Below are 72,089 nucleotides of genomic sequence, written 5' to 3'. Positions count from 1 at the left end.
CGCCCAACTAATTTTTTTTTTTTTTTTAATGAGAAATGAGGTTTCACCATGTTGCCCAGGCTGGTCTTGAACTCCTGGGCTCAAGTAATCTGCTCACCTCAGCCTTCCAAAGTGCTAGAACTAAAGGCGTGAGCTACTAATCCTGGCCATTTTTTTTTCATTCATTTATTAATTCAGCACACATGTACTAAGTATTGACTACATGTCAAAGATAGCTAAGCATTTGGAATGTTGGTGCAAACAAGACAAGCAGGAGGAAGATATTACCTGTCCATAGATCTATCATAGGATCCATCCACAGAAAATAACAGTCCACTTGTACTATACTCATGTTTCCATGGTATTAGGCAGATCTTCCAGAAAAAAACAAGCCATTACTGTTCCTACTCTTCCTGGGTCCAGCAAAATGGTTTCCCCGATAAAGAAATGCTGCTATCCTACAGCTTGAATCAAAGATGTCAAATCGGTCTGAGGTTAATTTCAGCCAGTTGGTAAGGCCTCCTGGGAACATTACTTTGAGAAGATATCCTGGCTGGGCAGGAAAGAGTGCTGTGATGAACAGTCATACACAAGAAAGAAGGTAGTACCAAGATAAAGGTCTTTCATTTGCATCCCTTGGATAGTTCAGCCTTCCTTTTCCTTTGGGATATGGGAGGCTATTTCTCAGCATTTCTTGGATTACAAAATCAGTCCCTTCACCTCTGCCTGACGCTATCAATATTCCCTTTCTCTTTTCCCTTTGTACTTACCAATGACTTCAAGAGCCACTGGGAATGGCCTGGCAAAGTTCAGAGTCAGTGAACAGTGGTTTCCTGACGTCAAATACATTAGCATGGAAGATAATCTCTGTGGTGTTTGGGCTGAGGTCCAAGTGCCCAGCCCTAATGCTTTCTTCCACTGGCTTTGAGACACCTGACTTGCTCCTAAGCATGAAGCAGCAGGATTTGTATTTCTGAATGAGAGAGCATATGCTTTCTCCTTTGCTATTTGGCTTGTGTTACATAGATGTGAATAAATGGTCCTTTACCTTCCACCTCCATGTAAACCACCCTCTCAGAACAAACATAAAGAAGAGTCACACTGCAAGCTTTATGCAAGATAACACAAGAGAAGACGAAGTGGGCAATGTAGTCAAGAATCCACTGTTGGGCTTGTTCTCCATTCGCTTTACAATTAAAAGGGTGCATACGACATTTCTAGATAACTCTTTATTTGCTTACATGCCTCTCCTACAAGAAAATCATAAATCCCTATTTAGGATCCATTACACTCATAGCTGTAGGGAAGTTTTATCAGCTCAATCTGGATCATATGGTCAGCTAGAGTCATAACTTAGAATGTATGATGCAGAAAACCTGTTCCATGATTAAAGAAATAACAAGCACCCTAGATCTCTAAGTCTGAAGGTCAAAAATTTTGTTTCCTAACCAATTTCCTTCAAGAAGATCCAATATGCAACATTCCTAGGAGATTCTTCATTAGCTCTACTGAGAGTAAATGGAGATTGTATTTATCTTGATTTGCCAAAGACATCTAGAAATCATTTTTTCCAAAAATGTTATTTTATTTCCCTTTCCTCATATTTTGTCTCTTCATTGAAATCCAAAAACGTTCACAATACTCACTCGTCATTTGGTTGTTTTTAGGTGCTCTTTGGATCTCCATTTATTGGCTTTCCTGTCTAAATATTTCTGGTTTTTAATTACTTTTTTTTTAAGTATCAAATATACTGTTTTTAAGATCTTATTTTACTTTTCTTTCTGGTCATGAAAAAGTACATATATGTTCTGGAGTTATCTAATTCTAAACCCCACCACGAAATCGTTCTTTACACTTTTCGTAAAGTTGTAAACAAGGAATTAAATCAATCTTAACCTCCAAGATAATTAACTGTAAAACTATTAGGTCTTCACTTGGTTGATTCTTATTTTATGCCATCTGATTAAAAGATGAACAACTCTCAGTTACTCCCTAGTAATAATGGATAGGAAGAGCAGTCTATATTACATTAAATTATAAATTGCTTTTTTAAAAAATATTATTTTTAGAGACAGAGTCTTACTTTGTCACTCAGGCTGGAGTGCAGTGTCATGACTGTAGTGCACGATGGCCTTGAATTCCTGGGCTCAAGCAATCCTCCTGCTTCAGCCTCCTGAGTGCAGGCACACGCCACCATGCCTGGCTGTAGATTGCTATTTTTATAATAACATCAGTTTCCTCCATCACCAAATGTGTACACAAAGGTAACACTGTAGAGTAAAACTGATCGATGAATGCTCACTCTCTTGTTTTTCTTCCCATCTTCTTTCAGAAGAAAAACAAAGAGTAAAGGAGAAAAAAAGAGAGTAAAGCGGAAGGAATGTGGCTCTGCTGACATGTTAATTTTGGACTTTAGCTTCCAGAACTGTGAGAGAATACCTTTCTGCTGTTTTTGTTTTTAAAGAGAGAGAGACTAAAGGATGAACATCAAAAAAATGGGAAAACGCCATGAAGAGTAAATGCCCTGGAGAGTAAAAAATTGGCTTTGGTTGGGAATTTCAAGATTGTGGACAAAAAAATGTAAGCCTTGTGAGTACAGTTTTTTTTACAGCCAGTCATAAAAGGGAAAGTAAAGGTTCATTGTGAAACAGTTGGCACATATTTAACAAAGGTAAGACAAGCTGGCACCACTATAATTTATACTTATTAGTCTTAGGTGGTGAGCCTATGGTGGAGGGCACAGCTAATAAAGAACTTCAAAAGAAGAGAGAACAAATGATGAAGCTTAGTGTGAGCAGTTCACAATTTCAACTATGGTGAAACTAAATTCTACTTGCAAAGATTAGAAAATATCACTATTAGCACATATAAATAGCCCAACCATTCTATACATGAATGCAGATTTCACACAATGAGTTTTGCCATAAAAAAGACCCTGTTATCACTGCACTATTTAACTTTTAAAAGAAGTAAAATGGCAGCTCTGGAAAGCACTTAAGAGAGGTTATCTGTCAAATCTTCACTTGTAAAGATTTTCCTTGTGAAGAAAGAGAATAACTGGATCTCTTTGCCTTGTAATGACCTTCCATATTTCTAAAAATGAGAATTAAGTGACTCCTTCATCTCTACCTTTACAGGTAAAACAATTCCATCCCCATCAGCTTTTTCTTGAAGAACCCATTTCCATCTCCATGGTCATTTGGTTACTTTTCTCTGGATCTCCTCCCTGCTCCCACTTTTCTCTTAAAATAAGAAAAGTAGTTAAGTTTCACTATAACTCTTCCAAGCCTCACCCAGAAGCATTTCCACTTCTTTCCCTTGTGTACTTTTCTTTGGCATGGGCAGTTTCATAACAAAATAAAATTAGACAGTTTTAAATTCCTGAGAGAACAGATTTGAACACAAATCAAAGATGACAACTCATCCTCCAACATCATAAAATACCAAGTTCTCCATTAAGTGTACGGAGGGTCTGCAAACCACATGAGCTCATCCTAGCAAACATGCTATTTACCTGTGAACCAGCAGCTTTACCATGAGTCAGGCTCTCTGCTCCTCTTAGGTTTTGGCCAAAGAGCTTACAGTGTAATACACAATATAGAAGGGAAGGAGAGCAAAACATTGTGATTAGAACACTTAAATCTGTTTGGTTTTGGTGCATTACATTAATTGTGAGAATGCTGAATGAGTCCAACTCTTTCTGAGACCCCAGGTATCAAAGAGAATTCAGTTAAGGGAAATTGTTTGAAGAGTAGTAACCATACTATCCTTCACCAAAAGTTCTGTGAAATGTGAGTCTTGGCACACTTATTTCTGTCATTGTTAGGCACATTTCACATGTCATGGAAATCTGTGAAAAACTGTATATGTGACCATTTGAAATCTGTCTGGACTAGCATTTTGTTGTAGGATAGCAGATTGTGACATGGCTCAAACTGAAGGAATGTCTTAATGCTATTTACTAGTGCCACAATGGTTACATCAGTGAAATCCCTCAAAAGTGATGAAATAAATATATATCAACTGTAAAGTGCTTGGTAGTCAAACTAAAACAGAGACTTTATTTTGTGTAACCAGAGAGACTACACTTCAGACCTAAAAGAAGTGTCATAAATACAACATTCATAAACCTCTATCTCTGTTTTTGGCCCATGTTGTTCAGCACCTTGTTGCTCAAAGTGTGGTCTCCAAATCAGCAGCATAGGCATCAACCTGGGGGCTTGATAGAAATGCAGAATCTCTAGTCCCATCTCAGACAAGGTTTTAAACTAGCTAAAAACACTAATTTAACAAAAAAAATAGGGCAGCTGCAACTCTGTTGGACAGCCATCAGCAAAGCCTTCTTTCTGTCTTTAGATTCATAGGGTGGCCTATTCCACCGTTTCTCCCAAGCACTAAGGCAAGGGAAGAAAAAATAGTTAAAGGAGTGCCTTCAGTGTCTTACCTTGTCTGATGAAGGATCTCTCTAGAAGCAGCTTTTTTTTTTTTTTTTTTTTTACTTCATACGCTTTCCTGCTACTTAGAATTTTTAAAAAGTTCGAAGGAGAACCACGTGCTCTAAGATTAACAACTATTCTTTATTATAATTAATTTACTGAAATAGATTATTTAATTCCATAGTCATCCTAAGGAGATTTTGAACACAACGGGGAGAGTGAGCAAACTATTGGTGGACTCACCAAAGATCACTCTGTCCTGCAACTCATAAAAAAATGAACCTTAAAAGATAGGGGAGGGCTGGGCGCAGTGGCTCACGCCTGTAATCGCAGCACTTTGGGAGGCTGAGGCGGGTGGATCACGAGGTCAGGACATCGAGACCATCCTGGCAAACACGGTGAAACCCCTTCTGTACTAAAAAATACAGAAAATTAGCTGGTCGTGGTAGCACGTGCCTGTAGTCCCAGCTACTAGGGAGGCTGAGGCAGGAGGTTGCAGTGAGCAGAGATTGTGCCACTGCACTCAGCCTGGGCAGCCTAGCAAGACTCTGTCTGAAATAAATAAAAATAATAAATACATTTAAAAAAGATAAGGGAGGGGGGAATATTCTATTACCAAAAGTTCTTGGAATCTTTTCTTATCTGTTCAAATTAACACAGGAATGGAATTGTGGGGATCTAACTTGAGGTGAATTGCTTTTCTTTTGCAAAGACGTCCAAACAAGCCTGTGGTTTAGTCTTCCACGATGTCAAGCACTTAGCAAAACTTCCCTGCGTGAGGATTTTAGGAGTGGAGGCATGGGTTCTGATGGAGGAAAGGTAGATTTCCAAAGTTTGGTTTCAAAGGATATGGGAAATTATTTCTCATAATTCTAGATCATTTTCATCGGGGACGAAACAGAAATTGGTGGTCATTCTTGCTGGTTCGGCAACGTATCCTTCTCTAGAAAGTACTTAGATATTTTCAGGCATTTTAAGGAATCATTTATAAATGGGTTGTTATGTTTTCCCTTTTCTGTTTTTTCGGCCTACCATATGTGTGGCCATATCTTCAGAGGATAGTCTGTAAGACAAGCACTGTAAATGATTCCTTACAGTAGTATTTCTTAAAATCTGGACCAGAAGTCATCTGTACCAGAATCACCTGGAATGCTTGTTAAAATAAAGAAATGTGGGTTTCACTCCAAATCTATAAACTAGAATATATAGGAGTTGCATTTTAGAATCTCCCTTTTTAGCAAGCTCCTGGGTGATTTTTGCATGTGTGAACTCCTGCTTCCAGTTTAAAATCAGTTGAATTTTGGACTATGAGAGTACGCCAGCCTGCATAGGCTACTACTACCTCCAACATTTAGCTAGGGGTATGAGTAAGCCTGAGGTGTCTTACTGTCCTAGAAAATTCAAACCCAGCCCAGGTTGTTTCTGCATGTAAGTGCATTAGGGGAAGGAACAAAGTGTACCAGTAGACACTTTGGTGAATTGAAATGCTCCCCTGGTGACTTAAATTGTAGCTTGGTGGATCTCTAATCCAGATCCTCCCTGCCCAGTTAAAAGATGTTTTTATACCAGCTAGCTCCAAACTGTGAGAATGGAACAATTACTGCAGGATAAGAAGTGGTATTCCAGCTAGATAATTGTAGAGACCCCTCAAGTTTCACCCTAGTAGACCACCTTGGAACATATAGCTTTCCCAGTAGGTATCTGATTAGTCCATGTTTGAACTTACCTTGCAGCTGATTGACTACATCTTGTGTTGTTTTAGAATTTGTAATGCCACCAAAATTATGCTCCCAATTCTTGGTTTGTACACTAATAAATGGTTAAGTTAAAATTTTCCATCCGGGTAAGTAGTAGTCAGCTGTGGTTGAGTGTGCCTATTCACCAACCTCTAAATTCACTGTGTTTTTGTCACATTATAGGTTTTGGGTTGTTTTTTTTTTTTTATCTTTCCCTGGTAGAAAGGGAACATTCATATGAACAGTACAATAAGAAGGTGGTCCAGAAAGAGAACCATCATAATAATCAGTATTTATAAGTACTGATGCACATTTTAATTTAAGTTTCAAAGACAAGTGAATTATCCAGTACACGCTTTAAGCAACATGTATAGCAAAAGACTTTTCCTTCAATTATCTGTTTCTTATCAACATAAATTCAGTCTTCCACTGAAATCAGCAATGACATAAGAGATTTTTGACAGGGTTTTCCCACCAACCCATATACCCCAGCCCAGATTCATAAGCCATCGTCTGGACACCTACATATTATGATTAATAGCCAACAGTCTCATGTTTCACTTAATGTGAGATTTCCTCTTTGAGGTCCTGTATTTTTAAAAAAATACACAAATAATTAAGTTTCGCTTCAAAGGAGCAATAAAAGAAATGTTATGCTTGGCCCAAGATCTAAATGATTTCCATCCTCGTGAAAAGCAGACAGCCATAGGTGTATGACCAGGGATTGATTCAGATTCCTCATATGTAGTCATCAATTCCTTTTCCCTAAAATGACCCTATAAATGACTTACAACTAACAAAACTCAGAATGAAGTAAACTTGGCCTTTGGATGACAGGAAGTGAGCATACCTGAACTTTGAGTGACATGTAACCACTCTCGCTTACATTTTTAACCCTTTGTTCTTCAAGCGTCATTGATATGTAAAGCAGATAATTATTTAGGATGACTCAAAAAATTATTAGCCCAATGAACTACCTATTTAGTGTTTGGTGTTTGTTGATCTGAAGTGTCCATACACTTGGCCAATTTATTTTGAATGTTTTAACAAAGCTTTGTGTGTTCAAATGACAAAAAGGCAAATCATGTATGACAGCAAGTCAGAGGTAGGGGAAAAAATGGCTGTTTTCAATGTGAGTTTCGTGAAGCATGCTTTCATGGTCAGGTAGAAGTGAAGAAGTTGCTGCTTGAGCGTTCATGAAGCCCTGTGGAGACAAGAGGGACCCTTATTCCAAAGTTCATATTGCTCCCAGCAGAGGTGTGCAGTTCTCATTGATCATCAGTTTATGAAATTACTAAGAGCCTGTTTGCCCTTAATTTCCAAGATTAGTAGGAAATATCATCAAAGATTATCACTATTTAATAGTTTGAAAATATGGTACTTTTGAAATAAGTTGAATGATTTGACTCAAGTTATGTAATAATTACATGCTGAAGCTAGATTAAAACTCAGAATATAAAGAAGCCTGGGAAGAGGATGTAGAGTGCGTTCTCTGGGCCCATACCTTATCTAACATAACAATCTAACAAGAATCCTATGAGGTAGGTTTTCTTATACCCATTTTACAGGTGAAGAAACAGAGACTTGGTTTAGGCAATTTGGCTATCTTTACAGCATTGGAAAATGTAAGAGCCAGGAATTAAACACAAGCCTCCCTATTAAAAGCTCACACATCTTAAGCTCTAAATCTTCCCAAAGTGTAATGAGCACAGCACATCACTAGCTGACATGTGGAAGAAAACTTCCTCAGTTGTGCAGTAGTTCTCAAACTTTATTAATTTTTTTTTTTTTTTTTTTAGGACAGAGTCTCACTCTGCCACCCAAGCTGAAGTGCAGTGGCACAATCTCAACTCACTGCAGCCTTGAACTCCCAGGTTCAAGCGATCTTTCCACCTCAGCCTTCTGAGTAGCTGGGACCACAGGCACACACCACCATACTTGGTTAATTTTGTATTTTTTACAGAGATGAGATTTCGTCATGTTGCTTAAGCTAGTCTAGAACTCCTGGGCTCAAGCAATCCACCCACCTCGGTCTCCCAAAATGCTGGGATTACAGGTATGAGCCACCAGGCTCAGAGTGAGAATCAACTGTGAAGCTCATTAAAGTGCTTTCCTCCCCAGGAGCTTCTGAGTCAGTGCTGCCCAGGTGATCTGGAGCAAGTTCTGATGGTCTCACGCTAGGGATGAAAATTTAATTAGCACTATGAGCCCATTCACAGGCATTTTCCTCTTTAAATAAACTTAAGATTTGGGTAATGGGTACACTAAAAGCCCAGACTTGACCCCTATGGAATATATGCAGGTAAGAAATCTGCACTTGCGTCCCCTGAATATATAAAATAAATTTTAAAGTTTTTAAATAAACTTGAGTGAAAAAGTGGGTGGGTTAAACCCACACACATGAACACTATTTTTTAAATTTTTTTAAATTTAACTTTACTTAAAGAGGCAAACAGTAAGGAAATAACAGTAGCAGTGATGGCAGATCTGCGAGTTTGGGGAGGTGGTCTATGATAACTGACATTTGGGAAACCCAGTAACTCACTGTTCTGAGAGTGAAAGGAAAGAAACATACCTCTGTCCAGATATAGGCATAAGCTGGTGGGCAAAGACCTGTCTGGAATCTCAGGGACTCTCTGCTGCTTCATAGCCTGATTCTGGCACTGGGGACATGATGGAGGTGAGGGCATAAGAAAGATCACTGGAGTCCAGACAGCCAGACCTTCTCCTCACTTAGCCAAAGGCACAAAGAAGCACCCCCTACACCACAGTGGTTCAGTTGCACAGAGGAACATCACAGCTTGTTCAGCTTCTCGTGGGTTTTGAGGGTTCCTGAACTTTGGGGTCACAGACCCCTTTGATAATTAATGAAAGCTTTGTACCCATTCCCTAGAAAAATGCGCTTATACACAGAAAACAAGTCGCATAACATTTCAGGGGATTCTCAGGTTCCTTGAAATTCAATCACAGACTCCAATTTAAAAATCTCTTCTTTATGTGAAAACAGAACATTTCAGCTCATGGCAAGTTCTATTAATTTCATTCGCTACCGATTAACATTGAATTTTGTTTGAATTCACCTTATCCCCCCGGAGTAAAATATCTTTTAAACAGGAATTCTTCATCTGGAGTTCATAGTTCCCAGTGGGGTGGAATTGGGGAGGCAGGGGTTGGAGGGGTCCATGGATCCCTCAACACCGCAAGAAATAATCAGGTGTTGGTACAGTTTTCTGGTAAGCACTTTGATCAGAATGTCAGAGAAGCTTACGACTAAAAACCAGTTTTTAAAATACATCTTTTTGAAAACCTTTTAAAAAATTTTTAGAAATCTACAATAAAATACAGATAACAGAAAACCCCCACTAAACCAAAGTCTTAATAATTCACTTAATAATTCACTAATAATTCACTAATAATAATTAGTGAATTATTATTGAGGCAGGAGAATAGGGTCTGGAGGGAGGGAACCTAAGGTCAATTCACACTGACTTCCTAGAACTCAATCAAAAGGAAAATCCCAACTTTCCATGCCCAAGTAACAAAAGGACCAGAGGCTACTCCCTTTGCAACACCCCCTGCTTTTTTCTGCATGGCAGATGAAAAATTAAAAATACCTTTGATTGTCCCCTTCTGCAACCAATCGGGCTGGTCACCAGCCAAGTCTTCATTTGCATAGGCACATAACTATGTAACTTCACTTCAGCCTCTGATAGGTCACCTTCTGCAACCAATCAGACATTTGCCTAGGGTGTAACTTTGTAACTTCACTTCAGCCTCTGATTGGTCCCCTCCCACAGCCAATCAGACTGATAATAGGCCACTACTTTATTTACATAGGATGTATACCACATAACTAATGGGAAACATCTAGAGGGCATTTAAATCTCAGAAAATTCTGTAACTGGCCCAGCCCACTCCCACCCTGTGGAGTGTGCTTTCATTTTCAATAAATCTCTGTTTTTGTTGTTTCATTCTTTCCTTGCTCTGCTCGTGCATTTTGCCCAATTCTGTGTTCCAAGTGCCAAGAACTTGGGCACCCTCCACCGGTAACATTATCAGGGTGACATCCTGTAACCACCAAAGTCAAGAAACAGAACTTTGCCAGCCACCAGCAGCTCTTCTCTGTGCCTCATTCCAATCACAGGCTCCTCCCTCTTTCCAGAAGTAACTACTATCCTAAGACTAAAAGTAATCATGTCCTAATAATATTTTGCTTGAATCGCAAATGCTATGTTACCAAATAGGCTTTATTATTTTAATATCTTATATTAAAATTTTGTGATTCAATAATAATAAAAGTAATCATGTCCTTCCAATTCTTTATGGTTTTATCACCCAAGTGTGCATCCTGAGACACTGGTTAATTCCTGCCCATTCTTTAACATTTGAGATACATTTTCCATTTCTTTTAATCTACATGTTATCTTCCAACCCTTGTTTTGATTACTATTTTTACTGTGTATATTTAAGGTGTAGAATATGATGTTTTGATATACTTATCTTTATATACATATACATCATGATCACAACAGTCAGGGAAGTTAACATACCAAGCACCTCATATAGTTACCTTTCCCTTTTTTTTTTTTTTTTGTGGTAAGAGAAGCTAAAATCTACGCTCTTGGCAAATTACTAGTATACAATATTCTTGACTGTAGTTCTCATGTTGTACATTATCTCTAGACTTATTCATCCTTCATCATTGCAACTTTATACCTTTTGACCAACACCTCCCCATTGCTCCCCTCTTCTCTCCTCCTTGCCCTGGTAACCACCTTTCTACTCCCTTTTTCTATGTATTCGATCCACTTTTGTCTGTTTCACATATAAGATCATGTAGTATTTATCTTTCTGTGTTTGGCTTGTTTCCCTTAGCATAATGTTCTCATAGGTTCATCCATATTGTTGTAAATGGCAGGATCTTCTTAATTTTTAAGGCTGAAAAATATTCCATTGTATATATAAATACAACTTCTTTATCCACGTGTGCATTGATGGGTGCTTTGTTCCATATCTTGGCTATTGTGAATAATGCTGTAATAAACATGGGAGTGCAGATATTTTTACAAGGTGGTGATTTCTTTCCTTCGGGTATATACGGAGAAGGATTGCTGGGTCATACGGTAGTTCTATTTTTAATTTCTTTAGGAACCTCCATAGTGTTTCCATAATGGTTGCACCAATTTGCATTCTTACCAACAGTATACAAGAGTTTCCTTTTCTCCATATCCTCCCCAACTCTTATTTCTTGTCTTTTTGGTATTAGCCATCCTAACAGGTATAAGATGATATCTCTGTGGTTTTGATTTGCATTTCCCCAATGATTAGTGATGTTAAACATCTTTTCATATGCACATTGGCCATTTGTTATGTCTTCTTTTTAGGAAATGTCTAGTCAAGTCCTTTGACTATTTTATAACTGGGTGATTTGGTTTTATTTCTATTGAGTTGCGTGAGTTTCTTACATCCTTTGGATATTAACCCCTTATCAGATATATGGTGCACAAATATTTTCTTCCAATCTGGAGGCCATTTTTATTTCCCCTGTAATTTATCTGTTGAAAAAAATCTCCAGCTATTTGATCTGTAGAGTTTCCCACAGGCTGGATTTTGCTGACCGCATACCCTTGGTGTGGTTCAGTATGTTCCTCCAACCTTGGTATTTCCTGCAAATTGGCAACTGGTTCCAGAAACCAGATCACATTCAGTTTGTTAAAACTCTAGATGGTATTGTGTTATTTCATCAAGAGGTACAAAATGTCTGGTTTTCCTCCTTTTTGATGTAAGCAAGCATTGATACTCATTGTCTGGATCTGTTAATTCATTAGGAGCTGTAAAACTGACATTCTAATTGTATCATTTTGTTTCTATTTGTTAGCTATAATAATTTTATAAGGAGATATTTGTTTAGTAGTACAGTTCACAGAGGAAAAGCAGATAAATGCTTGATTTTTCTCTTTTATCAACCCAATTTTCAAAGCAACGAATTGGTCCTTGTTATATACACACACATAGCAACTTGCTCCATCCTGGCTCTGTACTCTCAACCCACCCACTTTGCCTGAATCTTTTTTCCTCATCTCTCTGGTGTGGGTCCCTACCTTGGAAGAGAGCCTGGGACATCAGTTTAAAGAGCTCACGAGGGATATGCTCCTCCAGTCATTTAAGCCTCACCATGGGCCTCCTGCATCACCAGCAGCTGGGTAGGCAAACACTTGACAGTTTCAGCAGTTGTTATCAAATTGATCTAGTGTAATTTCTACTTTCTTCTATTTTGGGGTTCTTCTATTCTCAAACCCATCCAATTCAACCTCATTGCTTCCCTGTTTTCTCTTACACAGATGCCAGAAAGGCACAGTCTTGTGGTTAATATTTTAGGGTTTCTAGGTTCACTTTATCCTCTGGCTTTCTCATACATGTTGTCCATGAGTTTTTGGTTTTATGATCTAGTTGGTCTGGTTTTTTTCCTTATAGTTTAGGATCCTGAGCTTTCACATATATATACATATATATTTCACACATATATACACATAGTCACAAATATACATATATGTGAAATATATATGTATTTTTAATATAGGGTCTCACTCTTTTGCCCAGGCTACAGTAGCTTCAAATTTCTTGGCTCAAGCAATCCTCCAGTCTCAGCCTCTTAGCTAGCTGAGACTACAAATGTTAGCCACCATGCTTAGCTACTTAAAAAAATTTTTTTTTGTAGAGACAAGGTATCGCTATGTTGTTCTTCCTCCCAAAGCACTGAGATCAAAGGTGTGAGCCACTGTGCCCAGCCATGTAAAAATGTATTTTTTTCCAACAGCTTTATTGAGAAGTAATTCATATGCCATACCTTCTGGTTTCTTTGTGGGGAATTCAGAAAAATCCAAAAATCACCATACCACCATTTTCTCAGCATTCCAAAACCATACTTTAAGACAATCATCAACATTAGACTTTTGAGATAATGAAGATTTTGTTATGGTAGCAGAGCCAATGGTAGTGTAATGAGAGACAGATTGGGAATGTGTAGTGGGTGGCAGAGACAAGGTGCTGTAATTTTGCATGTATTTAAAAGCAGGAACTCCAAGGGCTTCTTGTCACATATGGTACATGAGCAGTTCACAATTATTGACAGTGCTATGATGGTGACATTGTGATATGGTTTGGCTGTGTGTCCCCACCCAAATCTCACCTCGAATTATAATCCTCATGTGTTGGAGGAAGGGTCTGATGGGAAGTGATTGGATCATGTGGGCGGACGTCCCTCTTGCTGTTCTTATGATAATGAGTGAGTTCTCATGAGATCTGATGATTTAAACGTGTGGGCACTTCCCCCTTCGCACTCTCTCTCTCTCTCTCTCCTGCTTTGCCATGGTAAGACATGCGTGCTTCCTCTTTGCTTTCCACCATGATTGTAAGTTTTACAAGGCCTTCCAGTTATGTTTCCTGTTAAGCCTGCAAAACCGTGAGTCAATTAAACCACTTTTTTGTTTTTTGTTCATAATTTACCCAGTCACAGGTAGTTCTTTTCTTTTTATTGTTATTGAGACAGAGTCTCACTGTGTCACCCAGACTGGAGTTCAATGGCACGATCTTGGCTCACTGCAACCTCTGTCTCCCAGGTTCAAGTAATTCTCCCACCTCAACCTCCCAAGTAGCTGGGATTACAGGCACCCGCCATCGTGTCTGATAATTCAGGTAGTTCTTAATAGCAATGTGAAAATGGACTAATACACTTTGTCAAGGACAGCTGAAGTCCACCAATTATCCCCCAAATTCATTAATTTTATCTTTGTTATCTATTGCCTGAATTTCTTCTAGTTGATCGGTGTGAGAAGTAAAAAGTAATGAGGGTTGGAGGTGGCTATTCATTGGGTATAAAGTTTCAGCTATGCAAGATGAAATTAGTTCTGGAGATCTTCTGTACAGCCTCATGCCTGTAGTTCATAATACTGTGTTAAACACTTAAAATTCATTAAAAGGGCAGCGCTCATGTTAAATGTCCTTACTACAATCAATCAATGAATACATAAATAAATAAATTACACAAGTGTATTTTTCCACCTCTGCCAGGGCCTCCACATCTGTGTGGAATTCTCCCCTTCTCACCCAAGAAGCACAGCTATGCACTGAAGAAGGTCTCAATGATTCAAAACCCAGGTCACATTGGAACAATCAACACACTGTGAAACAGCATGCTGGGTTGGCGCAAAAGTAATCGCCGTTTTTCTCACTGCTTTTAATGGCAAAAACCGCAATTACTTTTGCACCAACATAATAGCTTATTTCCAGGGGCTCATTTCTGAAAACTTCTAAACACAAAAACAGAACACTCAAGGTCTCATTTGGGGCTCTTCCTAGCTTTTATGATTTGGAGGACACAGAAGCCTCTAATACCATTTTGAAAAGTGTTTTCCAGGCCGACTGACAAGAAGACTATATTTTTTATCCAGGTCTATGAACTTCTGATTCTACTACTAACTCTGACAGACATTTTTAGCAGAGCCTGATCATACAACAGTCTGTAAACTGTTAACTAAGCAAAATTAAACTTGTTGGAAAGAATCTACTCAGCCTCCAACAATTTCTTCCCACAGGTGTTAATAAGTCTCAATATAAATGTATACAAATCTCATCTCTTCTGTCTGCCCTTGCCCATTTTTTAGGCAATGTGTTAAAAGGCAGCCAAGGAGAAGAAGTAGAGCACCCTCACGTGATCCACAGCGTGGGTAATCAGTTCCTAAGAAATGGACACAAGGCTTCATAATATTTTATTTTACAGTTGCACCTAGACCTTGTAGGTACAAAACAGTAGCTTCTTCTCCCCAGAGCAGTCTAAGGATAGAGGCCACCCTCAGAATGCCACCCTAACACAAACTGATTCTCATGTACATCCCACTAGTCATGATTTGTTTTCTTAAACAGCAAAAGTTTATTTTATTTCACTGCTCCATCAAAATTATTTATCTCATTTATCATACAGTTCCTGTCTAGTGTGTTTTGCCAGAACTAACATGCATGAAAATTATGTTGATGGGCCCTGGACTGGTTTTAATGTACTTCATATAATCAAGAAATTAAACAAACAGAAAGCTTTCTGAAAGGTGCTCATTCTACCAGGAAGGACCGCTTGCTCTCCTAAGACACGTTTTTGAGGGAAGGAACTGCCAAGAATCAAACCACCAGCAGTGCCCTTAGAAAAGACCCGTTTATTCAAAGATGAAAATCGACTGAGAACTTATGGTTGTATCCCACTCCATCAAGTACCCGAGGTTTCCATTAACCAGTGGTGGTTTCATGGAGAGAGATGGGGAAGTGATTTGGAAAAGATTTTTAACACGAAAACTAACTGACAGAAAAATGAAGTTTTGATTTTTGAGGAGCAGCCAGCTTGGTGAGACTCGTCCACTGCATGAGGAAATCACTGTGGGAACACACAGGATGTCACTATCGTGTTGGCCGGTGGGCCACTCCAGAGCACACTGATGTAGAGAAAAGCCGGATTATAAAGAGGTCTTTCTGCTGCTTCTGAGAAGTGAATACCCAAGGATTTAGGACAAGAGGAACCCATATTATCATAAATTTTCCTCCATAAATAGGTCTTAAGGAAAAGCTCCATTAAACTTATTCAAGAACTGAAATTTTGAAGCACAAACTTTAAACAGCTTTGTGCTATTGCTTTGAATAGTTATACTCACATGCTGATTTTTTTTATGAAAAACTGCCAAAAAAAATTATTGAGAGCCAGGAATTGGGCTAGTCTCTGCAATATAACCATCTCACAGGACCGACAACAACAGAAAACCTTATCAGCAATATCAAAAGAATGCTAAAATCAAATAAAAATCTATTTTCTGAAATGAAAAAAAGACATTATTTTCTTTAGCTAATTTAATGATAATAGCAGATGGATTTATTGACCAGTTGAACCCATGGAATTGGACTTAATAGTTAAGGGGGTCAAAGTATGTGATCTCTAAAGGATTTCAATGTGTAAAATATATAACTTTCATTTTTATCTTAGATTCCATCCAGGACATTGACATCATCTCTGTACTAGTGACAGGAGGACCTTTGTGCATGTCACAGGAGAAGGGGAGCTGACTTCCAAGGTTTTGTTTTGTTTTTGCCTAATCTGTCTTCCATTGAGAACAAGTATTTTTATTGTTTAACAATAAGACAGCAAAACACATAGCTAGACGTCACCAAGCTTAGAAGAGTAGGCCCTAACCATGCTGGGCCATAGGACAGGTTGCTGGAGCAGGGCTAGAGATTGCAGGCTGGCAAAGAATCTACAAATGAAGCAGAGAACAAAATACATGATATAATTTCGGTAAAGCACCCTCCCTATGTGGTTCATCAACAACAGCTACACCTCCACAAATGGAACATTTGCTTTGATTGAAACTAATCAAGTCTTGGTGTATGGAAATAAAAATATATACTCCTGAAGAGAGGGGGCATATTAAACTTATCACTTATTTTACATTTCAACTCAAATCTACTCCTTACTGTTTGTTGTAATAAGGACCAGCTTGGTAGGGACGGTTTGTGGTTGTAGAGTAGAGTTGAAGGTAGCAGTAGCGGGGCAGACAGAAGGGGAAAAAAAGTGAGATGACCCCTGTGGTGAAAAGAGAAAATAAACTCTGAAGGAGTGAAGTAACAGAAATAGAAGGAGTAAAAATAGAAAAGGAAGCCAAGTCTTAACCATGTATTTCCCCCTTAGGCACTTCACTTATAGTCAGTCCTGTAGGCAGAACTAGACAATAATTCCTCTCTAATCTAAACTATTCAAATTTATGACAAATAGGAGGTCTATGAGTATGTCACATTTTTTAAAAAAGACATTGACTAACTGTTGTATGTCCAGCACAATATAACTAGGAAGATGAGAATTATGTAGAATCTTTTAGGAGGCTAAATATGTTTAGCTAGGGAAGATTTAGCAGAGGCATGATAATTAACTCAGAGTTTACAAAGGGCACAAGGCAGGTACATGTATACCTATGACAAGCCTGGGCAACATAGGGAGACCTTGTCTCTACAAAAAATTTAAAATTTTGCTGGGCATGGTGGCTTGTGCCTGTAGTTTCAGCTACTCAAGAGGCTGAGGCAGGAGGATCGCTTGAGCCCAGGAGGTTGAAGCTGCAGTGAGCCATGATTGCACCCCTGCACTCCACTCTGGGTGACAAAGTGAGACCCTGTCTAAAAAAACGAAAAAGATGTACAGCCACAACACAAGCATTGCCATTGATAGCAGATATAGGGTCAATGAGCTCAGACAAATTTGGAATCAGTGTAGAACTTTGTAATACTCAGAATCACCAAAAAGGAAATGAACTGCTTCACAAAATGGTGGGGGCCCCTATCACTAGATGCATTCAAGAGTTGGCTGCTGAGTACTCATTAGAGTTATCCTGGAAAGAAATCATATTTGTCAGAGCTCTCAATTGCAAGTGACAAAATACTAATTCAAATGGCTTGAGCAAAAAGGAAATGGATTTGGTTCAATATAATACTAGATTCAGGCATAAATGGGCCCAAAGGCTCAAATGATATCACCAGGACTCTCTCCATTGCTCAGTTCTGCCTGCTTTTGTGTTGGCTTCATACACAGGAATGTGACCCCTGAGTTAGTGGCAAAGATGGCAACCTACAGCTCCAGTCTTACATTACATAAGCAATGCCTTTTTCTTGATAGCACCAGCAACTGCTAGAATTCACTCCAGCTTAGGTCAAGTGCCTCATCTCAGCCTATTGCTGTGGCCATGGGAAAGCCATGATCCCATCAGCCAGAAGGCGTATGCTTACTTCTGCACACATCTTGGTGGCCATGGGCATAGAGCACTTTCTATGGCCAAATCTGGGTCATGTGTACACACCAGAGCAGAAAAGAGGGATGGAGGCCAAAAATTCCTCCTTCCTAGATCATGTGGACTGAGAGCTGGCAAGAGAAAACTCAAGATGTTATTATCAGAAGAGGGAAGAGATTCACCACAAATGAAAATAACAGCTATCCTATAACACGAGTTCTTCATAAAATAGGAGGCCGGCCCACAAAACTTTTACAGCCTCTTCCAGTTAATATTATATTTATTTCTAAGTACACATGCTGTGTCAAGAACTGAGTACTCATTCTATAATTTAAAGCCACATTTTTGACATTTTAGGTACTTAATCCCTTTAGATAGTCTGTAAAATCAACATAGAAAATGGATTATTCAAGTAGTAGCTTGCTACCTCCCTTTGTAGGATGTGTATAGACAGAAACAAATAGTATGCTGGTATGATGACTATCTGAAAAATGAACCCCTGATTTATAGCATTTGCGAATTTCCATGGTGTTAATTCTCCCATAATTGCCAATTTCAAGCTATCAACATGAGGTCACAAAACACAGATTGGGAAGAGATGCAATGCTCATGTACCTTCATCTCCCTGAGCTGGTGCCATTTGGCTCTAACACATCACTTAACAAGACCTATTAAATGTTACAAGTCTGTGAAAAATGATCTTGGATGATGGTGTCCAGCTTGATCCCATTTCATTCAAGGACATAATAAAAGATTGTGGATCATGGTGGCTCACGCCTGTAATTCCAGCACTTTGGGAGGCCGAGGAGGGCAGATCACCTGAGGTCAGGAGTTCAAAACCAGCCTGGTCAACATGACGAAACCCCATCTCTACTAAAAATACAAAAATTAGCCAGGCATAGTGGCAGGTGCCTGTGGTCTCAGCTACACTGGAGGCTGAGGCAGGAGAACCCAGGAGCTGGAGGTTGCAGTGAGCCAAGATTGCACCACTGCACTCCAGCCTGGGTGACAGAGTGAGATTTTATCTCAAAAATAAACAAATAAATAAATAAATAAATAAAATGTGTATGTATGTATTTATATATATGCATATATATATATAGAGAGAGAGAGAGAGAGAGTGTGCATAATAATGTAAGTGTATCAATTTCCCTACAGCAGATTCTATTAACTATATCAGTGGGTTTTTTAAATACGATATGGAATTCTTAGTGAGGTTGTCATTTATGAGCTATTTTAATAGCTCTCATTCTCAAAGTTTGAGAATTGGAATGATCTTGAAAGGAAACAGAGGCACTGTTAATTATTGATAGCTAATGATGATACCCCCAGCCCTGTTTGAAAAGCCTAATATAAGACCCCTCTCCACCTAACAAAAACTGCTATAAATTTTGTTGAAAAGAACCAAACCTAATTGGGAAAACAACATATAAGTTTATGATAGTTTATCAGTGACTTGACTTATTTTGTAATCAATACATAAATATCACAAAAATAAATACAACTATGTATCAATGTCACATACCAGGCAGTCAGCTAGGGAAGAAAATATGGGGGAAGTGACACAGAAACTCAACAGAAGAGTCATTCCTTATAGTGTGAGAACACATTAAAGGTGCCTTTAGCCAAGCTTCTTATTATGTTTCACTCGCAAATGCCTCAGTCCCAACTTCAAGCAGCTTGTATCTCAGACAGACAGTGGCAATGATTTAAAAGGAATTGCTTATCATTCCAACTTCTTCAAATACTGTAAAATAGAATATAGCTAAATACATTTCTTAGTTTGTTCATAATATCCTGTATGAATTTTAGAAATTAGTTTTTGTCCTCACCATCAGCAGCTTCAACTATTTAACTATTTTTGAACTGTGATAAAGACAATTTCAACTTAACACTGGGAATGGGGACGGTTACCACTTATCCAACCCTTACTTTGTCTCAGGCATTGTTCTACTTATATGGGCCCTTTGATGCATTCATTCAACAAACAATATTGCACCAGACTGTGATCTATAGGCCCAATAAATGGGTCCCAAGAGGTCATTCAAACATGTAAGTGCTGAATCAGGGGTTAGCAACAGAAGCCCAAGTACAGAGGTTGCACAGAATGACAAGAGTGAGGGAGACCTGAGAACAGGCAGGAAGGCCAGAAACAGGTTCTTTCTTTGCTCTCTGAAGCCTCTCAGAGTGCTTGTTCCACTTATACCATAGATAAAATAAATATAGAACATCTTTTTAAAAATTAGAAATCTGAATTTACAATGAAAGAATTTTAAAAAATTCTGTAAGGAAAGTATTTTTAAGGAAAACAGAAACCATAAAAAAAATCAATCTACTGAATTTGTCTCAAAATTGAAAACTTCTATAGGAAAAATATGCTGTAAATAAAGTCAAAAGACAAACAACAAACTTGAATACAACTTTTGCAATACGTATTGTTTCATACAAAAATATCTCTTATAAAAATCAGTGGAAAGAGAGAAATAGAGAAAGAGAGAGAAGGAAAGGAAAAGGTAGAATTAAGAAAGAAAGGCAAAAAAAGCAAAAAACAAACACAAAAAGCACCTCATAATTTTATATACATCATTCACAATTTAAAAATATTAACATCCCTCATAATTTTAAAAAGTCAAATTAACACCACAATGATGTATCCCGTTTTAACCCACACATCCAAAATTAAAGCACACATGTAAGCAAGTGTGTGGTAAGAGATAAATTACGCAACTTCTCTCGGGGACAAATTTGGCAAAACACCAACATTTAAAATACATATATTCCTTGACTTTGAAATTTGATCAGAATCCAGAAAATAAATGAAATCAGGATTTTGACTAACAAACAAGCAAGCTACCTAAAAATGAACACTATTGTTTCTAGTTGATTGATGATGTGACTTGTAATATGGGAGAATCTGAGTTTTCCTGGACTGTCTAATGGATACAAGTCAACTTAGCAGAATATTTATCAGCAAAGCTAATAACAAATTTCTGGGCTTAATTTGATCTGTGACTTGCTTGAATTGGTTTTGCCTTTGCCCTCCCCCAGACTCAAGAAACCCAGAGAAACCAAGGCTGTTCAATACCCAGCATATTACAACCCAGATTAGCAAACATGTGTTGCACTGTGCCAGGGACCTGGGAGGAGAGAGAGAAAGCAAGAGGCCAAGTAACAGAGAAACCAAAGGCTATGTGAATGCATGGATGGAAACAGCTTCACAGAAGAATACTACATGAAACGGACCTTGAACAGCAGGAAGAAATTGGAGAGCCGCAGAGGACTAGAAGAGCATTCCAAGGTTAGAGAAGAGCAAGGCCAAGAGTCAGAAATGGGCAGGAAAATTCGAGACTTAGAGACAAATCTAGAAGCTATTGGAAGAGGAGCCATAAAATTCTTGGCACTCATCCATAGCCATCAACGGACAAAGGAAAACAGAGTCCCTGTATCACAAGATTCCCTATAATGGTGTCTCAACCTTCATACATTCATGAATTTTCCTTAAAAGTCTTGCCATATTAGCCTATAGGCATATTTACTCTAAATTTTTTCTTTAAGTCAACTTCTTTTTTCTTCAGCCTCATTTTAGGAAATAATATCCATGAAATAGCAGGTTTAGTATGCCAGAAATAGTATTCCAATACATGTTAAATAAATATACAGTCAATAAGATGTTTTTAAAAGTTCATGGTATATCACCATATCCCATTGTGAGGAATGTTGCTCTTTAGATATAGTCACTTTAAACCGAGCACCAAGAAAGCTGTATTTGTTCATGTTTATACCACATATGACAACTTAGACCAAACATGGAGTGTGAAATTGGGGATACCAGATGGCATTGTAAAAGTGTGCTGAAGCATAAGTTAACTTACTACAGTCAAATGATTAACATTTTTTGAACCACTGTTATGTGCAGCCTGTGTACTACTTATATAAAATAGCTTATGAATGGACACGAAGTTTATACAAAATCAAATAACGTAACCAAGCAAGTAAGCTCCTAATGCAAACACCTTCATATTCTAAAACCCTGACAACCTGATATTAAATATCATTTCAAAGTCATTTTGGCTCAGTTTTGACTTCCAACCTTTGAGGAAGGTGGTTGTATCCCACTTAAAAGGATGACTATCCTTTAAGGGGGAAGACCACAATACCACAAGAAACAAGAAAAAAGATACAACCATCAATTATCCTACAACATTTACTAAAGACGGGAGAGGTTTCATAATAGTGTGGCAGCTGGTTGGAGTCATGGTGTGGTTTCTCTTTATCTGTTTATTTGCTCAAGGTACATGCATTTATGTCTCCCACCAGCATAGTTTCCCGGGTGACTAAGGCAGATTTTTAACTAGGATTCTAACTGTGTTAACATACACCTCTCTTCATGGAAAACTAAACGACTCATCTTCCATGGGTCACAGAAAGAAATGAAGGAATTGTTTCTTACTCTCCTAGTTAAATGGCCTATGGCTTTGGGAATTTGAGCAAGGTCTGTTTCTACTCCCTTGTTTACTCCTAAACCATACAAAACCCCTCTTCTTCAAGTAGCCATATGTGTTTGCTGAAGTGGAACAGGACAGAAAGCACCAGCTGAAGCATGTTCTGGGACACTTGGAGAGAACAACCAAAATGATTAAATGTTTGGGAAATAAGTTTCACAACAAAAGAAATAAAGGATTTTAGGTACATTGTGCCTTAAGAGAATAAGGCTAAGGGCAGACATGTGACTATATTCCCAACGGATGGGGGTGGTTCTTGACAGGCAGAAGACAAGGATCTGCAGGCATATACATGCAAGTGAAGCAATATTGACCTTAACAGATGTGTTATGTGAGCTGTAATTCCCTGTAGTTGAGAGGCAGGACAGCAAACAGTTTAGGTACAGAGACTCTGGAGCTAAATTGCAGCACTCCTGACTGCATGACTATGGGCTCTCTGAGCCTCAGTTTCCTGGCCTGTAAAATAACAACAATAATAGTGCCTACCTTATTAAGGTTTTTGTGAAAATTAGATTTGTTACTATATGTAAAATGACTGAACCAGTGCCTGGTACATAGTAATTGCTATGTGTCTGATACTGCTGTTGTTGTTTTGTTAGGATTACACTAATTATAAGCATTTGCTATATTTCCATTAAGAGTAAGAAGTTTGAGAATTAAAGTGCATGAAATTGAGGTGAGATGTTGAATAGAATGAAATTTCTTACTAAGCGAGATTGGGAGTTTTATTCTTCAGGATTGTTTTGACTTATTTTTATTTGTTTTTCGTGTTTAAGCTGGGCTGGTATGAATGTAGTTCTTCCTAGAAGGTAAGGTGGATACAAGGTGGCCCACTGAGTTCTTCAAAACCGGCTCATTTGGTATTAACAATGTGACACCAGCCTGGGATAGAAAAATTTTTCTTAAATCAACTCACAAGAAATGTCTCCTGTCAAGGTCAATGTTATTTCACTTGCGTGCATATGGCCGACAGATCCTTGCATCCAGCAGTCAATAAACATGTGTGATGGTGTCTCTTTCTACATTAGGAGTGGGGGTTGGGGAGTATCTCTGGATCCAAACTTTACAAGAGATGTGAGCAGGCTCTGTGTGTCTCTGCAGTCCATGTCAGTCAATAAAATTAGTTCCTTACATCTCCCTTTTCTTGAAGGCATTTAATAAGTTACATATTCATTGTTTTAAGAAGCACACTTGAGTAACAATATAGCTTGTGGGCAGAAAAAAAGAACATTCAGGCTGGGTGCTGATGCCATTAAAAGACTTGGTGATAAGAAGTAACCTCAAACCCTGGTGAAATCTTCTGAATGACATGGGAGTCTGCTTGCTGAAAGACTGCAGGATTCGATCTGAGGGGAGCCACTTAGCAGTTGACAGATGTGGCTCAGTGGGTGTTTAAATTCTGTAGAGCCTCAACATTTGCAGATTCAGCTATTCACAGTAGACCACTGGAGAGAAACCTCAACAGTCTATCCCATGTAATCATTTGTACTTCTACTGCAAGACTGGAGTTCATGAGAGATCACGTAGCTAATGATGGAATACAGTGGACTACCTAGGGCAGTTCAACATAGTGCCAAAATTCGGACAGCTTATTTATTGCACATGTTGGGACAAATTTTGACAGTAAAGGGGGTGTTATTAATAATTACAAGAGGATAACAAGCATAATATGAGCCTGTTCTGGGCAAATAGAAACATACGGTAAGCCTATCTTTCTTAGTCCATTTTGTGTTGCTATAACAGAATATCACAGACTGGGTAGTTTATAAACAATAGAAGTTTACTCAGTTCACAGTTCTGGAGGCTGAGAAGTTCAAGATGGAGAGGCCACATCCAGTGAAGGCCTTCTTGCTGTGTCATAACATGTGGAAGGCATCACATGACAAGAAAGTGTGCAAGAAAGAGAGGGAAGGGGGCAGAACCTATCCTTTATAAGGATGCCACTCCTGAGATAGTGGCATTAATCCACTCCTGAGGGCAGAGCCCTTATTACCTAATCACCTCTTAAATGTCCCACCTGTCAATGCTGTTGCACTGGGAATTAAGTTTCCAAAATGTGGACTTCAGGGGAACATTCAAATATCACACTACCCAACATCCAACTTTAGGATCCTTTATTAGTGTAAGCCGTATTGCTGATTAATTACTTTTTAAAAAATAATTTCTTTATTTAAAATAGCAGTAAAATGAGATATAAAATTTTAATTGTTCGATTAACTTGTGTGAAGGTTTACAGATAAAATGGATAATAGTGGGAAAATGAGGGAGCTATATAAACATTTCCATTTTGGATATTTATCAACATCTTGCCCTAGAACCATCATGAGACTCCGAAGAGTTTACTGAATTGTCACACAGAGAATAAATCTGAAGATTTGTATGTCCTAGTCCTATTTCTATCAAATTGAGCCAGAGCACTTAAATAACAAGAAGACCACCTGAGCTCAACTCCAAACACCAGCACCTGGGTTTGTTTTTATTCTGACAACTAAAATGAATGATCAAGTGGGTCACTGGTGATATTTATTGATTTCTTGTAAGGCATTATTTGGCAGCTGAAACTAATTATTTAACTTGGAAAATTTTGGAATCGGCAACATCAAATTTTGGAATTAGCAGCCCTATGAAGGTTCGAGGTAAGAGGAAATAATTAACATGTGCCATACACTCAGAATTGCCAGGCTCTGGGCTAGACTATTTATATGAATGCTCTAATTTAATCTTATCACTCTATGAAGGAGATATTATCCTCATTTATCAGCTTGAGAAATCAGAAAGTTTGTGTAACTTGCTCAAGGAAAGTCATTTATATTTTTCCTAAATGATTTTACACAATCATGGCAAGAAGCATGCTTAAAGTTGACAGCAGAAAAGCAACTTTCATCTTCTGTTCATCTGGGAAGGTGAAGAGATATTAGTTCTTTGCTGCTCCCCCCCCCCCCCCCCAAAAAAAACACTACTGCTCAGTCTATCACGTATGAACAAACTTCTTGAAACTAATTTGGCTAATTGGTGCTTTCCTACAGACTAGCCTGCCTATCTGTTGGCAGTGACTTTGTTGCTCTGTGCAATTCCCAGGAGATCTAGAGGAATTCTGGAGCCTAAGTGACATAAACAGGGCAGTGGTTTGCAAATATTTTACTATCAACAGTCAGAAAGCCCTGTTTTGGGTAATCTCTTTCCTAATCTTCAATTAAACATCTGTATTGAAGAGTCATTAAAATGAAGAGGAAGAAACTGGCATTACAGGGTGTAATGGGAAGACACAGTAACTTCAAACTGAAGCCAAGAGGTGGCTGAAAAGCATTTTCTTACAAATGCAATGATAAAGAAGTGTAGAGAGCACCAGCGTGTTCAAAAACTAGCCACCATCTGCAATATGTGACCTCCCGTTGAACTCACTTCAGGTTAGAAGGTGAACAGACTGAGGTCTATGCTACAGTAATTACCTGTAATTATCATTTTGGAATGTTTTTTACATAAAAGGAAATCGGTTATAGTTATGCTGTAATCATCTACTTATGTACAGTTTTTGTCAATTCTGCCTATGACAGAAGATGGGAGGGTACAGGGAAGAACACTCTCTAGTCAAAGTTGTATAAGAAAATGTCACCACAAGTTGAGCAAATAAAATGACCCAGGATTTTTAATGCATATATGAAACGTCGAAAGGCTGGCACTGGCAGATTTCAATAGTAAAATAAAAATTTGAGTAACCTAGCACAGATCACCTGGACCTGTGTATCCAGCTGGGAAATGTGTTCAAAGATGAAAAATCATTTTTGGCTGACTTTCTCTAGGACACCCCTTTGCTCTAGAAAACTCCCTTGGTAGAAACAGCCTTCCCACTCCTCCCATGCCCCAGGGTAAACTCCTGCTCAAAGTTCGAGATGCATCTCAAATGTCGCCTCTGCTATGAAGCCTCCCCTGAACCTCAAGGCAAAGATCTGTGATCTCTTGGCAGGCTGCTTTAGCTTCTTATACAGAAATATCTTTCCCACGGCTCACTGCACGTGGTGTTAGTGCCTGAGAGTGGTCTGCCTCCAGCACGTCAGCCCACTGACCTCCAGGGCTGATTCTAGTGACCTGAAGGATTAGATACAGGAATTTTTCCTCATTCAATATCCAAGAAAATGATGTGCACACCTGGTGGAAGGCTTTTGTTCAGTACAGGGCAAGGAAGTAGGTCACAAGTGTCTGCTATTCATGTGTGTGTTCTCTACTAAATATGAGTTCCTAGAGCTCAAGTAATTAGGTCTTACTGACTTTTTATAATCTGTGCATATGTAGTATAGAGTACACATGCCTTATGTGTAAATTTATGCTCATACAATAAACTGCAAAGTAAATCATGTAACCCTTCTCCATTGCCAGAAATGCCATTTCCCCAATTTTTATTTGCTAGGATTTATCTCAATTTGAAAACACTTTTTTGACTGTAACTGAGGTAGCCTCAAATTTGCAAAGGAATTTAAACTTCTATCTCCATCCCTGAGATCCAGATACATATATGCAACTTCTGACCTGACTCTCTGCTTGTAACTCTAATAGGCATTTCAAGTTTATCAAGGCCAAACAAGAACTATGGAATTTACCCTCACCCCATGCCTGAAAGTGATCTTCCTCCACTCTTCCCATCTCAGTAGCTTCAGTCTCAAATCTAACCACTGCTATCACCTTGGTCCCACCCATCAGCATCTCACCTGAATGACTTCCATCTCCTTGTTGCCATTGTTGTTCCCTTACACACAGGAATAGCTTTAGTGTTCTTCTTAAATAGTTAATGTCATGTTATTCTTGAACTCAAAAGTCTCTAATTTTTTTTGAGATAAATTATGCGTCACTTAACAACAGGTACATTCTGAAAAATTTGTCCTTGGGTGATTTCATAGTTATGCAAACATCATGGAGAGTACTTTACACAAACCTAGATGGTATAGCCTACTACTCACCTAGGCTATATGGTATAGCCGGTTGCTCCTAGACTACAAACCTGTACAGTACATTACTATACTGAATACTGTTAGCAATTGTAACACAATGGCAAGTATTTGTATGTCTAAACATATAAAAGATGTAATAAAAATGTGGTATAAAAATAAAAAATGGTACACCTGTCTAGGGCATGCACCATGAATGGAGCTTGCAGGACTGGAAGTTGTTCTGGGTGAGTCAGTGAGTGAATGTGAGGGCCTAGGACATTGTTATACACTACTATAGATTTTATAAACACTGTACACTTAGGCTACACTTAATTTACACAAAAATTTTCCTTCTTCAATAACAAATTAGGCTGGGCACGGTGGCTCATGCCATGGCTCATGGAATTTTAAGCCTGGCACTTTGGGAGGCTGAGGCGGCTGGATCACCTGAGATCAGGAGTTCAAGACCAGCCTGGGCAACGTGGTGAAACCCCATCTCTACTAAAAGTACAAAAATTAGCTGGGCATGGTGGCACGTGCCTGTAATCCCAGCTACTTGGGAGGCTGAGGCAGGAGAATCGCTTGAGCCCAAAAGGCAGAGGCTGCTGTGAGCCAAGGTTGCACCATTGCACTCCAGCCTGTGTGACAGAGTGAGATTCCATCTCAAAAATAATAATAATAATAATAATAATAAATTAACCTTAGCTTACTACAACTTTTTGCTTTATGAACTTTTTAATATTTTTAAGCTTTTTGACTCTTGTTACACTTAGCTTAAAACACAAACAGATTGTACAGCTGTACAGAATGTTGTCTTTATTTCCCTATTCTGTAAGTTTTTTCTATTTTTAAAAACTTTTTTTTTTTTTTTACTTTTTAGACATTTTTATTAAAAGCTAAGACACAAACACACACATTAGCCTAGGGAAACACAGGGTCAAGATCATAAAGACATCACCGGTGACAGGAATTTTCAGCTCCATTACAATCTTGTGGGACCAGTGCTGTGTGTGAAGTCTGTCATAGACCAAAACATTGCTATGCACCCCATGACTATACTGAGGACAATGTCCAAACTCTTTAGGGGCCTCAAATGTTGAATACAGTCTGTGTGTTGACAACCTCTCTGAGCTCATTTCCTACCTTGCTCCACCATATATACATTGGGCCCACATACCTTCTTTCTATTCCAGGAACCTGCCAGGCTTTTCCCCTCTTAGGACATTGCATTTGGTCTTCCCTCCCTGGAGTGCACTGCCAGGTGTTCTCCTGGCTGACTCCATCTGGTCATTCCAGTTTCAGCCTGAGCATTGAGTCTTAGAGAAATCCTCCTCAACCAACCCTCTACAACAGATCTCCACGTGCTCTCCAGAGCACCCCCTATTTTGTTTGCTTTGAAAATTACTTTGTTCATTATCTTATTACCTACACTAGGATGCAGACTCCATGACAGCAGGGACCTTGCCTGTCTCATTCACTACTGAATCCCCAGCTCCTAGAATAGGAGAGGTGTTCACTTGTGGAAAGAAGAAGGAGGAATCCTGAAAACAAACCAAAAACACTGCCATGAGAAATTGAATTGTAATACAAATGCCAGGAAGCGGCTGTCCTATGGACACATGATGCTCTCCTTGTTGTCAGCTGTAGGATTAAGTGAGAACTACACACAAAGAACAATCTAGTGACAAATGTGCAACAGTTTGCTTTGTGACCTCCCTAACACGGAGGTTTGTCAGTGCGCTGGCAGAATAGATGTTATCCAAATTGCCTGTATGGCCAACACAGCTATGTTAGACATGTGGTCTGCTCAAAAGATAATGGGCAGGACTCTCACCTCATAGAATAGGTTCTCATGACTGAAAATACGGTAGCAGATCCAAAATATACTGAACCAAATAGCCCAGTCCTTCAGCACAATGGAAAGAGGCTAAAGAATTGATCAATGTTATACGTCACAAATCTCAATCCTACCCTGTCTCAAATCCAGATCAGGGTGACTAATTAGCTCCCAATCCTAGTACACTCATGTGACAGGCAAGTTAGTGAACTTCTGTGATCCATGATTTCCTCCAATATTTAATGTCCCTGTTTTAAGCCCTTTTGTGATCAGCAAGTAACGGTGTGGCCATCACCTATCACCTAAGCAGAAATGCTATATATCTCAAGAAATATCTCTCTGTGCTGTTTGACACAGCATACCTGCTAGTGACAGGGCAGCAATGGGAAGAGAAGGACCTCCGGGTTCTGGGATGAGGTTATTGGAGAAACAGAACGGGGGCATGCCCCATTTCTTCTGTGGCTGTGAGTGAAATCAAGGACATGCAACAGAACTGGGTTTTGAATGAGGCAGTTAGGAATTTAAGCTCTGGAATTAAAAATGCCATATTTTACCATTTATTGGTTTGTGATACCAGGTGACTAACAACCTCTTTAATTTCAATTTCTGAAAATGAAAAAAAAAAAAAAAACTACAGCACCCACATTGCAGGCTGCTGGAAGGACTGAATTAGGTAATACATATGAAGGATTTAGCATAGTTCCCGGCATATGGTAAGTGTGTCAACAAACAGTAGCTTTTACTTTGGCAGTGTAGAGAATTTGAGTTTTTCAGATGCTATTTACTGATAAATAGTGGTTAAAACGCATCTTCAGTTACATTTATTGTTTGATGACTTTGTTGGAAGGGTTTGGGCAAGGAAGGCAGCAGGCCCTTCCTGCCATGTATTTCCAACGTTCCTGCAAGGGCTACAGGATACAGAGAATGTGCCAGCAGAGGCATTAGTCCACAGAACTGATTACCTGGGAGTCGAATACACAGGTACCCCGGCATGGGTAGTATATGAAAAAACGATAGAAATGCTCACTTTATAGGATAATTATCACAAGTAAGTGAGATAAATTATGTAAAAGTACCTGGAGACTAAGAAGTAATTTTTTTTCTCTTTCCTTGGCATGGTTTGGAAAATGCTTAAAGTCTTTACATAATAATTTACAATAATTTTTTTTTACCTAAAAAAAATTTTTTTTAAAATCTAAAAAGAGACTGTTTCTTTCCATGGCAAATTCTTGGAATGCTATGTGTTTATTAAACTTTTCATTTTCTAATAATCTCCCTTTCCCTTCTCACCCTTTGATCCTTTCCCTTGCAGTCCTTCCATTTTTCACATTCCATTAATTTACATTTTGTTGCAGAATCCGGTACAAGACCTTTACTGTGGCACCAATCATAGAAAGACTTTTTTAAATGGTCAGTTTCTGTAGAAAACAGAAGAATCCTGGCAGGATGCCTCCTGCCACACTCTGATAGACATTTTTTCTCTGAATTAAAAAAAAAAAAAATGGCTCTTTTGGTATTCTATGCAAATGATCTTTGACTGTAAGTTGGAAACACATTCAGCTGCCTCCTCAAGCAAAGATGTCTTTTCAATGTCAGAATTCTTAAAAGTCCTTGAATAAAAATTCACTTCCCTCTAGAGTTGTATTTGATGTATTTTTAATATTGCTATTTTTCTTTCACTGTTGCATAGAGATGCATTCCAATTTTGTTTGTCTGTAGTTTATAATAAAAAGGAACCAAGGGAAAAATCAGTAAGGGTCTATGGAAAGAGTTAAATCATTTCCCTACAGCTTCCCTAAGCGGAACTGATAGTCTTAGTCTGACTTAGGGAGCTGGAATAGAAAGGCTGCCAACATCTGTTTTGGTCAGAGTCAGATAAAAGAGACTAATTCATAGTGGGAATAACCCATGTATGGCATTCTGTATTCCATTACCCTTTTCACAAAAAAACATGCATGATATAGATACACAGATATATTTCTACCTAAACTTTTCCACAGCGGAAGTAAAAGAAAGGTGAAAGGCTCAAAAGAGTTGTTACTGATTTATTTACCTAGAATAAAGTCAGGAGGCATAGCACATCAACATTACCACCACTATGTTGTAGGGGCTCAGTCTCAGCCATTTGACAAAACTGATTTTGAAATTTTTTAAAATAGAAGTGAGAATAACTTCTCAAATACCGATAGAAACAAGGGTCAGGACTGACATAAATAAATGAAACACCAGAATAATGCACAACCCTAGTTTTATCCATTAATTTCAACCTTATTTCTACTAAAAGTAATTCAAGAACTGCTAATATGTAACCAAATGAACTAGTTTGAGATCATCTTCTCTCATTATTGGTAAAGATGCTAATAGGTAGGCAAGAGAAGTAGTGAATGATCTGCATAACTGACAAAGTGAGTAAGCCACAGAGAAATAATCAGCTCACGGCTATATCAAGAGCTCAACACCAGAGACAATGTTTTTCAATTGGCAAGGGTACAGCAGTGGAGGTGAGTGAAGAGAGGTTGGTTTTGTTGATTGGTTGGTTGGTTCCTTGGTTGTACGGGAACGAATACTATCAGGTCCCTTTCTTACCCAATGATACACAAAAAGTCTCCAACACCAGCGTCATCAAGAAACTTGTTTAGCTCTGAATTCTTTAATACAAACAGCTCAGGCTTAACATTTATTTTATTTTTTGAAATCTTTGCATGATTGAAATCGTGTTATGATAGGAAGAGGGTTTTATGATATCCTGTTGACAAGGAGCAGGAAAGTCTTGAGTCAAAACAGCCCAGTGGATGAACTACATGCCACAGTTTTGATACCTAGAACCTATGATTCCCATTAGAAGACATGCTCCACCTCAGGCCCTCCGCACGTGGATGTGACTGGTGTTCTTGTTCTCAGAGTTCGAATTCTGTTCTCCTACTTAAAAATTAAGCAGCACAAGCTCTATGTGACTAACCCTGCTCTTTTGCTCTTCTATCTCTTTCCTTCTTGGTCATCTTTCTCACACTCCCTTTCTCTTCCATTGCCTTGGAAATTGGTCTTGGTCGTTTCAGGGAATATGTCTTGTACCTGAACACTGGAATGCAAGCTCCTTAGAAGCACGAGGACACAGAGATGGTACTCCAAAAAGCACTTTTTATTAAAGAGTAAAACCATGACCACCCCAAAATCCAGTACTGAGGAATTAGCTGCATCTGAGGAAAAGCAGCTCCTGCGACAGGGTGGGTCAGGCTGAAAACATTTGCTTATGAGCAAGTGTCTTTTTAAATAACAACTGTAGTCTTTGATACTCAGAACACAGTACAAATGTTTTATGTTTCTGGATTCTTTAAACATCTTAGCACTTTAATTAAAAGCAAAATGTAACACTACCACCACAGCCACCCCCTAAAAACTATTTGAAACTTTTTTGACATTCCACTTTTATGAGAGAGATTTAAGCATATATTTTTCTGATGTATAGGATCCATATTTAGGGCCCAGGGAGGTATGAATGGAAAGACTTCCTGTTGCCTCTTCTCTTCTGGCATGGAGACCACAGACATAATTAATAAGATATATTATTTAATTAATAAAAATATCTTTGCATGAAGTAAAAATACACTTAATAAAAGGGTTTTCTAAAACAGTGTATGTTCAAGCCAATCTCTTAAATCTTCTATAGGCAAAGCAAATGATGCTGAATGCATAATGATCATTCATACTCTGAATCTCAATTCTGCAGCAGAACAGAGCCATGATAACATGAGAAATGCTGTTATGTTCTCTGTTTTTACCAAAGCAAGAAAACTGCTACTGCCCTTCAAAAAGATTTTCAACAGGAGAGAATATTCTCTTTTATTATTTGCATTCCAGATAACTGAATTTCTTTTTTCATCTGCCAAAGAATGTTGGTGCTCTGATCCTTCTAAGAAATCTGGGAGTAGTAGCCTGGAATTATTTATGATTTATGCCTACTGCCATAAAGGATTTGAGGCCTGGGATTCAAAGAATGGATATGACCAACATGCTAGACTCTGCCCTTGACTTTCTGTCCAAAGACGTGTGTGTCATTTACTCTGTGAAACAAAAGACGAAATGTCATAGAATGACAGAGTTATAAGGAATCTTTACTACTGGAAACTGCAGATAATTTTATAATAAACTTAGTTCCAAGGAAGTAAAATAACCTGTACAAAGCCAAAGGGCTCATTAGTAACAGAAATGAGAGTACAACCAAGTCCCCTGAGTTCAAATCTTTCCCCACTGGTCCACACAGTCTTCCCTCTGTGCAGGAGTCATTAGAAGGATACTGCTATGAGGGTGAGAACATTTTCTAAAGTCTCTGAATGCTTGAACATGCACAGAAAGTACAAAACAGTAAATTTAATTTTCTTTCAAATACCATATTCTATCTGATACTTAGACTAACTCAAGGGGTACCCCAAATGCATCACAAGCAAGCCACCATGTGGCCACCACCATGTTCCTCCTTTCCCTGCTACTGTCCCTGGCAAAGGCAGTGGTTAAATAGCATCCAAAGAGCCCCTGCCTTTTGCTAGACACTATTAGGCTGCCAGCCTGCCCTCCCTTGATGGTGTGGGGATGTGGGTGCTGGGAGGTACCGTCTGACTCACAGGCTATGAGCCAAAGCTGGTGGCATTAACAGATTTCAGACCATTAGGCTTGGATGGAGTTGCATTAAAGAGAAGGAGGTGTAACACTTTATCAAACTAAAACGGGTCTGAAGCATGTATTGGGAGATAGAATATGGCTCCATGGGCTCAGAGTACTAGAACAAAAAATGCCATGGGAAGGCAGCCTGGGTAAGTAACTGAAAAATCTTTTCACATGTATTTTTCTGACGAATAGGATCCATATTCAGGGCCTGGGGAGGCATGAACAGAAAGACTTTCTGTTGCCTCTTCTCTTCTGGCAAAGCTGCAGTTCCTTTTATGGGGAATCCCAAGAGTCATCTTAAGCAGGCCAAGCATCCTTCTCCCTCACTTGTGCCATTGCTCCTCCAGTATCTAATACAGGAGGGACTTTGGCTCTGGGAAAACAAAGGCAAATTCCAAGCAGGAGGAAGAAACTCAAATTGATTTATGGGCAGTGATGTGCTAGTAAAAGTCTAACAATCAACTCTCCAGGAAAGAAATATATCCATAAATATGTGCATTGATTTACTATCAATGTGACTAACATAAAGGATCTAAGGATATAATTTATAAGTATAATAAAATATACAAAACTCTATATTGTAAATTCTATGTAGTAAGTTGATTTCTCATGGGATGCTCTCCTTGATTTTTATCTAACTCATGTCCTTAGCCAACCTACGATGGCAGTTAACAAACAAGTATAATTCCTGCATAAATTGTTATTTAATATTTTCACTTATATTAAGGAATAATAAACAATAATGACTTACGTCAGTACAACACTTGTTCGTTGATGACATGGGCAACTTCTTTGCTGAATTAGATAATATTTTAATAGTTGTTAAATACTGGAAGAATCTTTTCTCAATTTTTAGGCTATCCATATGTAACAACTGCAGGCACAATACATGTTTAAATTTAGTATGCATTATTAACATTTCCTCCACTTTCTTATCTGGATTATCAATGAAATGATAAGTCAACACCCTGATTTGTAGTCAGTTTCTGTGATGCAAATACCCCCAACATGTTGACTTCAAACTACTCATGTGATGTCACTGAACGTGGAGATGAAATGAGATACACAGTGACCCACCATTATACAGTATGTCCATCAAACAGGTACAAGAGATGTAACTAACCTCAAGAACATAGATCATAATAAAATGTAGCAAAATAATTAGGAAATGATGATGAGTTTGGGACATTTCTTACCCTTGTTTTTAAGATAACTTATATAACTGAAAGTTTATGTAATTTAATTTTTAATAGCAGCTGTGTTTGACAACTGGCTCACAAAATTCCTGAAAACTTAACAATCAGCTCTCATAAGCTAGTGTGAGCTGGCTCCAGCACTCCAAGAGCGGGGAAAGGACATCCTTTGAAAATGAAGTATCAGGAAAAGGATGACTAGTTTATAAGATATATATTCAAATTAAGTTATAAAGCTTTGTAAAGCCATTTGTTTAAAAAATGAATTTCCAAAATCTTGTCCAGTCAGTAGATTTGGCATTTCTGTCCAAGTGTGTGCAGGGTTAGAGTTTCTCCACTTTCCCCACAGTCTTTGACCACCCGCTCCAGCTCTCCCGCAGCCTCCCACTGCACAGAGGGATGCATTTAACACACTTCATGAGAGTTTCACCTTGTCCTATCCAAAATAACTCTTTCTGGAGCCAATTTTTTAGTGTAATTTATTCCAAACCTTTGATGGGGAAACTTGTACTCTTGAAGCTGTTCAGATGTGCAGCCAGCAGGGAGCTCCTGGGCCACATTGGCTTCTCCAGCCACAGATGTTGTGGCCAAGCCTGACGCCCAGGTACACCACGTGGATTTATAACATTCCTTGAGGGAGAGTGGACCCATATCCTGTAAATGAATGCATTATGCTTATCCGCGTTCTTGTTTTTCATCTGTGACAGGTATTTTATGGATTGGAGGTTTCATTTAAATGTTGCATAATCCTCCTTTAATAAATAATGTGAATACTCAATATAATTGAAATAAGAAAGACTACCTTTGTTTTGACATAACTGATTCAAAAATAAAAGGACTCATCATGACTAGAAATTGATCTTCAAAAATATCAGTTACATTGGAAGGTATGATCACATGTGTATCACAGTTTAATCATAATGAAAGAAGAATAAACAACATAAGAATTTGTGCCTTTTTATATGGCTACTGTGAACTCCCCAGACATAAGACACTAGAGAATGTGCCATTTGGTCAAATTACTAATTTGGCTTAGTTCAAAGCAAAGCCAGGATGTATCAATTTAAAAATGTTAAGTTATAAAACACTTTTAAAAGAAATTAAGTTGCATTACCTTGTAATACAAGATATAATTGAAGTTGCTATCCACATTATCAAATAGAGCTCTTGCTTAGGCAGCTTGAATGCATGGGAGATTATGTGAAAAAGGGAATCTGTGATGACATTTTAGTTTGTACCTGTAGCACTTAGCATAACGCCTGACATGTAGTAAACACTCTAAAGGAGTTACTGGAATAAATTAATTACTAAATGTCTTAATGATTCAAGAAAATTTACTCTCATTATTTTAAAAGCTTCTTCTGTTCTATAGACTAAACATAATTAGTAATGCCATCTATGACACTAATTTCTTTAAATAAATATTTTCTCTATTAATACCATTAAAATTTAGGCCTTTACCTAAATTATCACACTTTGAATTATGGGAGTCAGTAATCAAGAAGTTATAGTATTCTTCTGTTGTTTTTTCCTGCCCAGGGTCCATTTCCCTTTCTACCGCTAGTAGCACTCTTATTTTCCCTTGGGAAACCACGTCTCCACTTCTCACAGTCCATGAAAATACTTTGAAGTTGACTGCAACCCCTGTCCAGAGTGGGCATATGATCTAAGCCTGGCCAGCAAGGCTGTCCACAGTGACAGATTTGGGGATGAGCTTATGACCTATTATGGATCAATAAAATAAACTCCCAAGAACTTTGCTGGAATTATTATGAGAGATGCTCTCTCTCTGCGAGTATGCTAATCTGGTAGGATGTAGGCCTGATGTTGATGGCTGTCACATTTAAGCTTAGGGAAAAAGCAGGACCAGGACTGAGGCCAGTGCAGGAGAATGCAGAGCTGAGAGATAAGGAAAGACAGACTCCAGATGGATGACACTATCTGCATATCTTCACAGTGACAAAAGGCTGCTCTACCCTTGGAGTTTTCCATTGCAGAAGCATGTAATTTAGCGGGGTTTCTGTCATTAATAACCAAATGAGTCTATTCCGTAAGTTTGTTCTATGCATATTTTCATAGCATGTTCTCCTTGGTTATATTTTAAGACCCAATAAAAGTACATAGGTTTCTTCTGCTGACAAAACACAAAATTTTAAATTCTGCTAACCATTCCAAACATTTAAATTACAGACTTCAGTAATTGAGAACTTACCATATAATTTAAGCCAAGAACTGACTTTTTAATTCTTTTTTTCTAGGAAAAAAAAATTTCTGTGTATTTTGATTGCTTACAGAAGCTAAGACAGTACCTTGCTTTCAGAAAACAACTCAAATGTTGAGACACTATGATTTGGAAAGTCCTTTCCTATACAGGACCTTGTGTGCCAGCTTAATCATACCCATCCCTGCCAAGGGATAAGGGATCCAAGGTACCCACAAGTAAGTAAGCCATTAGGGTGACAAGAAGTACACAAAACAAGAAACAGGGTGCTCTTCTTCTAGAATGCATGAAATGCCTCACAAAACTCTTGTCTTCAGAGGGGAACTAGGAACTTTAAAGATTCTGAAACAATTTTTTACCATCCCAAATATGGTCTTATGAAACCAAAACATTGTAGAAGGAGCCCTGATCTTGGTGTGATGCCCACTTCTGACCTTACCATCTCTGTGACCCAGTGTTAACACATTGAGCTCTCCATCTGGAAAATGGGGACCATACTTTCTTCCTCATGAGAATCAATGGAGATAGTCTACTTTAAGTACACTAGAGCTTACAAATGTGCATCAACTACATTTTCATCAATGTATTATTAATATTGTTATGCTTATTGACAGAGTTCACATACTTAAAAGAACCTCTGGTAAGGTGAGTAGTTAGTATACATGAGATTTTGTCCACAAGTCTTCCGTTTGTATACCTGAGACAGACTTATACCAGGCTAAGTAAGTACCCTGTAATAAGAGGATAAACAGCATGGGTGCTCCTCTGCTTTTGAACTGTGCTTAACTTTGGCTTGGCATAGTTCACCTTGCTTTTCTGTGCAGGCAGGATGCTAAGCACTATTAGTTACAAAGGTGTGTGTAGGACAGTCTCTAATTTCTAGGAACATACAGGTCAGCTGTGGTATATCTCATACCAAGCACAGTATGAGTGCTAGGCCTGATGGGCATGCAGAGGACTATCTCAGTGGCACATAAAAAGTGGTTCAAGCTAGTTAGCCTTCATCAAAAAGGGCATTTCAGCAGAATTTCAAGAATAGCATGGTTTTTAACAGGTGCTATGAAAGAGGCCTCACAAGGCAAAAGGAAAATATATGGCAAGGTACTGAGTTGTGAACATGCATAAGGGAACCACAAAAAGGTAGAGTTGGAGAATAAACTGTGATGAAGGTTTTGTCAGATTGGGGAGGGCTTTGAACACCTAGCTAAGAAGTTGGACTTCATTCCATAGGCAATGAGGAGTTATTACAGGTTTTTAAATGAATGAGCTGTAAAAACCAAGACAAAATTTAGGAAGAAAACTCAAGTATCAGTGTGAAGAATTTCTTGAATAAGAGAAAGTATGTTGGCAGAGAAAAGAAGGAGGGAGCTGCTATGATTTATCTGGGCAAAGAAATGTTAGAACCTGAATTATGGAAGAGCCAGTGAGCATGAAAATGAAGGAAGATACTTTAGAAACTACTGCATATAGAATACAAATATTGTTTGATAAGTAATTAGATATGGGAAATAAAGAGAGGCACCAATATTTTTTGATAGCATGACTGGGAAGTTGGTAATAGCATTATTGAAGTAGAAAGCTCAAGTAGAGGTACATGTTTGGAAATGAAGGCACATTTTGTACTTTTTGAGTTTGAGGTGCTGTGACACAGTGTGAGAGATGTTAGAAGGCAACTGGAAGTGAAGATGTTAAGTCAGAAAGAAGGTTAGAGCTGGAGATTTAGAAACAATTAGATTTCCCAGGGAGAAAACGTCGACAGGTATATAAAATTACGTGAGAAAAGATCCAAACGCAATTCAAAAAGTGGAGTTCAAAACCAAAAGAATCCAGAGTCATTGGAGTGAAAGAATAGAGGACTTTAAGAAGAAAGGTGTGGTCCCCACCTAGCAGGTTGCAGAAAGAGTAAGAAAGAAGGAAGATGAAGAACATTTGCCCACTAAAAGCTCAATCTGCCCATTTGACTTTAACCAAAATCTCGCAACTTCAACAAAATCACATTGCATATATAGATACTTCTGAGAGGTTTTTTTTTGCCCCCAGGACTAGGGCCAATTAACACACTAGTTGTAAAACTAGATATTACAGAAATCTGGTACAGTAAGAATTATCATTTATATTTCTTAAATCCCAACTTCTCTATCTAATATTATTTTTCTAGTTTTTCTCTCCCCATATTACTCTTTGTTTCCAACAGAAAGTAACATTTGGGATTCAGGTGAATTTTTTGTTTTTTTTAAGCTTTCACTTTTAGGTATTTTTCTATTTTTAGAAATATTTTAGGCTGGGTACAGTGGCTCATGCCTATAATTCCATCACTTTGGGAAGCCAAAGCAGTTGGATCACTTGAGCTTAGGAGTTTGAGACCGGCCTGGGCAACATAAAGAAATCCGTTTCTACAAAAAAATTAAAAATTTACCAGGCGTGGCAGTGTGCACCTGTGGTACCAGCTACTAGGGAGGCTGAGGTGAGAGGATCGCTTGAACCCGGGAGGTCGAGGCTGCAGTGAGCTGAGATCATGACACTGCACTCCAACCTGGGCAACAGAGTGAGACTCTCTCTCTCTCTCTAAAGAGAGAGAGAGAAGAGGAATATATATTAATATAAATTTAAGTATAAATTTATATAAATATATATTATATATAATACATATATTAAATATATATATGGAGAGAGAGAGAGAGAGAAACCTCTTCCTTTATGAGGAAGAGGTCCCTGGATTACAATTTTCAGCTGTCATATATATATCTATATATAAAATATAAATATATCTATATATTACATATAAGATAAATATATCTATAATTTGTTACAGAGCACTTATCTATAAATTATCATTTTAAATAGCTCTTGAGAAAATTATAATTACTTAATGAGAGAGAATTCAAAATTACTTTAGAAAACAGACAAAAAGGCCTTCGATTTCTCCCTGTTCTGGAAGCTCAGCAATGGGAGGAAACCCATGGAGAGGAAAATGAGAACTCCTTGGTGGATAGATATTTCTTACTTAGATAGCAGAATGTTGCAGGCCACCAAAATGACTTGGCTGAAAAGATTCTCACGGTGATCCACACAAGCTTTCTGCAGAAGTAAGAGGATGAGGTCCGGGTGTCATGAACTGTCCTCTTGGATCCACCAGCACCACAGGTAGCTCATTGGCGTTAAAGGTGGAGGAACAATGCCTGGACACCAAGATGAGAATCTGATAAGAGAGAAAGGAAGAGGTTTCTCTGATGACAGCTGACCTTCTGCAGAGGACTGTGCGGGACTACTCTCAGCTGGGTACTCTAATGCAAGAAGCTACCAGTGATTTCATGGGCTTGATTTTTGTCCTAGTGACTCTACATCTCCAGAAATGTCAGCCTTCAATCTACCTAGAGCTAACTATTTAGATTTATTTGTTGAGGTTTTTTTTTTTTTTTTTTTAAACTATAAAATCTGTTTCACTCTGAAGTACAAGAATTGGTTAAATGGAATGAACTTTTACCAGTCACTTCTCTTCAAGCTGTTCCTGATCACTCATTATTAAGGCCGACATCTTTTAAGGGTGACTTGAGGTCGCTAAATGTTTATCTAAGTTTAAACATCTCAAGAATTTTACATTTTCTTTCAAATACTGTAGAAAGTTCCATAGCAAGGTGTTTCCCCTTTCTCACAGCTAACTTCTAATTGAGTGAAAACTTTTGCTCCAAAAAAAATTACCCAAAATCTAAGGATTGCTGACCATGCCATCATTTCCCAAAGAAATTAGCAGTAATGAGGTTCCTGGATTCAGGCTTTCAGCTGCCACAATCTCATACAGCTTCTGTAGGAGAAGCCTGAACAAATCTAAAGCAGTTCACAGCCTCTTTGTGGCTATGATGACCAAACAGAGCTGCTTCTGGTTGCCAGTGTCCCAGGAGTCACAACAAACAAGTAGGACACTCCACACAATTCAACCTGGTTCCCAAACTGCTCCCAGTAAATGGGAAAGTGCATCACTTAAGCTGGTCAATGGCAAAGGAGAGGCACATCTAAGGCGGAGATGTTCAATGCTCTCTTTTGCTCCTTCCTCCCTCCCTCTTTACCTCCTTCCTGTCTTCCTTCCTCCTTCTCTCTATGTGTTTGTCTTTCTCTCTCTTCCCCCTCCTCAACTTTATTAAGGGACAGACATACAATAAACTGCCCATATTTAAAGTATATAATTTGACGAGCTTTGACATATGTATATAGGTATAAACCCATCATCACAATCAAGGTAACAGACATTTCCATCACCTCAAATTGTTTCTTTGTGGCCTTTTGTAATCCATTCCTCCCCCTCCCTCTGTTTGCAGACAACCACTGATCTGCTTTCTGCCACTATATATTTGTTTATATTTTCTAGAATTTTATATAAATGGAATCATGCAGTATCCACTGCTTTTTGTCTAGCTTCCTTCAGCCTACAGATTTTGAGATTCATCCATGTTATTCTGTGTATCAACACTTGATTCTTTTTATAGTAGTATCCTAGTATCTGGATATACCATAATTGGCTTAACTATTCACCTATTAATGAGACCAGTTCTACCAATAAAGCTACTATGAACACTTACATACACACACACACACACACACACACATATTTGTGTGGAAATATGATATGATTTTTTTCTCCTGGGCAAATACCTGGGAGTAGAATGTCTAGATTATATAGTAGGTGGATGTTTGACATTTTAAGAAATTGCCACATTGTTTGTTAGAACTGGTATTATTTCTTCCTTAAATATTTGGTAAGATTTACAAGTAAAGTCATCTGGGCCTGGGGTTTTCTTTACTAGAAAAATTTTAACTACAAATGTAATATCTTTAAAAATATAAGATTATTTAATGTTGTCCCAAGGCTCATTAATACTGTTTGGCTTGGGTTTTTTCTTTTACTTTTTTCTTCATTTTGTTTTCCTTATTGTTTTTTCAGTCTTTTTTCTTTCTGCGCTTCATTTGAGATAGTTTCTATTGCTATGCCTTCAAAATCACTAACCTTTTCTTCTGCAGTGTCTAATCTCCTGTTCACCCCATCTGGTATATTTTTCATCTGAAGAATTGATTTTTCATCTCTAGAAGTGTGATTTTGGTCTTTTCAAATATCTTTCATATCTTTACTTATCAGGCTCATGCTTTCCTATTTTTTCTTGAACATAAGAAGTATGTTTATAATGGCTCTTTTAACATCGTTATCTACTACATTTATGATTCATGTCATTTCTGTGTCTGTTTCTCTTGACTGATTCTTCTCCTCACTATATTATGTATTTTCCTACTTCTTTGCTTACCTGGTAATATTTTATTAGATACCAGTTGTGAATTTTGGGTTGTGGGGTAATACATTTCTTTTGTTATTATGTTTCTTTAATTATTCTTGAACATTCTTCTGAGACAGATAAGTTACTTAGAAACAGGTTTGTTAGGCAGATCTAGAACAGCATTTAGTGTAGAGCTTGACTGCACTGCTAAGGAAATGCCTTTCTGAGACCTATACTCAATGCTCTATGTGTTAAGAGGTCTTTCCACTTTGAATGGTGGGAAAATGAACTATGCCTGACTTTGAGTGAGCTCCAGGGATTGTTCACTTGCTTCTTCCCAATGATTCCTTCCCTGGGCACAGAACTTTCCTTACATACATGCACTGATCAGTAATTAGGTAAAGACTTGGAGTACCCTCTGCATATCTCCAGAGCATTTTCTCTGTGGCTGTCTCCTGTTTATATTCTGCCCTGTGAATTCTAGCCACCTTGGTCTCCTCAAGCTACAGACTCTTTCTCTTCATCGCAGGGAGGATTGCACTGCAGCCTGAAAACATTCACCAGGCAGCAAGCTGGGCCAATCATAGAGCCTACCTCATTTGTTTCCCCTCTCTTACAGATCACTGTCCTGTACTATTTTTAAATAACATGATTGTTCCACATATTTTTGTCCTTTTGTTAAAGCTGTTTAAGGCAGAAGGGTAAACCCAGTCCTTGTTATTCCATCATAGCTCAATGCAAATAGCTGATTCAGGGGATTTAATGCCAGGTTCAGAAATCTAAATTATCATTTCTAAGGGTTAGTGTTGAATAGTTGCTACAAATTTCTCCGTCCAACCCAGAGCCATGTATGTGGACTAAGTGAATTCAGTGCTCCTTATATAAGCCCTATTTTCATTCCCATAAATTATGGTTCTTGTGTTTTACGTCATATTTTCAGATCCAAGCCCAATGATCTATTGCTATTTCCTCTCTAACTGTGTGCGTGTGTGTGTGTTTGGGAGGTGTTCCTATAAACACACAGCATATATATTTTGTATCCAGCTATGTTCCTGGATTTAGGCTTAAAAGAAAACTTACAAGTATACTTTGTTTAATGCCCACAAACAGGAAATAACTACTTGTGAATTCATTAATTAGAATCCTGTTTATGCAAGTATCGTAAAGGATAATCCTTTGTTTGCATGAGTGAGGTCCTGCTGTCAGTAGGGAAAAAATATGGAGTGATGTTCTGCTAAAGAACCACCTCGGAGCTTCACTGTACAGCCAGCCAGTCTCTCTCAAGAGCCCTCTGCACTACCCATATCCTAAGATTACGTGTTACTCTCAAAGGCATTAGCTCCTAGCTGGACTAGAGCCTTGCATGAGAATCAGTGGCCCACTGACCTGCCCCCTTCCTTTGACTCTGTTCCTAGAGCCGCCTTGGCTGCCTGCCCAGACCCTTGACAGCTGCTCAAGTTTGAGCCCACCTTGTTTCTCATGCCTGACTGAACCCAAGGCCTTTCGCCTTTCCTTGACTTTTGGTATAAACTTTCTAGGCTCCTGTCTGCCTGTCCACCTGGCCTTTGCTTGGCTTGATGCCCAGCATATACTAAAAGCAAAAGGCAGGATACAGGAATCTACTTGTTTCCTCTGAACCACACAAAGTCAGCCAGCAGTCAAGAGAGATGAATATGGTACATATTTATAAAGTTAAATGAACCAGTGACACAGCTACAATATTAATGCAATTCAATGGAACATTTCTTAAGCCAAGCACTATGCAGAGGTCTATAAGACAAGTTGAATAAGATAATACATTAGCCTTGATGATGGGGCCTCACCCTCTAGTGTGGGAGACAGGCAAGAAAACAGATTATAATATACCACTGAGGGGACCACATCTTCTGTGTGCCTTTCTAGTTTCTAATTCACTACATCTATATATATATATAATATATATTATATATATATGTTTGTACAACAGACTATATTACTACTTGATGACACTGACACCATGCCCAGACTGATGTCCACCAACAGTTTATAGGTCTGTGTTTCTAACTAAATTGTAAATTCCTGAGGAACATGGGTCATGTCTTATTCCTCTCTTGTCACTCCCAGTGACCAATATAAATTTTCCTTGAATTGAAATATATGTGATGCATATATAAGGGTCTACTACAAAGTAATAAACTCATCATACAAGCAACACATAAAAAACCAAAGCACACTTCTTGATAAATAGTAATGATCCTAACTTAAGGAAATGCAGATTGTTATAGTTCACAATGAAAGTGCTATAAAGGCTAACAAAGTAAATGCATTAAAGGTGTTCATTGTTCACCTTCTGGCAAGTTGCATCTTTAATATATGTGTGTGACCAGGTTACATCCCACATATAAGCAACTCTAGCACTGCCAGCACCACACATTTGGGTGACTGACAAGATGGTAACTAGAATTCATATTTTCAAACAAGAAAAATCCTAGATCCTGCCACTGTTACTATTTTCTGGTTCTTTGGCCACGACTTCAGCTACCATACCTCTATCCTTGCCTGGAGGAGAGAGGATAACTCCAGATAGTTTTGTGCCTAGGCAGCGGTAGTAAGGCTTTAGCTAGCAGTCAAGAAGAGGCAGGAGTTGGGGGCGGGGAGAGTCAGGCCAACTCTGGTTAGGACTCTTCCAAGTGACAAAAAGCCAGACTCAAGTTGCTAGAGCAATAAATAAATAATAAATGGAAAATGTTCATGCTTCAGGCACAGCCAGACTCGGGGGGCTCAAAAAGTGTCATCAGAACCCTGTCTCTCCATCATGTGGTTCTACTCTCTTCCATGCCGGCTTCATTCTCAGCCTGCATTCAGCTCATTAAACAATCCTCCCTTTGGTAGAAGCTGAATGCATATTTTCCAAAAACTTATTAACATGGCATTTGATAATCAATAAAGGATAAATGAAATTGTTTAACCACTCTTTGCTTTAGTAGGCTGCAATGTCAATCTCATTGACAACTAAAAGAATTAAAACAGGGTCTAACCAAGAGAGGGCTGGCACCTTCTATTTTGGCACTCCCTGAACTCAGTGGTGGTCAAGTCTTATAAATGCATACTATGTTATACAAAAGGATGGATACACAGTTCTGTAAGTCTGTTTATGGATCTGAACCTTAATACGCAGTACTTTCACAGTTTATCTCTCGAAGTTCATGATACGTTTATAATCCAGTTTGTGTGTGTGTGTGTTTTGGAGTTTGTCTGTTTGTTTGTAGACAGGGTCTCACTGTGTCACCCAGGCTGGAGTGCTGTGGCACCATCATAGCTCACTGCAGCCTCAACCTCCTGGGCTCAAGTGATTTTCTGACCTCAGCCTCTCAAAGTGTTGGGCTTACGGGCCTCAGCCACTGTACCCAGGCTATAATCCAGTTTTTAATTACACTTTATATCCTCAGTTTTCCATTTGTCATGGTAAAATAATAACATTCAGTTCTTGCTCTTGTCTCTGCATTGGCCTGGTTTACCATGCATAATTTGCAAGGTCAGATTATGTTTATTCACGTATTTTTCCCCAGGAGAGTGCTTGGTCAGAAGTAGGTGAACAATACGTATATTTTAAATGAATGCCCTGCATCTTCAACAGTCTGACTGTCAGCCCCTGCCGTTTGCTGACTTTGCCAGTCCCTGTATGCCTGCTTGCTGACTCATCCAACACATATGGATCATATGCAGTATGTGTGTGTGTGTGTGAGTGTGTGTGTAAATTAAGGTATAACTTACATATAGTAAAGTGCACTAATCTCAAGTGTACAGCTTGATGAATTTCTACCGAGTGAATAGACTTGTGTGAGCATCAACAAGCTCAAACATTTCCTAGAAAGCTTCCTTATGCCCCCTTCCAGCCAAGACTAGTAGTCAGATAACAGTAGTCAGATAACTATTATTCCAACCTCTATCACTGTAGATGAGCCTGGTTTTGAACTTCAGATAATAAAATCATACAGCCTATCAGTTATCTTTGCTGCATAACAAACCACCCTGAAACTTAGTCACTTAAAACAACCATTTCATTTCCCCACACTTCCTTGGTTTAGCAATTTGGCTTGGGCTCAGCTAGCCAGTTCTTCTGTTTGTCTCACTTTGGGTCACTCATATGGCTGCAGCATCTGGCAACCCAATTTGGTGCTTTATGATCTGATGGGGCCCAAATAAATATCTTCCAATCAGCCTCAAACTGAAAACAACCCAAATAGTGCTTTTGTGGGCTGTCAATTGTGTTCTATGTCTTTAGCAGGGTGGCCTGGGCTTTATCACATGGCATCCATGTTCCAACAGAGTGAGAGCTGCAAGCCTCTAAGGCCTAGGCTGAGAAGTCACACAACGTCACTTCCTTCACATCGTATTGATCAAAGTAAGTCACAAAACAACCTGCATTCAAAGGGCCAGTAAACAGACCTGGTCTCCTGAGAAGAGTAATTGCAAAATATATGAAGACATTTTTAATTCACCACATACAACATGCACTATTTTGTGCTTTACTTCTTTCAGCCAACTTCCTGTCTGTAAGATTCATACACAAGATAGTGTGTATTCGTAGTTCATTCTTTTGTATTGCTGTGTAGTATCCTATTATATGAAAACACCACAAACCATTTATCTGTTCTACTGGTGGTGGATATTTGGGTTGTTTTCAGTCTGAGACTATTCTATATAAGGCTGCTGTGGATATTCCTGTTCATGTCTTTTGGTGGACACAGGCACTCATTTTTATTGGGTATATACCCAGGAGTGAAATTATTGGATCATGAGGTATGTGTATGTTTAGCGTTAGTTGTACTGAAAAATATTTTTCCAAGTGGTTACTGCAAAGTGTTTTGGTCCAGAGGTTTCACAGTGGCTTTGGAGACTATTTCAACACCGTTACTCATGTGTCTTCTTGGGTTCTCAAACAAAACTATGGATTGTTTTTCTTCTGTCAGGGACCCCTGTTACTCCTTTAATGATCAAATGATTTCAACATAGCCATTTCTTAATTGATCATAATCACATTTCCTTGAGCATAAAAATATCAATCTTTTATCCAAGTTGTGTAGAAATATATGACAAATCTAGTCAGTGTAACTGACAAGGTATGCAGCAGCTGACTCAAACAGACATGATAAGAATCACACCAGCACCAAGGTAGGAGAGGAGGGAAAAGGGAAGGAAATTACTATTTACTGGAGACCTCCTGTATGACAAGCACTGTGCTATGTATTCTGCCTATGTAATCTCATTTAATCACAATAATATTGTGAGGCCGGCTTAATGATTTCCATTTTGTAGATAAGTAAGTGAGACTCAAAGAGGCAACCTAAAATCACACTCATTGGCCAAGTGGCAAAGTCTAAATCTAAGTTTTCATATGTAATACCTAGCACTGTATCATATCATTGTGAAATAAATATCTTTGAGATGACCACGATTCATGAATTATAGCAGATCAGGCTAAAACTAATTGCTTGATTAGAATGTGAATATATTGAGGCTCAGAGAAAGCCAAAATGACAGGCACTACAAATTCCTCAGCAAGTACTCAAAACACAAACTAAAAATGTCTCATACTTTGGTTTGGATAACTTTTCAAACCAAATTTCCTTCACCTGTCTCAGGTCCCAGAGGGTGAATAGTATCTTCAACCTGCCCAGGACTGAGGAGCATTGTGTGGTTGAAATAGCTCAGGGTTCAAGGAAAGCATATCTGAGTCCATATTCATGCGTTCTATTTCCTCACAGTATTCTCCCAGTTCTAAATTCTGTCTTGCCCCTAGATTGTAGCCTTTCAAGCTCCTTGGTGAAGCTCTCTGTGCCTTGTTAGAGTCCCTATTCCCACCTTCACCATTTATCCCTCACTCACTCTGACCCCAGGTATTGAATGAGTTTCTCTCTCTCCAGCGCACACTACACAGTGACCTCGTAAGCCCTACTGTCTTTGCTCAGTCCTTTCACCGGCCAAAATACAACCCATCCTAACATATATATGGGGCATGATTGCCAATTTTTTTTTGAAAACAGGATCTCATTCTATCTCTCAGGTTGGGGTGCAGTGATGTAATCTCAGCTCACTGCAACCCCCTCCTCCCAGGCTCAAGTGATCCTCCCACCTCAGCCTCCTGAATAGCTGGTACTACAGGCACATGCCACCACGCCCAGCTAACTGTTTTATTTTTCATAGAGACAAGGTCTCACTATGTTGCCCAGGGTGGTCTCAAACTCCTGGACTCAAGTGATCCACCTGTTTTGGCCTCCCAAGGTGCTGGGATTACAGGAGTGAGCCGCCACACCCAGCCGATTGACAATTTAGTAAGTATTTAGTCTGTGCTTCCTAAGGTTTTGCCACATTAGGAAAACACTTGATCTGCCTTGTATGCTATCAAAACAATGTCCCTCTACACACAACTGTTAATTTCCCCATACTTCCACACATACACACTCATGTGTGTACACACACATTAACACATACACACTATGCAATCCTCTCTTCATGGAAGATAACCAATGTTCTTGTCCTTTTCAGTCTGTTATTAGAAAAGACATTTTTCTTCTGTCGAAGTTGAATAGGTTCCATAATTACCTATGTCTTTCTTAAGAAAGAAAGAAAAAAACAAACCAAATAATCAATGCATGCTGCAATTGCCTCAGTCTGTGAGGTGCTTCTCAAGGCTGGGATTCAGTGTGCGACTTTGAAGGTTGCTCACTCCAGGCTAACCAAAAATGAATGTCCTTCTCCTGATAACTACCTAAAAGAACACAGGACCTGAAATGTTCTGAATTCTTAGAACTTTTACCCCTGGGTGGCACCTGGGAAGTGTCTGTGAAAAAGCAACACTATGTGGGGATTTATTTTTGGGGTCTGGATATGTGATGATTAAGAGGACAGGCTCCAGACATTTGAATCCTAAACCTGCCACTGGCCAACATTGGAGAGGTTACTTCACTTTCTAGAAGATAGAAATGGTATTAATCGATTTCATATTACTGCTGTGGGACTCAGAGAGAGAATTCATGGAAAGTGCTTCACACAATGCCTAGCACATAATAAGGCCTCAATATATGTTAGCTATGATTATTTCTGCAACCTCAGTCAGCATCACCATTGCATCTTCAGCCCATCTCCCAATCTCCTTCCTCCTCCTAATCCTGAAATATAGCTCCAGATGGAAATAGTCACCATCTGTCTTCACTTTCTACACTCTCATTCTGATCTGGCTCAACCCAAATCTTCTCCACAAGATGAATCCCTGAACCCCTATTGGGCTGTTTTGCCATGTCCTGGGAACCTCTGTTCTAATCACACCCTCTTTGTCCATTCTCCTTAATATTGGCTTATCCCTGAGGATACCATTTCCCTCATAATCCTTCCTCATGGTAACCACTCATCTTACAATCCATTGTCTTGTGAGGTGAGCATGCTCCAGTCACAATCAGGCTTCTCCCCACATCTGCTTACCCCTGAAATCAAGACCATCCATATATAGCACCTTTTTCCATTTTCACTGCTGCCATGTATCTTAGTTATTTCATAAATTATACTTGGTTCAAATTTTGTTCTTATGTATGTATTTAATAATTATATAGCATTAATGGGTGCCTGAAATTCTGTACCAAGCACTTTGGAAATAAAGGAAAATAAGACTTTATTTAGGTTATAGAGGAAATACCAAGTGAGCAAGAACAAGGCAGACACATAAAAGGAAGATAACCGTATAATTAGCTTAATCAAGGGGATAAGTACTGGTATAGTGGAAGCTCAAACCCTATGGGTACCTCAATATCCATATGTCAATTCTTCCTCACATTTTCTCGATCATCTTAACTATTCTACTTGCGCTTCCCGTAAAGAGACTCTCAATTTAGATCAGGTGATCTATAATTTAGAACTACACACTTACAAGATCTAAAACTCAAATTCCCTCTCTTTGTTGATAACCTCCAATCCCTATTAAACTTGCTCTCTGCTCTCATTTTACTTCTATTCCTAAAACACTCCCCATTCTCAGTATTCATTCATCCTTTTGAGACCTTTTCATAATCTCTATTTATTGCCATTAATTCTACTAGCCCAAGCTCTCTAGCGTTACTCATCTTAACAATTCCTAAACCTGGGTCTTCATCTATACTCAAGTTTCCTCCTAAGGTACTAACCATTACTGCAGACACTAAAATTTTTTTTAATCTTTAAAAGCTGAATAGCTCCACTAAAATTTATATATCCAATTTCATCCTTCCCCTTTTTCTACTCAACAGTTTTTTTAATTCTGTAATTCTCAATCACATTCCCTACAGAGCCAAGTCTACATAATTCCCTTTCTTCAAATCCTCCTACCACCTTGCCTCAGGTCAAGAGATAGCTCTTTCAACTTCCCCAGTTTCTCCTCAAAATATCTTTAAATTTTTGTCCATTTCTCTTCTTTCCTTCCCAGCACAGAGAATGGGTCCCACTTTCCATACCTTATCCATCCCATTCCCCTTGAGCATCCCTATCAGCTGTCAGTCCACAGGACTGTTCCCTTTCTCCTTCTCCACTGAGTCTTCCTTCTCAGCCAATAGGCAAGCTCAGCTCTCTCTTCCTATCCTAGAAGAGCACTCTCTTCATCACACTACTCCTTAATCTGTCATGCATTCTCTCTTCTTCTCTTCACTGCCAACTTCTTAAAAGAAATCTACTCTGCTGACTTCTACTTCCTGACCACCCACTCCTGCCTCGTGGCTTTGCAATCTGGCTTCCAGCCCTGTGGTCTAATAACAGTGCTTTAGCATGACCACCGAGGAAAATACAGGATACTAGAAGGATCACTTGAAACCAAGGTTGAAATAGAACAGAGTTAGGCCTTGTCAGTGGAATTCTTACAAGAATTACCCACCACCCAATTCTCACAGTGCTGTGTTGTTGATTTTAAAAGGAAAAAAAAAAGTGTTCTTAATTATTTTTCTGAAAGAGGAAGAAACTCTGGGATGTAAATTACAAATCATATGGCTCTTTTTCCTCTTCCCTCCAATACTCTAACTTTAGAGCATAACGACAATATATGGTGATTTATATAACTATCTTGATTTTTTTTTATTATACTTTAAGTTCTAGGGTACATGTGCATAACGTGCAGGTTTGTTACATATGTATACTTGTGCCATATTGGTGTGCTGCACCCATCAACTCGTCAGCACCCATCAATTCATCATTTATATCATGTATAACTCCCCAATGCAATCCCTCCCCCCTTCCCCCTCCCCATGATAGGCCCCAGTGTGTGATGTTCCCCTTCCCGAGTACAAGTGATCTCATTGTTCAGTTCCCACCTGTGAGTGAGAACATGCGGTGTTTGGTTTTCTCTTCTTGTGATAGTTTGCTAAGAATAATGGTTTCCAGCTGCATCCATGTCCCTACAAAGGACACAAACTCATCCTTTTTTATGGCTGCATAGTATTCCATGGTGTATATGTGCCACATTTTCTTAATCCAGTCTGTCACAGATGGACATTTGGGTTGATTCCAAGTCTTTGCTATTGTGAATAGTGCCGCAATAAACATATGTGTGCATGTGTCTTTGTAGTAGAATAATTTATAATCCTTTGGGTATATACCCAGTAATGGGATGGCTGGGTCATATGGTACATCTAGTTCTAGATCCTTGAGGAATCGCCATACTGTTTTCCATAATGGTTGAACTAGTTTACAATCCCACCAACAGTGTAAAAGTGTTCCTATTTCTCCACATCCTCTCCACACCTGTTGTTTCCTGACTTTTTAATGATTGCCGTTCTAACTGGTGTGAGATGGTATCTCATTGTGGTTTTGATTTGCATTTCTCTGATGGCCAGTGATGATGAGCATTTTTTCATGTGTCTGTTGGCTGTATGAATGTCTTCTTTTGAGAAATGTCTGTTCATATCCTTTGCCCACTTTTTGATGGGGTTGTTTGTTTTTTTCTTGTATATTTGTTTGAGTTCTTTGTAGATTCTGGATATTAGCCCTTTGTCAGATGATTGCAAAAATTTTCTCCCATTCTGTAGGCTGCCTGTTCACTCTGATGGTAGTTTCTTTTGCTGTGCAGAAGCTCTTTAGTTTAATTAGATCCCATTTGTCAATTTTGGCTTTTGCTGCCATTGCTTTTGGTGTTTTAGACATGAAGTCCTTGCCCATGCCTATGTCCTGAATGGTACTACCTAGATTTTCTTCTAGGGTTTTTATGGTATTAGGTCTAACATTTAAGTCTCTAAACCATCTTGAATTAATTTCGTATAAGGAGTAAGGAAAGGATCCAGTTTCAGCTTTCTACTTATGGTTAGCCAATTTTCCCAGCACCATTTATTAAATAGGGAATCCTTTCCCCATTTCTTGTTTCTCTCAGGTTTGTCAAAGATCAGATGGCTGTAGATGTGTGGTATTATTTCTGAGGACTCTGTTCTGTTCCATTGGTCTATATCTCTGTTTTGGTACCAGTACCATGCTGTTTTGGTTACTGTAGCCTTGTAGTATAGTTTGAAGTCAGGTAGCGTGACGCCTCCTGCTTTGTCCTTTTGACTTAGGATTGTCTTGGCAATGCAGGCTCTTTTTGGGTTCCATATGAACTTTAAAGCAGTTTTTTCCAATTCTGTGAAGAAACTCATTGGTAGCCTGATGGGGATGGCATTGAATCTATAAATAACCTTGGGCAGTATGGCCATTTTCACGATATTGATTCTTCCTATCCATGAGCATGGTATGTTATTCCATTTGTTTGTGTCCTCTTTGATTTCACTGAGCAGTGGTTTGTAGTTCTCCTTGAAGAGGTCCTTGACATCCCTTGTAAGTTGGATTTCTAGGTATTTGATTCTCTTTGGAGCAATTGTGAATGGAAGTTCATTCATGATTTGGCTCTCTGTTTGTCTGTTACTGGTGTATAAGAATGCTTGTGATTTTTGCACATTAATTTTGTATCCTGAGACTTTGCTGAAGTTGCTTATCAGCTTAAGGAGATTTTGGGCTGAGACGATGGGGTTTTCTAAATATACAATCATGTCATCTGCAAACAGGGACAATTTGACTTCTTCTTTTCCTAACTGAATACCCTTGATTTCTTTCTCTTGCCTGATTGCTCTAGCCAGAACTTCCAACACTGTGTTGAATAGGAGTGGTGAGAGAGGGCATCCTTGTCTTGTGCCAGTTTTCAAAGGGAATTTTTCCAGTTTTTGCCCATTCACTATGATATTAGCTGTGGGTTTGTCATAAATAGCTCTTATTATTTTGAGGTACGTTCCATCAATACCGAATTTATTGAGCGTTTTTAGCATGAAGGGCTGTTGAATTTTGTCAAAAGCCTTTTCTGCATCTATTGAGATAATCATGTGGTTCTTGTCTCTGGTTCTGTTTATATGCTGGATTATGTTTATTGATTTGTGAATGTTGAACCAGCCTTGCATCCCAGGGATGAAGCCCACTTGATCATGGTGGATAAGCTTTTTGATGTGCTGCTGAATCCGGTTTGCCAGTATTTTATTGAGGATTTTTGCATGGATGTTCATCAGGGATATTGGTCTAAAATTCTCTTTATTTGTTGTGTCTCTGCCAGGCTTTGGTATCAGGATGATATTGGCCTCATAAAATGAGTTAGGGAGGATTCCCTCTTTTTCTATTGATTGGAATAGTTTCAGAAGGAATGGTACCAGCTCCTCCTTGGACCTCTGGTAGAATTCAGCTGTGAATCCATCTGGTCCTGGACTTTTTTTGGTGGGTAGACTATTAATTATTGCCTCAATTTCAGAGCCTACTATTGGTCTATTCAGGGATTCAACTTCTTCCTGGTTTAGTCTTGGGAGGGTGTAAGTGTGCAGGAAATTATCCATTTCTTCTAGATTTTCTAGTTGATTTGCGTAGAGGCATTTATAGTATTCTCTGATGGTAGTTTGTATTTCTGTGGGGTTGGTGGTGATATCCCCTTTATCATTTTTTATTGTGTCTATTTGATTCCTCTCTCTTTTCTTCTTTATTAGTCTTGCTAGCGGTCTGTCAATTTTGTTGATCTTTTCAAAAAACCAACTCCTGGATTCATTGATTTTTTGGAGGGTTTTTTGTGTCTCTATCTCCTTCAGTTCTGCTCTGATCTTAGTTATTTCTTGCCTTCTGCTAGCTTTTGAATGTGTTTGCTCTTGCTCTCTAGTTCTTTTAATTGTGATGTTAGAGTGTCCATTTTAGATCTTTCCTGCTTTCTCTTGTGGACATTTAGTGCTATAAATTTCCCTCTACACACTGCTTTAAATGTGTCCCAGAGATTCTGGTATGTTGTATCTTTGTTCTCATTGGTTTCAAAGAACATCTTTATTTCTGCTTTCATTTCGTTATGTACCCAGTAGTCATTCAGGAGCAGGTTGTTCAGTTTCCATGTAGTTGAGCGTTTTGATTGAGTTTCTTAGTCCTGAGTTCTAGTTTGATTGCACTGTGGTCTGAGAGACAGTTTGTTATAATTTCTGTTCTTGTACATTTGCTGAGGAGTGCTTTACTTCCAGTTGTGTGGTCAATTTTGGAATAAGTGCGATGTGGTGCTGAGAAGAATGTATATTCTGTTGATTTGGGGTGGAGAGTTCTATAGATGTCTATTAGGTCCGCTTGGTGCAGAGATGAGTTCAATTCCTGGATATCCTTGTTAACTTTCTGTCTCGTTGATCTGTCTAATGTTGACAGTGGAGTGTTGAAGTCTCCCATTATTATTGTTTGGAGTCTAAGTCTCTTTGTAAGTCTCTAAGGACTTGCTTTATGAATCTGGGTGCTCCTGTATTGGGTGCATATATATTTAGGAGAGTTAGCTCTTCCTGTTGAATTGATCTCTTTACCATTATGTAATGGCCTTCTTTGTTTCTTTTGATCTTTGATGGTTTAAAGTCTGTTTTATCAGAGACTAGGATTGCAACCCCTGCTTTTTTTTGTTCTCCATTTGCTTGGTAGATCTTCCTCCATCCCTTTATTTTGAGCCTATGTATGTCTCTGCATGTGAGATGGGTCTCCTGAATACAGCAGACTGATGGGTCTTGACTCTTTATCCAGTTTGCCAGTCTGTGTCTTTTAATTGGAGCATTTAGTCCATTTACATTTAAGGTTAATATTGTTATATGTGAACTTGATCCTGCCATTATAATATCAACTGGTTATTTTGCTCGTTAGTTGATGCAGTTTCTTCCTAGCCTCGATGGTCTTTACATTTTGGCATGTTTTTGCAATGGCCGGTACCGGTTGTTCCTTTCCATGTTTAGGGCTTCCTTCAGGGTCTCTTGTAAGGCAGGCCTGGTGGTGACAAAATCTCTAAGCATTTGCTTATCTGTAAAGGATTTTATTTCTCCTTCACTGATGAAACTTAGTTTGGCTGGATATCAAATTCTGGGTTTAAAATTCTTTTCTTTAAGAACGTTGAATATTGGCCCCCACTCTCTTCTGGCTTGTAGAGTTTCTGCCGAGAGATCTGCTGTTAGTCTGATGGGCTTCCCTTTGTGGGTAACCCGACCTTTCTCTCTGGCTGCCCTGAAGATGTTTTCCTTCATTTCAACTTTGGTGAATCTGGCAATTGTGTGTCTTGGAGTTGCTCTTCTGGAGGAGTATCTTTGTGGCGTTCTCTGTATTTCCTGAATTTGAATGTTGGCCTGCCCTACTAGGTTGGGGAAGTTCTCCTGGATGATATCCTGAAGAGTGTTTTCCAACTTGGTTCCATTTTCCCCCTCACTTTCAGGCACCCCAATCAGACGTAGATTTGGTCTTTTTACATAATCCCATACTTCTTGCAGGCTTTGTTCATTTCTTTTTCTTCTTCTTTCTTTTGGTTTCTCTTCTCGCTTCATTTCATTCATTTGATCCTCAATCGCTGATACTCTTTCTTCCAGTTGATCGAGTCGGTTACTGAAGCTTGTGCATTTGTCACGTATTTCTCGTGTCATGGTTTTCATCTCTGTCATTTCGTTTATGACCTTCTCTGCATTAATTAGTCTAGCTGTCAATTCTTCCACTCTTTTTTCAAGATTTTTAGCTTCTTTGCGCTGTGTACGTAATTCCTCCTTTAGCTCTGAGAAGTTGGATGGACTGAAGCCTTCTTCTCTCATCTCGTCAAAGTCATTCTCTGACCAGCTTTGATCCGTTGCTGGCGATGGGCTGCGCTCCTTTGCGGGGGGAGATGCGCTCTCATTTTTTGAATTTCCAGCTTTTCTGCCCTGCTTTTTCCCCATCTTTGTGGTTTTATCTGTCTCTGGTCTTTGATGATGGTGACGTCCTGATGGGGTTTTGGCATAGGTGTCCTTCCTGTTTGATAGTTTTCCTTCTGACAGTCAGGACCCTCAGCTGTAGGTCTGTTGGAGATTGCTTGACGTCCACTCCAGACCCTGTTTGCCTGGGTATCACCAGCAGAGGTTGTGGAAGATAGAATATTGCTGAACAGCTAGTGTACCTGTCTGATTCTTCCTTTGGAAGCTTCCTCTCAGGGGTGTACTCCACCCTGTGAGGTGTGGGGTGTCAGATTGCCCCTGGTGGGGGATGTCTCCCAGTTAGGCTACTCAGGGGTCAGGGACCCACTTGAACAGGCAGTCTGTCCCTTCTCAGATCTCAACCTCGGGGTTGGGAGATCCACTGCTCTCTTCAAAGCTGTCAGACAGAGTTGTTTGCGTCTGCAGATGTTCTGCTGCCTTTTTGTTGTTGTTTTTTATCTGTGCCCTGTCCCCAGAGGTGGAGTCTACAGAGACAGGCAGGTTTCCTTGAGCTGCTGTGAGCTCCACCCAGTTCGAGCTTCCCAGAAGCTTTGTTTACCTACTTAAGCCTCAGCAATGGCGGGCGCCCCTCCCCCAGCCTCGCTGCTGCCGTTTCAGTTAGATGGCAGACTGCTGTGTTAGCAATGAGGGAGGCTCCGTGGGCGTGGGACCCTCACGGCCAGGTGTGGGATATATTCTCCTGGTGTGCCCGTTTGCTTAAAGTGCAGTATTGGGGTGGGAGTTACCCGATTTTCCATGTGTTGTGTGTCTCAGTTTCCCCAGCTAGGAAAAGGGATTCCCTTCCCCCTTGCACTTCCCAGGTGAGGTGATGCCTCGCCCTGCTTCAGCTCTCGCTGGTCGGGCTGCAGCAGCTGACCAGCACCGATTGTCCGGCACTCCCTAGTGAGATGACCCCAGTACCTCAGTTGAAAATGCAGAAATCACCGGTTTTCTGTGTCGCTCACGCTGGGAGTTGGAGACTGGAGCTGTTCCTATTCGGCCATCTTGCTCCCTGGCCACTATCTTGATTTATAATGAGTAACACAGTATTCTTTTACTGGCTGAAGTAGTTCCCAGGAATGGTGACATGGTTTGGCTCTGTGTCCCCACCCACATCTCATCTTGCAACTCTCATTATTCCCACGTGTTGTGGGAGGGACTCAGTGGGAGATGATTGAATCATGGGGGTGGGTCTTTCCCGTGCTGTTCTTGTGATAGTCAATGGGTCTCACGAGATCGGATGGTTTTAAAAACAGGAATTTCTCTCCTCTCTCTTTGCCCGCTGCCATCCACGTAAGATGTGACTTGCTGCTTCTTGCCTTCCACTATGATTGTGAGGCCTCCTCAGCCATATGGAACTGTAAGTCCAACAAACCTCCTTCTTTTGTGAATTGCCCAGTCTCACGTATGTCGTTATCAGCAGCATGAAAACAGACTAATTCAAATGGTAATGAGTTAATTTAACAAATTCTTTCACTAAACCAGGAAAATAAATAATTTAAATTTGGAAAAACACATCTAACGTGAAGATATGTTGATCATCTCTAGCTCTTGCAACCAAGGACCAACATACACACCCTTCTAAGTAAGAATAAAATTCAATATTAATTTTCTGTTTTAGTGAGTTTGGGGAGGTTTGTACATGTAGCTGGTTCCATCCAAGCCTTTACTGTGACTCACTTTCACTAGGATTCTGCTGACAATTACTTCTAATGCATTCTTGTCTTGCAAAGTGTATCATTACTCCTGCCTTGACATATCTATCTTAGTGTCATCATCAATTAACCCCCATGCTTTCCAGTTTCACAGTATAGCATGCTTTATAATTATTATAATGACATTCAATCATAATATAAGGATCAACTGAACCTTCAGAACACTGAGGGTGTTGGCTGTTTGCCTGGTATCCCCATGTTTTAGACAACTAAGGACTTTTCTGTTTTTGCCTTCTGCTTTATGCCTCATGCTATGTAGGATGATATCTGAAAGCATCTACAGAGTGAGTCTTTCTGTCATTTTAAACAAATTTCAAGAGCATTGATGTATAATTATTTTAGAAAAAAGGTGAGAAGAAAGTATGATTTGGAGAGTGTTAATACTCATAATCCTTGGTTCGTAGATTTTATATCTTAGAGTGCTGCTTTTATGGGTACTTTTTTTTTTCCTTTTATTTATTTATTTATTTTTGAGATGGAATTTTGCTCTTGTTGCCCAGGTTGGAGTACCATGGCGCCACCTCAGCTCACTGCAACCTCTGCCTACCAGGTTCAAGTGAGTCTCCTGCCTCAGCCTCCCAAGTAGCTGGGATTACAGGCACGCGTCACCATGCCCAGCTAATTTTAGAGACAGGGTTTCACCATGTTGGTCAGGCTGGTTTTGAACTCCTGACCTCAGGTGATCCACCTGCCTCAGCCCCACAAGGTGCTGGGATTACAGGCACGAGCCACAACCCAGCCTATGGGTACATTTTTAAGTAGAAGGAGCTCATTGGCAGGGTGCAGTGGCTCACGTCTGTAATCCCAGCACTTTGGAAGGCCAAGATGGGCAGATCACGCGGTCAGGAGTTCAAGACTAGCCTGGCCAACATAGTGAAACCCAGTCTCTACTAAAAATACTAAAAATACAAAAAAAAATTAGCTGAGTGTGGTGGTGGGTGCCTATAGTCCCAGCTACTTGAGAGGCTGAGGCAGGAGAATCACTTGAACCCAGGAGGTGGAGGTTGCAGTGAGCTGAGATCGCGCCATTGCACTCCAGCCTGGGTGACAGAGTGAGACTCCATCAAAAAAAAAAAAAAAAAGTAGAAGGAGCTCGTTACAGTGACTATTCACCATCATATAATTAAGCAGGGAAATAGGGCTGAATGTTGTTTGCAAGTACCTAAAAATTACAAGAGAAAGACAGTCAAGTTACATGGAGGCTATCCCCTCCACTGTAAGATCATGAAAGTAGAAAAGTACAGATAGCCAGAACTATCTCTTAATTTCAATAATCTAAGAATACACGGTTGAGAAATTCTGCTTACTTTTATGTCTCACCAAGAGTATATTCAGTTAAGAACCAGTTAACTACGGAACAATAATGCACTTTTCCATGTCTATTTTCTGGCAAGTAAAGTCAGAAGCCTAAGGTAAAACCCCTGTACACCATAATTAAAGCTGGAATACATCTTATCCTTTGTCCAACACAGCTTACTTATGCAATGTCATTCACATACCAAAAGGAATTCTAGTTACAATGAAATACAAGCCACAAGGACACTATAGAAATTTCCCACAATTATTTGTTCCAAAGTAAATACATTTCCTTTGATTTTGACAAAACCATAAAACACAGAAGTGTATTGTGAGCTTCTATTTAGCTGTATGTTTACCAATACCCTGGAGGTTTTACTCTTTGAAACACAACTAAATTACATCATGCTGTTTCATCTCTCTTCACTTGGCATGCATATATGTTATATCTAACAAACATCAGCAGGGCAAAACAATGAACTAATTCATGAATAAAGATTCTGTTTTATAGTTCACTTGTGAGGGATAATCATGACTTAGCTTAAATGATACTCCATGCCGTGATTAAAGTTTCAAACTATGAACGTGTTGACTGAGCCTGGGTCCCTGATATAACACACAGAAAACACAGAACATTCATATTATCTTTGCTGAAGGATCCTAAAGCTTTTAGCTGATATATGGCATATGAACAAAAACAGTATACAGAAGACTGCCATCCTGAATTTTATCACTGCTTGGCCATAACAACAATAACTGTTTTCACTGAACTTTGTTTTCTCTTCCAATTAAAAAGGCTTCCAAATGTTCGAGTCTCTGTAACTCAAACTTCCACAATCAGATAATTACTTCAAGGGAGCACTTTGTTTTCAATTTAGATGGACACCTTCTTTTATCTCTCTTCATCTATTTTATTAGACAGTGGGTTAGATGAGATTATAAAATAGTGCTAAATGTTCACAAATCACGTAACTAAAGAAGTCTCACTATATAGTTTCTATTTGTGGTTACCCTTTAATTTATTTATTCATCCAGTAAATACTGAGCATCTGAAATATGCCAGGCACTAACATTTCAAGAAAAAATACAGAAGGACCTCGGAGTTCCATGCCCTCCTTTATCGTGGTTTGTTCACGTCCATTCTCATGAGCACATCTTAGCTTTATTACCACCTGGAATTGGGCCATTCTGAACTCATAAATGCAAACTACATCTTCCTATTTGTGCCTCTCTTCTTTTCCTTTACTCTTTATAAACCTATCCTTTCATAGCACTGACACCTTTAGTTCCTTATCACTTGGATGTCCCCAAACATACTGGGGTTCAGATACCAGCTCACCTAGAGCCCGAAGTTATTAACAGTTAATCACTCTATCAACACTCTAGCCAATACGCTTCTTTCTGCTCTCCTTTGTCATTTCACTGCCTTCACCATAACCATCCCTAGCTCAGGTCAACCAACCTGGACCCACAGAAGCTGTAGTGGAATGGCACGGCCCCAAAGTCCTGGCCCTTGGGGTCAGTCTGTGGTTTGTAGCTGCTTGTCACTTGCCAGCTATGTGACTTATATTAAGTGATTAACCTCCATAAGCCTCAGTTTCTTCAGCCAAATGATGGAGATAATGGTACCTGCATCACAGGCTTCTTACAAGGAATATAGAACAGCAACTGAAGCATATAGCATAGATCCTTGCATATAGCAGGCATGAATAAATAGCAATTAGCATTATTTCTCCTATGTCTTGTTCAGGACTGCTTTCTGGAGAAAAATTGCATATTCATGTTGCTGGGCTCCATTATAAATTTATGAGCTCCAATCTCAGCTGGGCCCTCAAGGGTTTCTCATCTGCTCCATTTCCGTTCTCCATACAAGCTGTTCCAAACCTTTACTACTTTCCTCAAGGGTCCTACCAGCTCCCTGCTTCCCTCACTCTCAGCAGGTGGCCTAACCTCCCCTTTCCCTGAGATAACAGGTGTCTGTGAGCAAGTACAACTTCCACTTCTGTCCTGACTTCCCCAGTCAGCTCTATCTTCACACCTCTTCTTCCACTTCATGCTTCTCTCAGACAAGAGGTATCCCTGCTCATTTGATCACTACCTAAATGATTTAGGAAGTATTTATTGAGTGCTGACTGTATATCAGGCCACAGCTGGGTGCAAGCCTACCTTCAAACAACTACACTGTAAAGGATGAGACAGATCAGTAAACAAAAAGGAACTAAACAGTGGGACTCATGCTCCAATTGATGTAAAAACAGGTACTAGCCAAGACTTAGAAGGTCGGCCAGGACAGCTTCCCATGGGAGACTGCATCTGAGCTAAAAGCTGAAGGAATAATAGCAGCCAGGTTGTGGGGAAGGGGAGGAAGCTTTAAGTTAAGGAAAGTGTGGTGTACAAAATTATAGAGACATGGAAGAACCAGGTGGTGGCCCTGGATTTCATTACAGATGTAGGAAGCAAGGAGCAGCACAGCAATTGGATGTAACAGCGAGGCTCAATGCTCCGTTCATGGCACCAAGGGTGAGTGGCATGGAGAAGCCAGACAGGCCCTCCTGCCCTGCTCCAATCCAAGGCATCTCATGTTATAGAGGATGATCAGGAAAACCCCTAATTGGGGCATAATGCCCTGTGCTGGACATTATGGCTTTCCTGAACATGACTCAGGTGGGACAATAGATTTTGACCATGAGCTTTAAGAAAGATAGGACAATGTCCCTGCAGCATTTTCTGTCTGCACTGAAGGAAATTGTAGTTAAAACCATTTTTGTTTAGAAATCCCATTTGCTTCCTTTTTTGCTATGTGTACCTCCGTAAATAGATTTGAGAGGAACTTGTTCTATTGTATCCCAAATAAGGCAAAAGGAAGTTATAAATAACCTTCAAATTATGGGCTCACAGTTTCTTCTCTAAGCGTACAAAAAAGGTTGAAAACCTTCACCCTTTACTAGAAAGACAAACTGTAGTGACCCTGCTATGGGCCATGGTGATTTCTGCCATTCACCTCCAGGTGCTGGGGCACCAGTACTTGCTCTGAAATCTGGGACCTTCCAGACAGCTGCAGTTTCTCATCTCCAAGCAGAGGGTTCAACACCATGTGGATCATACCTGAATGCTGTTTAGATATTATTTCTGAAAGGCATACAAAATCATTTGACTTGTTTCTGTCCTGTTACATACAGAATTTTGTCTCATTACACTGAAAAGAAGTGAAGTCACTCTCTTTTGGTGATGGTTTCATGGCTTTAACAATATCAATATTCCAGTGTCTCTGAAATTTGTACCTTCAAAGTATATCTGTCTACTGAGTGCTGATAAATTATTATTATTATTATTATTATTATTACTACTACTACTATTGAGACGGAGTCTGGCTCTGTCACCCAGGCGAAAGTGCAGTGGCATGATCTCATCTTACTGCAACCTCTGCCTCCGGGTTCAAGCAATTCTCCCACCTCAGCCTCCCAAGTAGCCTGCGACCATGCCCAACTCATTTTTATTTTGTATTTTTAGTGGAGATGAGGTTTCACCATTTTAGTCAGGCTAGTCTTGAACTCCTGACCTCAAGTGATCTGTCTGCCTAAGCCTCCCAAAGTGCTAGGATTACAGGCATGAGCCACCCAACCCCCTGCCTGATAAATTATTATTAGAGCCTCCTAACTAGTCTTCCTACTTTCACCCTAGCCCTATCAACACAGAGACCGAGGAACCTCTGTTACAATGTAAGTCAGATCACTCCATTCTCTGCTGGATGCTCCCCAATGGCTCTTCTTTTCACTCAGTGTAAACACCAAAAATTTTACACTGGCTACAAGGGCCCCACATCATCAGGCTTGTAGTGAGTGGCTTCTAAAACAGTACCCAATGAGCCAGTCCTCAGGTGGTCATGACCCTGCATAATACCCTCCCCTACTGACTTTCTTCTAATTAGCAGAACACAGCAGAAGTGATGGAATGTTACTTCTGAGATTAGATTTAAAAAGACGATGGCTTCCATTCTGAATTCTCTGTGACTTACCTCTGAGAGCAGCAAGCTGCTACTTTGTAAGCGGTGTATGGAATGGCCTGTGTGGCAGAGATCTGAGATCAGAAACAACCTGCAACTTGTGAATGGCCATGTGAGTAAGCTTGCAAGCAGATCCTTCCTGAGCTGAGCCTTGAAATAACTATAGTGCAGGCCAACATCTTTGAAGCTTCACAAGAGAACCTGAGTCAGCAGTACTCAGCTACCCTGTTCCTGAGTACCTCTCTTCCTGAGACCCACAGAAACCATGAGACAATCAATGCATATTGTTTTAAGCTGCTAAATTCTGAGGTAATTTCATTTTGCAGCCACAGATAACTAACACAGTCCTCACTTACCTTCCTGCTGTAACTACTCTCTTCCTTTCTCACTCTTTTTTTTTTTTTTTCCCTTTGAGATGGAGTCTCGTTCTGTTGCCCAGGCTGGAGTGCAGTGGTGCAGTCTCTGCTCACTACACCCTCCATTTCCCAGACTCAAGCGATTCTCATGCCTCAGCCTCCCAAGGAGCTGAAACTACAGGCATACAACACCATGCCCAGCTGATTATTGCATTTTTTTGTAGAGACGGGGTTTTGCCATGTTGCACCGGCTGATCTTGAACTCCTGAGTTCAAGTGATGTACCAGCCTCAGCCTCCCAAAGTGCCTGGACTACAAGGCATGAGTCACCACTCCCAGCTTCACCCCTTCCATCCACACTGGCATCCTTACTGTTCCTTAGGCATGCCAAGGACTCTCCCTTAGAGTCTTTGCACTGTTTCCTCTACCCAGACAACCATTTCCGCATGGCTACCTTCCTCATCTCCTTCACCCTCTCAGTGAGGCCCCTTGGGATCACCATATTTAAAATTGAAAGCCTCCCCTCTAAGCTCTCTTTTTGCCTTCACTTTGCTCTACTTACTCTTCTAACCACAGTCTCCGTCAGCTTCATACATATGGCATTGTTTTTTTTTTTTTCTTTCTTTTTTTCTTTTTTGAGATGGAATCTTGCTCTGTCGCCTAGACTGGAGTGCAGTGGCCCGACCTTGGCTCACTGCAACCTCTACCTCCCAGGTTCCAGCTATTCTCCTGCCTCAGCCTCTCAAGTAGCTGGGATTACAGGTGTGTGCCACCACACCCAGCAAATTTTTGTGTTTTAAGTAGAGATGGGGTTTCACCATGTTGGTCAGGCTGGTCTCGAACTCCTGACCTCAAGTGATCTGCCTGCCTCAGCCTCCCAAAGTTCTGGCATTACAGGTGTGAGCCACCATACCCAGCCTTATTTATTTATTTGTTTATTTATTTATTTTGAGATGGAATCTCGCTCTGTTGCCCAGGCTGGAGTGCAGTGGCATGATCTCGGCTCACTGCAACCTCCGCCTCCCAGGTTCAAGCGATTCTCCTGCCTCAGCCTCCCGAGTATCTGAGATTACAGGTGCATGCCACCACACCTGGCTAATTTTTGTATTTTTAGTAGAGATGGGGTTTCACCATGTTGGCCAAGATGGTCTCAAACTCCTGACCTCGAGATCCGCCTGCATTGGCTTTGCAAAGTGCTGGGATTACAAGTGCGAGCCACCGCGCCTGGCCCTCATTTCCTTTTTTTCTTTTTTCTTTTCTTTTTTTTTTTAAATAAAAGGCTGGGTAGGAGCCTAAAAAACCAATAGAGTGGGCCGGGCATGGTGGCTCATGCCTGTAATCCCAGCACTTCAGGAGGCCTAGACAGGTGGATCACGAGGTCAGGAGATCGAGACCATCCTGGCTAACACGGTGAAACCCTGTCTCTACTAAAAATACAAAAAAATTAGCGGGGCATAGTGGTGGATGCCTGTAGTCCCAGATACTCTGGAGGCTGAGGCAGGAGAATGGGGTGAACCCGGGAGACGGAGCTTGCAGTGTGCTGAGGTCACGCCACTGCACTCCAGCCTGGGTGACTGAGTGAGACTCTGTCTCCAAAAAATAAAAATAAATAAATAAATAAATAAAATTATAATACAGTGGTTGGGGACCCAATCGAGTTTTGAGACTATGAATTTATAATGCACACTAATTTTTCTCAAGCAGCATGTATAAAAGAGCACATTTTAAGACTTGTGACACTGAAGTAGGGTGGACATTTTCCAGGAGGATTCAATAGAAAGATAAGGAATAATAAGTTGAGGCAAGAAAGTGACAGAGGATCATGCTGTGCAGGCCAGATAGGGATGGACCACACAGTAGGAAGGGGGCAATTAAGAAAACAGAGGGCCAAGGAACAAGAGTTTCGAAGAGGTTGAGGAACAGATATACTAGGGACAAAGAACTAAGCTCACCCCAAACCCTTGATCCCACCCACTCAAATCTCCTCCAAGCCCTGTCATATCAGTCATCTCTCCTCTCCTGGGATCTTTAGTCTTCTCTATGGTGTTCCTTCCTGTCGATCTACAAACAAGCTTAAGTCTCTAACATCCCACAAAAATATTACCCTTGAATAATACCCTTCAAACTTCCAATTTCCTTTAGTATCAACTTTTTGAAAGAGACATCAATTTCTTCTACTTTTAACTTTTTGAAAGAGACATCAGTTGCTTCTACTTCCTCACTTTCCATTCAATTTCCAAATCAGTAGATTCATGCTTTATTCTTAACTCTACAAAAATTCCTCCAGTAAAAGTTGCTAAAAACTCAAATCCTGGATGTAAAATTATTTTTCAGTCCTCAAGCACTTGGACTTGTGCATTTCATGCTGTTGACAATCTTTTTCATTGAACTTTCTACTTCTTTACAGTTTAGCACTATGGTTGTTTTGAATTACCTAAAGAGGGTACATTCTGATCTTTTCCTTGCTAAGGCCTCTCAATATCTTAATCTGTGCCTTAAAGAAATTGTACCTAATATTCATCTCTGTGTACCCAGCATGAAAGCACTGCTCTGAACACAGAGCAGGCACTTGATGGTTGGTTGTGAGTGGACGTAAGAATGGATGGTTGGATGGATAGATGCAGGTCAGATTTCCTGTCCTTAAATGTTCATGATTCAAATGTTTCTTGGGTTTTTTTTTTTTTTTTTTTCCACTGTAGCTTGCCTTGAGCAATATCATTCAATTCCATTATTTGAATTCCTCTCCAGAGATAAGCACTGTTACCAGTTTCTTTCCAGTGTTTAAGCAAGCAAACAAACCAAGGTTCATACTATATGCATTGCTATGAAGTTTACTTTTTTTTCCCACTAATACGTCATGGAAATCATTCTGTATCATTGCATACCTCATGCTTATTACTAGATACTTAGTATTCCAGGGTAGAGATGTACTAAAATTTAATTAACTTCTGTTGATGACCATATTTTTCTTTATTACAAATAGTGCTATACTATGTATCTATGTATTGGGAGACAGGGTCTCATTCTGTTGCCCAGGCCTGGCCTCAAGCAATCTTCCTCCCTTGGTCTCCCAAAGTATTGAGATTACAGTTGTGAGCCAGTGCACCCAACCTAAATATCTTTATAAATATGTGTTTGTACATGTGTGAGAGCGTTTCTGTAGGGTAAATTCCTATTTTAAAATGAGCATATTTAGATGAAGAAAGATCTATCAATCAAATAGAAAATGAAAAGGAACAGGGGTTACTATTCTTATTTCAGACAAAACAGACTTTAAACCAACAATGATCAAAAAGGACAAAGAAGGGTATTACATAATGGTAAAGGGGTTAATTCCACAAGAAAACTTAACTGTTCTAAATAAATATGCATCCAACACTGGAGCACTAAGATTCATAAAACAAGTTCTTGGAGACGTATTAACACACTTAGAAAACCACACAATAGTCTTTAAAAAAAAAACCACACACACACACAATAATAACAATGGAAGGCTTCAGTACTCCACTGACAGTATTAGACAGATCATCAAGGCAGAATACTGACAGAGATATTCGGGACCTAAACTCAACACTTGACCAAATGGACCTAACAGACACCTACCGAATACTGCACCCAACAACAACAGAATCTATATTCTTCTCATCTGTACAAGGCACATGCTCAACCACTCAGTCACATGCTTTGACCATAAAGCAATTCTCAATAATTCCAAAAAATCAAAATCACATCAGTCACTCTCAGACTACAGCACAATAAAAACAGAAATCAATACCAAGAAGATCTCTCAAAACCATACAACTACATGGAAATTAAATAATCTTCTTCTGAATGACTTTTGGGTAAACAATAAAATTAAGAAATTCTTTGAAATCAAGAAATTCTTTGAAATCAAGAAACTCTTTGAAACAAATGAAAACAAAGACATAACATACCAGAATCTCTGGGATACAGGTAAAGCAGCATTAAGAGGAAACTTTATAGTGCTAAATGCTCATATCAAAAAGTTAGAAAGATCTCAAATTAACAACCTAACATCATACCTAGAGAAACTAGAAAAGAGCAAACCAACCTCAAAGCTAGCAGAAGAAAATAAGTAATAAAAATCAGAGCTAAACTAAATGAAATTAAGATGTAAAAAACAATACAAAAGATCAATGAAACCAGAAGTTCAATCTTTGAAAGAATCAGTAAGATTGATAGAACACTAGCTAGACTAATAAAAATAAAAGAGGGATGATCCAAATAAACACAATCAGATATGACAAGGGGGACATTACCACAGACTCCACAGAAATATAATACAAAAAACCCTCAGAAACTATTACAAACACCTCTATACATACAAACTAGAAAACCTAGAAGAAATAGATAAATTTCTGGAAACCTACAACCTCCCAAGATTGAATTAGGAAGAAATCAAAACCCTAAACAGACCAATAATGAGTCCTAATTTTGAACAAGTAACAAAAAGTCTACCAACCAGAAAAATGCCCTGTACCAGAGAGATTCACAACTGAATTCTACCAGATGTACTAAGAAAAGCTGGTACTAATCATTACTGAAACTATTGTAAAAATTGAGAAGGGACTCCTTTCCAACTCATTCTATGAAGCCAGTATCACTCTGATACCAAAACTTGGCAGAATCACAACAAAAAAAGAAAACTTCAGGCCACTCTCCCTGATGAACATAGAAACAAAAATCCTCAACAAAACACTAGCAAACTGAATCCGGCAGCACATCACAAAGCTAATCTACCACAAGCAAGTAGCCTTCATTCCTGGGATCCAAGGTTGGTTCAACATAGGCAAATCAGTAAGTGTGATTCATCACATAAACAGAACTAAAAGCAAAAACCACATAATCATCTCAATAGATGCAGAAAAGGCTTTCCAAAAAATTCAACATCTCTTTATGTTTAAAAAAAAAAAAAAACCTCAACAAACTAGGCACCAAAGGAACATATCTCAAAATAATAAGAACCAAACCTACACCCAACATCATACTGAAAGGGCAAAAGCTGGAAGCACTTCACCTGAGAATCAGAACAAGACAAGGATGCTTACTCTCACCACTCCTATTCAACAGAGTACTAGAGGTCCTAGACAGAGCAATCAGACAAGAGAAAGAAATAAAAGCATCCAAATAGGGATAGAGGAAGTCAAACTATCCCTGTTTGCAGATGACATGATTCTATATCTACAAAACCCCATAGTCTCTGCCCAAAAGCTCCTTGAGCTGATAAACAACTTCAGCAAAATTTCAGGATACAAAAATCAGTAGCATTTGTATACACCAATAACACCCAAGCTGAGAGACAAATCAATAACATAATCCTATTCATCTTAGCCACAAAAAGAATGAAATTCCTAGGAATACAGCTAACCAGGCAGGTGAAAGATCTCTACAAGGAGAATTACAAAACACTGCTGAAAAAAATCAGAGATAACACGAACAAATGGGAAAACATTTCGTGTTCTTGGATAGGAAAATTGATATTGTTAAAATGGCCATACCACCCAAAGCAATTTACAGACTCAACGTTATCCCTATCAAACTACCAATGACATTCTTCACAGAATTAGAAGAACTATTCTAAAACTAATTTGGAACAACAAAAGAGCCCGAATAGCAAAAGCAATCCTAAGCAAAAAGAACAAAGCTTGAAGTATCCCACTATTCAATTTTAAACTGTACTACAAGGCTACAGTAACTAAAACAGCATGATACAAGTATAACAACAAACACATAGAGCAATGCAACAGGTTAGAAAATGCAGAAATAAAGCCACACATCTACAATACCTGATCTTCGACAAAACCAACAATAACAAACAATGGGGAAAGGACTCCCCATTCAATAAACAGTGCTGGGATAACTGGCTAACCATATACAGAAGATTGAAACTGAGCTCCTTCCTTTCATCATATACAAAAATCAACTCAAGATGAATTGAAAAATTAAAAGTAAAATCTAAAACTATAAAAACCCAGAAGAAAACCTAGGAAATACCATTCTGGACATAAGCCCAGCAAAGATTTCACGACGAAGACCCCAAAAGCAATTGCAAAAAAAAAAAAAACAAAAATTGGTAAGTGGGATCTAATTAAAATAAAGAGCTTCTGCACAGCAAAAGAAAGTATCAACAGAGTAAAGAGCCAACCTACAGAATGGGAGAAAATATTTGCAAACTATGCATCCAACAAAATCTAATTTCCAGAATCTATAAGGAACTTAAAGCAATAAGCAAAAAAACAAACAAAACAACAAGCAAAACAAAAGCAAACAACAAGCAAAAAACAAAATGCCATTGAAAAATGGGCAAAGGACGTAGACACTTCTCTAAAGAAGACATATACACGGCCAACAAGCACATGAAAAAATGTTCAGTAACACTAATCATTAAAGAAATGTAAATCAAAACCACAATGAGATACTATCTCACACCAATCAGAATGGCTATTATTAAAAAGTCAGTGGGGCGCCGTAGCTCACACCTGTAATCCGAACACTTAGGAAAGCAGAGGCAGGAGAATAGCTTGAGCCTGGAATTCAAGACCTGCCCGGGCAAAATAGAAACACCACACTCTTCACAAAAAGGAGAAAGAAAAGACAAAAATAGACAAAACATAACAGATGCTGGTGAGGTCACAGAGAAAACAGAACGCTTACACATTGCTGGTGGGAATGTAAGTTCATTCATCCACTGTGGAAAGCAGTCTGGAGATTTCTCAGAGAACTTAAAATAGAACTACCATTTGATCCAGCAATCTCATTACTGGTTATGTACCCAAAAGAATATAAATCATTCTACCATAAAGACACATGCACACATATGTTTATCACAACACTATTCACAACAGCAAGGACATGGAATCAACCCAGATGCACATCAACAGTGGACTGGATAATGAAAATGTGGTACATATACACCATGGAATACTACAGTGCCATAAAAATATAATAAGATCATGTCCTTTGAAGCAGCATGGAAAGAGCTGGAAGCCATTATTCCAAGCAAATTAACACAGGAAAAGAAAACCAAATACTGCTCTTCTCACTTATAAGTAGAGCTAAACATTGAGTACACACAGACACAAAGAAGGGAAAAACAAACACAGGGGCCTACTTGAGGGTAGAGGGTGAGGATAGTGAGCATTAAAAAACTACCTAGGGCCAGGTGTGGTGGCTCACGCCTGTAATCCTAGCACTTTATGAGGCCAAGGCAGGTGGATCACCTGAGGTCAGAAGTTCGAGACCAGCCTGGCCAACATGGTGAAACCCCAACTCTACTAAAAATACAAAAATTAGCCGGGTGCGGTGGTGCATGTCTATATTCCCAGCTACTCAGGAGGCTGAGGCATGAGAATCGCTGGAACCTTGGAACCCAGGAGGTGGAGGTTGCAGTGAGCCTGAGATTGCGCCACTCTACTCCAGCATGGGCAAAAGCGAAATTCCGTCTCAAAACAAAACAAAACAAAAACAAACAAACAAAAACTACCTATTAGAGACTATGCTGATGACCTGGGTGACAAAATTATCTGTACACCAAACCCCTGCAACACACAATTTACCCATGTACTCCCAAACCTTAAAAGTTGGAAAGAAAATAAATAAATAAAATGGGCCCATTTAAAAATGTTCATAAATATCAACAAATTGCTCTCCAGAAATAAATATTTTATCAATCCATATTTCTATCAAGAGCACTCAAGAGGACTGGTTTCTTCACATCTTTACAAACACTAAAATATTAACTTTTAAAAAATGGTTGCCAATTAGACATGGGAAAAATATTTTACTGTGGTTTTAATCTGTATTTTTTTTTTACTATGAAGAAGTAAGGACTTTTCAACATGTTTAATGAACTTTTTTTTATCATTCTATGAACTACCTGTTAGTATTCTTTGCTTGTTCATCTTTTGGAGTGTTGATATCTTTCTAATTA

The 72,089-nt window shown here is 39.2% G+C and overlaps 1 long non-coding RNA gene across 1 annotated transcript; it reads right to left on the bottom strand.

Annotated features, from left to right (window-relative positions):
- Positions 1-35,333: 35,333 nt before the first annotated feature.
- On the bottom strand, positions 35,334-63,935 carry LOC117085764. Its single transcript, XR_004438073.1, has 3 exons — positions 63,796-63,935; positions 40,303-40,497; positions 35,334-35,731 (listed from the first exon to the last, which is right to left on the bottom strand). It is a non-coding gene; the product is annotated as an uncharacterized LOC117085764 (long non-coding RNA).
- Between the last annotated feature and the right edge of the window lie 8,154 nt (positions 63,936-72,089).

The sequence above is a fragment of the Trachypithecus francoisi genome, unplaced genomic scaffold, assembly GCF_009764315.1.
Source record: "Trachypithecus francoisi isolate TF-2019V2 unplaced genomic scaffold, Tfra_2.0 Lachesis_group1, whole genome shotgun sequence".
Lineage (NCBI taxonomy): Eukaryota > Metazoa > Chordata > Mammalia > Primates > Cercopithecidae > Trachypithecus > Trachypithecus francoisi.
This window is presented reverse-complemented; position numbering and strand designations above follow the sequence as displayed.